The 72,089-nt window shown below is 45.2% G+C and overlaps 1 protein-coding gene across 1 annotated transcript; it reads left to right on the top strand.

Annotated features, from left to right (window-relative positions):
• The first annotated feature begins 20,973 nt into the window (after positions 1-20,973).
• RGS13 (regulator of G protein signaling 13) lies at positions 20,974-44,223 on the top strand. Its single transcript, XM_037142916.2, has 7 exons — positions 20,974-21,119; positions 22,465-22,534; positions 23,061-23,101; positions 27,287-27,355; positions 30,372-30,433; positions 42,197-42,363; positions 43,441-44,223. The coding sequence occupies exons 4-7, from the start codon at positions 27,291-27,293 to the stop codon at positions 43,624-43,626; spliced, it is 480 nt and encodes a 159-aa protein (XP_036998811.2). The 5' UTR covers positions 20,974-21,119; positions 22,465-22,534; positions 23,061-23,101; positions 27,287-27,290; the 3' UTR covers positions 43,627-44,223.
• Positions 44,224-72,089: the final 27,866 nt, after the last annotated feature.

Raw genomic sequence — 72,089 nt, 5'->3', positions numbered from 1 at the left:
CCAATGAAGATATAGGTCAAAAGAATAAATTTCACACACACTGAATCACATGTACTTTTTGTAAGTCCATAGACTATTACAGAGAAAACTTTCCACAAAACTGTCACAAATGTCATAAAGAATATGACCTAAATAAAATTCCTACTGTCAAAGTCAAATCCCCTACATATAGAGAATCATTTCCTTCTGTCTTTCTCTGTGCATTCAGAAACTACAGTTCCCAGAATGCAGTGCGGCAAGGAGCTGAGGCTGGCATCCCCAGGTGAGCACTGAGAGGCAGGTGGAGTGGGAGGGGGCGGGGGCAGGGGCATCAGCACAGAGACACCTGCAGTTGACTCTGTTGTCAACACCTCTCTCCCAACCGCAGTGGCCTGTCAGTAAATTTCTTCCAAATCAATATCATGTGGTTCAAAAGAACTGTGATGGATAAAAATACTTCCTTTCTACCACATGAACATTCCTTGTGAAGACAATAAATGCATCTTTTTTGAAGACCAAACAGAACACTAGAAAAGTTGATCACAAAGAAAATTCTCAATAAATTTCCCAAAGAAGAAATCACACAGACCATAACTCAACAAAGATTTGATATTAAAAATACACATTTCAAACTAAAAATGCCCGTGATTATACAATTCTTAAAAACCTATGAAGTCAAAAGGGTAAAATAAAGGACTATCTGTACAATAACATCTAGAACTATTTAGACAACAAAAATGAGAATACTATATATTAAATCACAACTGCATTGTTTTAAAAAGGGAAAATAGATGTATTAAATATTTACATCATAAAACAAATTAAGAAATAACCAGAAAAGATAGCAGCTATTCAATGAAAAAGTTATTTAATAAAAAATTAGCTTAAAAGCTGAAATTAATAATTGATGAAATTAGGAAAATTGGAAGACAATTATCAAATAGAAAAAGCCTGTTAATTCTAACAAGACAGAAAAAAAGTAATTTCATATTAAAGGAAATCTAATAACAAGGGGATGATATTTCTCCATTTATTCACTTATTCATTCAAAAGTCTATTGAGCATGAAGTGCTAAGTTTAAATGCTGGGGATACAATGAAGAATGACACAGGAGGAGTCCTAGCCCCGGTGAGCCAACATTCTAGAGAATAATAATGAGAACAACAAGAGAGACAAAGAGGAAGGGAGGAAAAAATGGTAGAAGAAAAAAAGGAAGAAAATGTAAAACACAGAATCATTTGGCAACGAGTGGTAGAATTAAAAATAATGACATTAATGATGCAGAGAACAGGGGGTAGAGAGGTTTCCATCGTGTGTTCAAGAAAAGTCCCCATGATGTGACAGAACTGGACCCTGAAGGAAGCAAAGGGGCAGGTTTGTGTATTTATGGGAAAAGCATTTCAGGGAAAGCGAAAGACACGTTCGAAGTGCACAGGCCACCAACGGGTGGATGGCGGGAAAGAACAGCACAAAAACCCCAGTGGTTCTTGGGAATTCAGGTGCTTGGGGAATGTGCGGAGCAGAATCTGAAAACACAGCACTTCCGGCAGCGACGGCCCACACCCAGCGTGACTCACGGGTCTCCCACAGCTGGGCTCCAGAAGCCTCAGATGCCAGGCCAGACGGGACCAGGTATGACCAGGCCATTAGTGTGGCTCAACCACCCAGGACTATCAGAGGGACACCAGGGTAGACACAGGCTAACACCCTAGGACCAGGTGGTCTCTTCTGTTAAAACAAGACAGCAGAACCAAAATGGAGTCACTTAGGCTAAGCCCCATGTCAAAGCAAGACTTAACAGTTTCACTTCACCCAGAACTGAAATCTGAAACCAATCAGTCCGGAAGTACCTGGCCAGCACTAGGTGGGGCATCTGCTGATGGACCCCTGCCACTCGCTAAAGGAAAGTAACTTTGCAACAACCAACCCACTTTTTTTTTTTTCCCACAAGTATAGCTTCCTTTTTCCTACTCCCTTCTGCCCATAGAAGTCTTGCACTTTGTACCAGTGCTTGGACCTCCCTTCCATCTGCTGGATTAGATGCTGCCTGATTTCAGTTGTTTTTGCTCAAATAGTCTTAAATTTTTTAATACGTATCAGTTCATCTTTTCACACTCCCTCCCCTGATACCACGGTTCCATGGGAAACCACAGAACAATGAGAGATTTTGAAATTAAGTTAGAGGAGATGAGAAATTTCAGTTTCTTGAATACTTGAGTTCATGGGTTAAAATCCCTAATCATTCCCCTATTGAGGGCAATGAGAATACAAACATATATTATCACAAATATATATGCCACATCTGGCATCAAATATATCCATTGCATGCCAAGACCTCCTTTTTCTCGTTCTATTTTCTTTGGGACTTGAGTTGTCTAAACCCTGGATACGGCATCAATCTTAGAGAGATCAAATCTTGGACCGGCTAGGTAACTAATAGACTACTGTGACGAAGGAGAGGAATTGCAGCTATGGAACCACTGTGAAGAAGTAGAGGGTACCACGGGAGCCCAGCCTGGCCTGCTCTGGAGGCTCAGGGAAAGCTGCCCAAAGCCAGTGCCATTTCCCCCGCCCTCTGAGTGAGGGGCCTCACCACAGCCTGCCTGGCAGGTGCCATGACCCCCATTTTACAGGTCAGAGAAGGGGTGGTGGTGTTTGCCTCAGGGGAAGGCCAGGCTCTGGAAGAGGTGTCAGGGAGCTGTCTGTAACTGTTCACTTTCTACAAGGAGAATGGTTTTGTGTATCATTTGTGTCATTAAAATCCACTTTTATGTAAATTTTAGTAACTCATGCCTGAGATCTTATTGCAAATAATTGTCCATGCTGGGATTTCAACTCAGGCCTGTCAGATCCAAAAAGACTAGGAATGAGATATTTCAGGTTGTGGGGCTGAGGCCCCGAGGGGTTTGGCAAGTAGGATGGTTCTCCCACAGACCCGCTGGGTGTGGGACTCCAGCAGTGCTCCCGGACCGGAAACCAACCTTTCCTGCAGGTACTTACGTTCATCCCCTTTTCTGCATAGAAGACTACCCCCGACTATCGATGCTGAAACTCCTGTGTGTAACTAAGAAAACATACAGCACTTAGACAGACAAGCACACAAATACCATGGCCTCTAATGGCAGAAATTTCTCCCTGTTGTTAAACACGAGCAAGTGTGCACACCCCAGTCACCGCTGCCACCACCACTTTATCCAGCTCATTACTGGCAGCACAGAGGAAACCTACGATAACCTGGTTTAAAAAAAAAAAAAAAAAAGAACCACAGGCCTTCTTTGATCACAACGTAGGGATCAATGTTTTGTGCCTTGGAATCTGGAAGTTTGTCAGTCAGAATTCTTTGCTGTAAAGGAAAGCGATACAACATAGGCCCCATTGAGCACACAAGGAATGTGTGTACGTGTGAGAAGGCGAGTGGGCGAGGAGGTCAGAAACTGCACCCAAAATCCTGCTGCGAAGCTGTCCCACAGATTGGCCGCCGCCCCCAGCCCCGCCCCGGGAACACGTGCAGTGTGCAGAGCCCAAGACCCACACGCCAGGCTGTGCCCAGACACCGCAGCCCCGCTGCCCCTGGCCACTCTCACTAGGAGGGTTCGGAAGTTCCCGTTTGCCTCCTGACTCACTTCTGACTCACACTGCGGTGCAGACCCTGGGCCCAGCTCTGGCTGCAGGGAGGCGGAGACAGAGGTAAGCTCCCTTGTAGAAGAGGGCAGTGAGCTCCCTTGGATCAAGAAGGGGATTCTACAAGGCGTTTCGATATCAGGAAATCCAACAGAACGACAAGCATCAACCACAGAGTACGGTAGAGAGGAAGAGAACTGCAAATGTCTTTCTCTATCCTTCTTTAATTTTCTGAAACAAATGACTTAAGCAGTCTACGACGGATATCATAGGCCCATTCTGAAAACTCCCTAATGCCTTCATTTTCAGCCAAGAGCAACTGAGTATTTTGCTTGAAGAAAGCAGCTTTCATACACAAGTAACGTGCAGTGTGGTGCGCTGGTGTGCAGGGCAGAGGAGGTGCGGGGCTGGCCCTGCCTCATGTCACCCCACTATGTGGGCCCAGGAATGTCCCCTCAGCACCGAGGCCGCACTCCCTGCAGAACCACCCGAGTGGACGCAGAACCACCCGAGTGGACGCAGCTCCTCCTCACAAGCGCAACCGTCCGCAGACAGCACCTGCCCCAGCCTTCCCTCTCCTGCGAGGAAGAGCACCCCACAGGAATCCGAGAGGTGACGAAGATCACCATCATTTAACAGGGACAAAACACGGTCCGCTCACTAAGATCCTCAGTACGACAATTATTCCCGGTTCACGAAAATAACTATGTAAATTCTGTTCTTAACTAATCTGCCCATGTAAGGATTTGATGTACAATCGCGAGGCTGAAAAAAATGGGCAGGGAGTCTAGCTCTGTAAAAATGCTGATGTTCCAGGAAAAGCGTTGTTCTTCCAGAAAATGTATTGTTCTGGCTTTTCATTATAGTGGTTTATAGTGACACCTAGTGGCTAACAGGGGTGTTTTGAAATCCCCCACTTAATTTTCTTCCCCTCTTTTGCATCACAAAGATAGAAATGCTCACGAGAATGAGTAGTAATTAAGAAAAGACACCTTTCAAAAGTTTTGCTTAAATAAATCTCTAGATATCTGCTACCAATCATAAATAGTTAAAACAGCAAGGACAGAAAAATAGAATGATGCAAATTGGCAAGGAATGCATATACAGTAATCAGTTAATCCCCCCCCCCCCAAAGTATTGGGAGATGAGGCAGAATCATTTCACCTAAAAGACTGGACTAGAAGTCACGGACTTAGAGTTCTGGATGCGCCCTAACTAGCTACTGTGAGATGGAGCAAATTCTGTCCCTTCTCTGTGCCTCAGTCCCATTGATGGTAATAGGAGGACGTTAGAGTTTGGACGGCCTCTGAGCTACTTCCAAGGTGAGATCCTACAAACTTCAGTCAGTCACATGGTCTCCCCCAGCTGCTGGGCCCCTGTCCCTAACACAGCAGAGTCTACGTGCTTCTTCTGAACTAAGGGTGTGTGTGTGTGTATCAGATTCTTGCATGTAAATTTCTTTGTAGATCATAAATTCATAGCATGTCCCTAATACTGAATTCATTTATAATCTCAGTCTTGAATAAATGTCTCCTATTTATGTTAGCTGTTAAATAAAGTACTGTTAGCACTGACTGCTGACTCATCTTGCTTTACTACAATGAGAAAGGAGCCTCTGGCACCCTTTGCTTCGTGTTGAATAAACAGCTCTTTCCTGCACTTGATCCAGAAATTCACAGTTACGCATAACTCCATCACGCTGTCCCATCAACTCCACTTTCGACATCTGAAAAGCCCTTGGACTATCAGTGCAACTCGCTCTTCCTATTAAATGAGAATTACGGTAACTCTCTTTTGCTCTCTTTTTAATGTTTTGAGGAACCTCCACACTATTTTCCATTTGCATTTCCACCAACACGGCAGAAGGGCTGCCGTCTTCCCACATCCTCACCAACACTGCTCTGTCGTTCGCGGGCGATGGCCACCCCGGCAGGTGTGCGGTGATGCCGCACCGCGGTTTCGATTTGCATTTCCCTGCTGATGAGTGACGTTAATCATCCTTTTTCATGTCTGTTGGCCATTTGTTTGTCAAATGTCTATTCAAGTCTTTAGCCCATTTTGTAATTGGGTTTATTAGGACCTTTTTTTTTTTTTCACTGTTAAATTGTAGGAGTTTCTTACCAACTTTGGAAACTAAGCCCCCTTATTAGATAGTGGTTTGCAAGTGTTTTCTCCTGTTCTGTGGGGCGCCTTTTCGCCCTGTGACTGCTTCCTTTGCACCAGTCGGTTGGATGCAGCCCGTGTGCCTTTTGCTTTTGTTGCCTGTGCTCTTGGCACCACGTCCTGTAACTGAAGTTCGGCCGGAGGGCAGACAGTCTCGATTCCTCGACATTTTTATAAGCATGGTTTGGAAATCACATTGTTCATGCATACTGAATTTTACATACGTTTTGTGGACCAACTTGTTCATTGATATGCAGTTTTGTAAATCCTTACTTAATTTTCAATTGCTTAATTTACCTATTCCAAAAGAGAGTATTAACATTTGCCATTATCACTGTGGATTTGTCCACTTCTCCTCAAAGTTCTCTCAAGTTGCGCTTTACATTTTTAATTATAGTTATTAAGTACCTGATGCTTTTGAACTGTAGTATCTCCCTGGGGAATTGCTCTTCTTATCATTATGTGATGGCGTTCACATGTCCAACAGTGTTCTCGTTCTCAACTCTATCATCTCTAATATCCCTCTAGTATTATTTTCTTTTACTATTTTAGTTAGTACTTGCCTGACATCTTTTTGCAGCTTTTCACTTTCAAGTTTGACTAGGTTGAAGTTCCCTGAAGTTATGGGATAACTTGGATATGTTTTCACTACTTGTAAGGTGCTAGGCAATCAATACACATTGACTAAATTACTAAATTTTCATTTGTCCTTATGTTTTAGGTGGATCTGTTATAAACAGCATATACTTGGGTATTGCTCTTGCTCTTCTGTTAAATTGTTGTGTTAATTCAGCACGACCACCTTTGTCTCATAACCGAAAATGTTTAATTAGTGTTTAAATTTACTGTGACCACTGATATATTTGGATTTATTTCATCCTTCTTCATTTTGAGCTTTACATTTGTCCCAATACAGATTAAAGTTGTCAAAAATATGCACAATACTATCAAGGGCAAAGAATGTACCTTATTTGTCTGTGTAACCCTATTTCCTCATCTAGTACTTGATTTTCCTAATAAGGTCACTGGTCTAAAGATATTTTATCTCTTGAAGTACTTTGTAAAGTATCTTGCAGCTCATTAATAAAATATGGTAAACACAATCCCTCTTAGAAATACCTGAAGTATGGAAGGAGGAATTTCTTTATCTCAGATAAAGATGGAAAGATACAGAAATTCCCAAAGAACGGAGGTGATTTGCCTCCTTTATCTACAAGGAGACAAGTCTTGGAAGTCAACAAAAGCCAGCTTCAAACATGAGTAAAGATGTTAGCTTGAACCACATAAAATATCCATATGCCACGGGGGGTTTTTATTTTAGAAAAAGACAATCTCACATGACTGCCCCTGATGTAACGTGACAAGGAGCCCGTTCGCCTCTTACTGCTGTCTCCCATTCCCCGGGAAGCCACGGACCACTGGAACTCTGTGGGACGTATCTCTCTCAGGAGGGGACGGAATTGCCTTCGTAACACCGAATGAAGAGATGAAGGCCGAAAGCTCTCCTCCGCCGGCGAACTGTTACGACGTTAAAGCCATTTGGACAATGGTGAACACCTGGGAGGAGGCGCCACGCACTCTGCTGTGTAGAGTCTGTACATTGGAGATCTAAGATCTTTCTGGGCCTCAATTTGTTTCATCTATAACGAAAGGATAATAATGATAATGCCGATCTCATAGTGTTGTTAGGAGGACCAAATGAGTTAAATTTTATACGCAAAGCAGGGCTTGGCACATTCTGTGCCCTGTGGGTAGTGGTGTTGTGGTTATTATTATGATGATATGGTCTGTGTTGGAATTACATTCTCAAAGATTCTGATGTGGAAGTCCTCACCCCCAGCAGCTGAGAATGTGATCTCATGTGGAAATGGTGTTGTAGCAGATGCAATTGTTTAAGCTAAAATCACACTGTAACAGAGTGGTGGGTAAAAGGAGAAATTGGACACACTCATGCACTCAGGGAAACATCCCGTGAAGATAAAGACACAAGTCAGGTGATGCCTCTTCAAGTCCAAGAACGGTCCACTCCGCCAGCAGACCCTCCAACGCTGGCGAGAGCTGGGGGGCAGATTCTCTCGCAGCCTGCGAGGGGCCGGCCCTGCCGGCAACTGGACCTTGGCTCTCCAGCTCCGGAGCTGAGACGGGCGACATTTCTGCTGTCAGAGCCGCCCAGGACGGGGTGTTTAGTCCAAGCTGCCCTAGCAGGCTAACATGTTAGCTTAGACACGTCTAACCAGACATACGACCAAGACGCCTGAAAATGAACCTATTCTTTCTGTAAAGGACTCTCATTTGCCTTGCAACCTGGTGCCCTGGGACGGGGCAGGGCATCCCCAGTACTGGCCACAGCTGGGAGAACACTGGCCTGGTCCCACGGACGACACACTTGGGGAGCGTGGGCAGCGCTGGCAGCCAGCAAACCCTCCGAGCAGCTCAGCGGGCTCTCCATCCTCACACAGATGGCAGGGCTTCCATACGCCACCCTCACATCCTCCCAGCTCAGAAAATGTCCAGCGCTGAAAACCCAGCTCAGCCACAACTCAATGTACAGGCACGACTTTACACTGGCCTAATCAGCATGTCTGTCTTCCTTGAAAAAAAGGAAGTGGCAGAGGGGTCACTGCACCATTCAATCAAACCTTTCCACCTCAGCGAACCTGACGCTTCAGGTGAAGTGTCTCGGCGTCCGGTTTGTGTTTCACTTTGTCATCTCTCCCCATGTGTAGCTTCTTGCTCCTTTTCAGTTCCGTGTCTGTGGTCTGTGTACAGAAATTAACCCTTAAGGTTATCTATCACCTGGACTATCTATCTGCAAGTCCAGTGTTATTCCCACTTCCCCAGTGGTTGATCAGATTTTCAAAACCAGAAAACTTGCTTTACTCTTTTTTAAAAATATATGCTTTCTATGTTGTAACCCACGGAAATTGTTCAAGAATCATTTGTTGTGAAATGTTCAAGGCGACAACTCTAGAGAGACAGAAAGTAGACTAGCGGTTGCCGGGGCCTGGGCAGAGACAGACACCGACCAGGTACAGTGTTTGGGGGTCAAAGGCACGCCCTGACGTTAGCTTGTGATGATGGCTACGTAACTGCAGATATGTACACTCAAGTCACCGAATTTTACAGTCAAAATGAGTGAGTGTTACGGCATGTAAAGTCCCCCTCAATGAAGTAGTTAGAAATAACAACCATTTTCGATAAAAATTCATCTCTGTTCTTTTTGTATTTTCATAGCCAGCAACATGCAGCTCAGACATGGGAGACGGGACGGAGGAGCTGGGGCACAGAAAGGGCTGTTTCCGTCACACGGCTCATCGACATCTTTCACAGGCGTCTCCCTTCCATCTGCCAAAGCATCTCCGGCCGTCTTCGCCGTGGAAACGTTCCCAGTGCTTGATTGTGTGTCACTTTATTAGGTTTTACAGTCTTGAACTAAGAAAAGACTAGCTGATCCTGGAGAGGGACGGTTTGCCTAATATTTATGCAGCACCCACTGTATTTGACGTTTGAGACATTGCCGTTTGAGAAAAGAATATTCACTGTGACAAATCACAAATGGGAAATGAAACAAAATCTAACTGGAAAAAAGTTTCTGTGCCAGAGTCATATGTGCATTGCAAGAGGGAAAAATAAACTTCCCTTTAAAGTGGTTTTAATTATTCAGCGTCTCTGACGTGGTTTTGACATAATGCAGCCCATATGCAGCCTGTTCTTCTCTGCCGGTTCTGACGAGGGTGCAACAATGCGCCCGCTGTCGGGCCGAGGGTCCTTTCCCTTTCCAGACTCTGGGGGAGCCTTGCAATTCCCGTGAAAACTGAGTCACTGAACTGGAGCTTACGTTCACGGGGCTTCCCACGTGCCTTCACGTTCTTCCCGAACACATTTCAAAGGCCAGCCAAACACAGCCTGAAACCCCAGACCCCTGGGCTGCCAGCCGTCTGTACTGGAAGACTGGACCAGGTCCCTAGAAAGAGGCGAGTCCCACGGGATCTTCTCAATATTAGGTTGCGTCGTCATCTCTCAACGGCGCTCTCCAGTCCGCTGTTCTCTGACCTACAGCGCCTCGCTTCGGCCGGGGCGCCTTGGCTGCTGTCGGGGGCACGGAAGTCTTTATTCACCTCCACACATTCAACACAACACCGTTCGATTCCACCCAGTTGGCAAGAGCCACCCCAGGGTGACCCCTTCCCTTGTAACTCACTTCTGTCACCAACCAGAGACGGATCCTTGCTCCTTTTCTACTCTCTCTACGTGGCAGTGGCGCGACTGCCCTGGGTGCATTGAACACACGGGCCATACGGTCACTCGACTGTCCTCGCATCCCCCGGTCGCTTGTGGAAGTCAAGGTGAACTGTACCACCTCCTGCTCTTCTTTCTGTCCCCCCTCACTCTCACCCAGTATCCTCTTCAGAATTAGAAAATGGTCAACAACATCACTAATTAAATCAAACACTAATGGTTTAGGCAGTCCTTATCTACAATTATAACATCCACGTGTTTCAGTTGAAATGGTAGAAACCATGAAGAAACCTGTCTTATCCACTTGGTCTAAGGAGCAGTGTGTGCTCTGTGAAAAGAAACTCTCTGTGAAAAATCCGAAGGCCGTCTACCTCTCTGCCCAGGTCTCTTTGCCCGTGTATCCACAAAGCTCCCGTCCCCCCGGCTCTGCGAGTGTCCGCCAGCATCGGGAGTGACTTGTAAAGGGCTCTGCCTTCCCATATTCCGGGGAGGCAGGTGAGGAGGGCACTCCGCAGTCACACAGACCCAGTTCCACATCACGTGGCTGGACCACAGGACCTAACCTTGCTGCGTACTCTGAGTTTCCGACTCCTTATCTGGAAGAGGAAAACCCAAATAGCAACCACCTGTGACTACTGTGAAACGTACTGGGGAAAGGTGCTTAAGGCGCTCTTTATAATGCCTGGCGTGTCAAATGTACTAAAAAATAGTAAATTACAGGTACAGAGACATGACTTTGGGTGGTAAACACACAATACAACATACAGATGATGTATTATAGAACTGTATATCTGAAACATATATCGTTTTATTAGCCAATGTCACCCCCATCAATTCAATTTAAATTTTTAATTTATTTAAAAATTCAATCAAGCAAACAGTGAGTGCCCACTAAGGGCCATGCGTGAATTTGTTCTGAGGACCCAGCAGTGAAAAAGACTAGCCTATTGTCAGAGAGCTTAGAGTCTAGTGAAGGAAACAGTATCTGAACATGCAAATTTAGCACCTTGTGACAAGCCCCATGATGCAGAAATAAGCACAGGGTGCTTCTGGGGCACAAAGGACAGGCACCTAAGGAATCAGAAGAGACTTTTTCACCCTTCTGATATTTTCAAATCACGGTGAAAACTCAGGGCCTGTAAAGTATGGTAGTTGCTAACAGTAATGTCTACCATGTGGTCTGGTACCGGGGCCACAGTGCGAGGGGCCAGGCACCACAAAGCCACACGGAATCTTGTTACAGAGTCGCTGTGCCTGGCAGGGCACAGCACCTCCCAGAACTCACCAGCGCAGTCTGGGGGAGAAACAGGAATCACATCTGCACACAAAGAGCCATTCTTTAGATACACAGACGAGCCCCAAGATAAAACCACAATCAATACACATGTCTTGCATTTGCATATTTTCCTATTTTGGGTAATAACTTAAAACTCATGTGGGGAGACAGGGACTGGTGTGCAGTTTCTGCATAGCAGATGCCCTTGTTACGCTTCTGAAGCCTGCCCTCTCTCTTTTCTAAAATAGCACGTTCCTTTTAAAAGGCAAAATAATAAAAGGCGTACAGGGCGGTGAGTGGAAAAGTTTCAAAGCTCAGGAGGCCAACTTCTCATTCTAAGTGGCCCCTGGGGGAGATGAGGAACTCGCCCAGGGCTGCGGAACAGGAAGCTGGGCAGCTGCCTCACACCTCGCTGTGCTGCTGCGGCCTCAGCCGGCCAAGAATGTTATGGGGGGAAAACAACTCGAGTTTAGGTAAATGAGGTGGAGTGGCTCACTGTTTAACGTGAACAACAGCGTCAGCAGAAGGGCCGTGGGTGCCTTTCCAGGGGCCGAGTCCCCTGCCTCTGAACAGCGTGACAAAGAGCTGTAGGAGGAAGGGCACCCTTCCCCAGACTGACACCGCTTAATTCACCCCGGTCCTCTCTGTACCCAGCAGACGGGTGAGGGTGCACGTTCTAACGTATAGCCCGATTCTAAACGTCATGGGTAAGCACAGCCTACGGAAGATATATTTCCCTTTGTCTCCTTCAATTGGTCAGCTCTGCTGAAATTGACTTCAAATATTGTCCTTTCTTATAATCAAAATGTTCAGCTTGACTATGCCTTCCAGAAGGTTGACAAATCACACACCAGTGACTGTGACAGTTCCATCAAGTGACACCCTCGTAGCTCCTTTCCACTCCCATTTCTCTCACCTGTGTTCCTTGTTAAAGCGAGTTCCGGCACCAGCTGGGAGATTTGGCCAGGAGTAGTTAACTGGGGAAAAAAAGAAAATTAGTAGCAAGAGTTAATGCAAATAGCAAAAGAGGAGACGCTGTAAGATAAACACCCTGTAGCCTGTGCACTAGTCAGCAGTGAAGGGTGGGTTAGTGGTGGCGGAGCACCCACGCTGTGCAAGGGCGTCTGCTCACAAGGAGCAGCTGCTAACGACCTCAGGAAGGCTGGCGAGGCCCTGAAATCCATCTCATTAAGAGCCATGGGGTACTGAGCCCAATTTCCTCTTCTGAGAAAAAGGAAGCTAGTAAGACCTACTTCTTAGGGTGGTTGAAAAGACTGGGTAAAGCTCAAGTTCACTACCCCCCTGGTCAGCCCTATGTAATGGTGCTTATCATTATTGTTACTCTGATTAACAAACACTGGGTGTTTGTTACAGAGTGTCACAGAGTGACAACACTGGGGCTTCCGTCAGCATAGAACGCAGCAAAACTCCTCAGATGCACCACAATGACCCTGACCACCCAGCAAACACATGTGCTGTAGGGAAAAACCCTGGGCAAGGAGCTAATAGATGCTGTCATTAGGCACAGTTCTACCCTGTTAGCTGTGACACCGGAGTCATTCATTCCCCTTCTCCCTTCCAATTCTGTCTTCTGAAATGTAAGGAGGTGGCCTAAATTGTAACACCTTTGAAAGCTCACAGGCTATCATTTTTATGAACTGTCTAGATGAAGCAGGTCCCACCTGGGAGAACTAATGTCTTAGGTCTGACCCCACAGTTAACTTGATGAGGCAATGTAACTACGTGATACACTGGAGCTTTGCAGGGAGTGGGGAGTAGCTATCACACGCAAGCCATCTCCCTGCAGAAATGGAAGGGGAACACTTGAACTCCTAAACTCCTATAGCCCACATCCTCCTCGGCGACTCTTCTAGACCCCAGATTCACTTATTTCTGTTCGCAGGAAACAAGCTGCTGGACCAGCTGATGACTTCCTCCCGGAGCACTGTGTGAGCCTAACACAATGGAACTCCCCAGATCCCTTTTAGTCATCGGACCTTCTCACAGGGTTGATGGCGACTCTGACGTCTCCTGCGATGGACCTCTTGCCTGCAGGTCACGGCTCTGCGTGTCCCTCTGAGACTCCCCCACCTCACCTCTTCTGTGAGGTGGGGTTCAACACCACCCGGCCCATCAGGGCACCTCCACCCACGCCTCTGCCATCACCTCCCTGCTCAGCCCCGCCGTGGCCAGCTGCCCTCCTGTCGTCTCACCCCAGCAGGACGTCCAGAGGATATTCAAATGCCTTTCCGTCAGCATGAAACGCTCCACTGCCCGAAGGGAAATGGACAGAACTGGCCTCTGCTGTCTGTGCCCTGACCTTTGTGTCTCCTTCCAGCTCAGCAACGTCTGGGCCTCGTGCAGAATGAAGACGAGGGCCCTGCATGTGAAGCTGGACCTGCTTGCCGGTGTCTTTTCATCTGAGCTTGGGGCCGTCTCTCAAGATGCACCTGGGGTCCTCCCCAGCCCTGTGTTCTCCCCACAGCAACCCCCATGGGTCTGCTGGTTCGTATCCCGTGCTCCTGACCTTTGTGGGTCACCTGTCTCAATGCTGGAGACCACGCTGTCACCCAGTTCATTCACCAGATTGGCTGTGCCATGTGTACCCAGAAAGTCATCCGCTTGTTCCCATGTCCAGTGTGGCCTCCGCCGTCCTGGCTGCATTTCTGACCAACCTGTCCCTCACTGACCCAGGGGAAACTCTATGTGTGGACAGGGTGAATCTCAGTAGGGGTGACGTCACCTTGCAGGTGGCCCACACGGGGACAGGCTTGACCCTGGAGAGAGTATCCTCGACAAAGTGATCGGTTTCTTTGCTCCAGGATGACAGACTGTTAATGCCTCGTTATCCAAACCCAGGGAAACATCTGTAGCCCAAGAGGAGCTCTGCCCTTTAGCCCGGGCACAGCCTGACTCAATAAACGGCAGCCTAAAAATAAAGGCACCCGGTCCCTCTGGAACATGGCCTGACTTAAAACAGACCCAAGTGGAATATTCCTTAACTGCTGCTGTTTCGTAACACTTTTCTTTGACCCTCTCCTCTCAGGCATGTTTCACTCTCCAGGGTATTTCTAGGCATCGCGATTTAGCCATTTAAATCCATTTCCAATCTGCACATAGTATCGTCCATCCGACCAAATAACCCTGGGCCTTGGCAGAAAATAAAAATAAAATAATAAGAAATATACTGAGTATATAATTGTTTACATGATCTGATAGAATGAGCATTTTAAAAGGTTAAAGTTATTTAGGAAAGTTTGGATGTTTTTTATTTGTCATCAAGTTCAAAGATATTTTGGTTATTTGAACAATTGGACAGCAAATGAACTTCAGAAATTGCAACTACAGGAATTTGCTGAAGGAATCCTTATGGAGTTCTTTTGCAAAAACAAATCATTATTTTCAACATAAAGGATCGTCCTTTAATCTATACTTTTCTGTCAATACTTTAATTATTCTGGGAGTAGGCAGTGTATATTGTGTTCCTTTAGTGATGCCCAAACTACATAATTTGAGATGGCTAAGTTCCATTTACAAGTATCCTAAGTCCATTTATTCAACTCAATAAAAACCATGTTAAAAACACCACGGGGGGAGACCAAGTCTTCAACACGAAGTTAGCTAATTACCAAGAATACACGACCAGGAACAGGGCAGGATCTGTGGGAAGGACACAGTATGTGTGTCCCGTGCGTTTCTGGTCAAGAAAGTAAAGGGTGTGGACTCAAACACTCAGGTCCTGAGGGCCCTTGGTGGACAGACGGACTTCTGCAGTTCCTGTCGGAAGAAAGGCAGAAAGGGAAGGGAAGGCCTTGTAGTGGAAAAAGCACAAACCTGGGGGGAGGGGGCGTGGGCCTAGGTTTCAGGGCGATGGGGGCAATCACGGCACAGCAGGCCAGTGTCCCAGCCACCACAATAAAAGCTGTGAACTGAATAATTTCCAAAGTCCCTACAAATTCTTAATGTCCGTGGTAGAACTTTTACTTTAAAACAGGGCTGGAGAGGCAGCCTCTGACACATGCTCTTTGACGTCCTACACAGAAAACCACGATGTACAGACATGCCACCCTCATCGTGAAAGTCTCTGCCACGCGGGCAGCTAGCTGCTCAGCGAAGGCAGTGAGAGCACACACGCTCGGTGTGGACTGCACACCCAGAGGCACCCCCGGCCTCTCACAGAGTGCAAAGGCAACAGGGTGGGTTCAGTGTCCACGAACCTGGGGGTGGGGTGGGGGGTGAACCAAAATGCCATGTTTTACAAATCACTATAGTTGAAATGTTTTCCATAGAGTTTAACAAACCTCAGGTTTTGTTAAGTATCATTTTCTACAGTATTTGAAATGTGTTTGGGGGAAAAATGGGTGTTTGTGCATAGCCCATCTTTCCACGGGTTTTTAAAATATACTTTCTTCATGCTATTTTCACAGGGCAAACGCTGGCTTTGTGCTTTATTCTAGTTCCTTATTTGAGAGAAAATGCAAGAACCCCATTGTTCGCATTTGCATGCTTCATTTAAAGTACTGATTTGCCTGAGTTACACCGCCGGAGCGTGGCCGCTCCTCGGCTACCACACCGACTGCAGGTGGCTGGACCCCTGCAGAGGCACCGCAGCCCAGTCTCTCAGGAAGGCCCCCCATGTGGGGAACACGCTCCGTCAGCCTTCTTCCCGAGCTCCAGGGCACAAGGCTGGCGTTGGTGGGAATGGGTTAACAGCACAGTAGGGCAGTTCTTATTTGGGGCGACTCTCACTGGAAAGGGCGCACATGCATCCACTCCTCAAATATTTGTCAAGCATCTGCAACGCCCGTGTCAGTGGTGTGCTGACACCCGCAGTTGAAACGGGTGCGAGGAAAACAGAGGTCCCTTTGGCGAAGGTGAGGGAAGCCACGCAGGCCGACCCCACGCTCTCCCCCCTCCCTGTCCCCCTGCCAGCTGACGGAAGGGCCTCCTCCTCCTCAGCACGCCCCTGTCTCTGCCCCGCCATCTGCATTCCCAGGAGCCGGGACACAACACAGACCCCCTCAGAGGGGGCGTGTGGGCTGTGCATTCCCCGCTGCTCCGAGCACAGACTCGTCTGGCTTTTCCTCCCTGTGATTTAAAAATAAGAAGAAGAAAGCAGGAGACATGGCACAGGTGCCTCTTGTCAGCCCCTCTGCTACAGCAGAAAAGTCCCAAACCCGCAGAAAGGGACAGGTGACACAAAGGGCGGGGCAGTGGCTTGTGCAGGCAATGACAGACTGGACAGGCCTCGGCCCGGCAGCCACGGAGCAGTTCCTTATTCTATAAGGAACTAGAATAAATCGCAATGCCTTTAGGTGCACCTCCTTCAGGTGCTCCTCACCTAAAGAATAGTAAGGGAAACACAGAATCTAAAGAGCTTGAGACACGTGGTCATGAACTGAAGGGGGGGTGGGGGGAGGGGTGTGCAGGGTGGAGGGGAATGAAGGGGGGAAATAACTGTAATGGCATAATCAATAAAATATATTTTTTAAAAAAGATGCAAATAATGGTGCTTTCTATCGGTGGTAACAAGGAAAGCCTCAAGTTCCAGGTTCCTTGATAATTCACTGCATTTGGCTTTATTTAACAATGAATAAATCGTACTACTTTGTATATAAAAGAAAAGAAGTATGTAGCCAAGACGTATCTTGAAAGATCCTTTCACTACCAGACACCTCAAATTACTAGAAAAAATATATATGTACATATAACAAGTAACTCCCAGGAAAACCAGAGGGAAGCTTACATCTGAGCGATAAACTAGCATTTAACGTGTAGCTGAGCTCAGCATTCGCTAACCTCAGTTCTTTGAAGGGCTGGCTTTCAGGAGTACTTCGTGAGCCAGAAAATGAGCTCTCAGGTGGGACAGGTAGGAACATGAGCCAAGGACCCTCAACGTGCTCCATCTGCAGTGAAACAGTAAACAGGGAAACCAGGTTCCCTGCAAAAACTGATGACAAAGAACCGTGTCTGATCCGGCATAATACCAGGTGTGTGCTCTCTTGCGTTTGTAGTTTACATGTACCCCACCTGTGTGGTCTAGGAACCCTCCAAGCCAAGAAAATAGCTCAGCAGGCCTGGCTGGAAGTGCCTGGGGCTACTGGGCAAAGCCAAGCCCTAGAGAGCAGGTCCCCTCAGGCCTGTTGTCTGGGGGCCCTGCAGATAAACAACACGAACGTGCAAAAAGCTAATAGACACATCCCACTCCAAATTAAACAACTGTGAGCTGATTCCTTTTTTCTGGGAAAAGAACATTGCTTTCATAGCTGTTAATGTTGCCTGCAATTTTCTGGGGGAAACAGGAAGGTACTAACTGATCTGTGATCCAGTTGTCAAGGACACAATGAGGCCCATAAGTGCTCAGAGAAAATGGAAAGCAGGTAGGGCTGCTGTTCCGTTCAATTGCAAACTAGGGGTTCAGAACGCTGCGGGCATTACTGGTTTCCTTGAAAGGCCAAGAGAATGGATTTAGAGCAGCCGCTGGGAAGAAAATATAATGACTGGAAGAGGTAAGCTTAGGGACAGGGATTTATAGACTGGCAGAAATGTGACTGTAACAAAGTGTCTTTAGAGTAAATCATTTGAATAAACACAGGCAAAATTGGTGTCTAATTTTAATTGCTATTTAAGTGCACTCCGTGCTGGCAGCAGCCGATGTTCCACTTTGTGTTGTCACTGTGTTTCAGCCTCACACAAGGCCAAAGCCAGAGTTACAGTGCTTCTCACAGGCAGCGAGCCAGAGAGGACAAGGCCAGGCAGTGAGTCAAACCTTGGGCTGCGGCGGTGAGGCCACACCAGGGAACTGCGGGCATTGAGTCGGTGAAGATTCACTGCACTCGCTCCGCAAAGATGCAACACGTGAACATGATGCAGGCAGAAGGGACCAAGGGGAAAGGCTGGGGGGCAGACCCAAAGGTCAAGGACGCAAGGAGCAGACACAACTCATTCTGGCAAAGGGGCAGGTGGAGCCTGGGGCAAGGAAGAAATTCAGGTGGGTGTCTCAGGATTTGGGAAAGGCAATGGGGCCCTCCCCAACACAGGTCCCCCTCAAGGGAGCAGGGCTGGGCCTCTCACTTGGTTAGACAACAAAGGTGCTGGTGAAGACACCAGCAGTTTGGCTGTGTGACCAAGGTACTGCTCTAACTTTTCTTAACTTTTTGTTTAAAACTCTGTATCTCTGTAAATAAAGACTTGAATAAAATATTTTAATTCTTTTCATGAAGAAATGCATGGCTAAAATATTTTTTAAATCTTCTGTTAAAGACTCAGGAGGCATTGTCCGACATGTTCACATCAAACACTGTCTTTGCCACTCATCTTTCTCTAGGTTTTGTCCTCTGAAATTACTAGGCAGGGCTTAGCATTTTTCCACGACATTTAAGCGGTAGGTACCACAGTAAGTGTTCCCATTATTTGTTATCTAACCTCTTAGTTTCCAGTTCAGTTAGAGGAAACAAAAGCACACCTTAAATAGGTTACTTGGACATCAGAAGTAGCTACTGAGCAGTGTGACACTAGAAAACTCCCGTGGAAGTTCTCCTAAGGACCACAGGACGTCCGAGAGGGGTCATGCTTCCAGACACGTCAGGGAATCTCTGCAGTGTGGGGATGAAAACAGTAGCTCAAACTGCTGCCTACTGGCTACACCTCATCGAAGAGCTCACCAGGGATTGTGAGTGAATTCCAGAATATGTTAAAGATGACGATCTGTTACTTATACATAAAATCATCTTTTAAGAACTACACATTAAAATATGCAGAATATATTAAAAAGGGAAAAGCGGGTCAAATCTATGGTGAAAGAAGGAGACTTGACTTTGTGTGGGGAACACACAATGTTATATACAAATTATGTTCTACAGAACTGTGTGTTTGAAATCTGTGTGGTTTTATTAACCAATGTCACCCCAATAAACTCGACAGAATTTAAAAAATAAAAATTTAAAGATAAAACAGTTAAAGAAAAGAAAGGTAATTTTTATGCATCTACACACAAAAATAAAATTAAAAGCTCACTAGGAAACCTCAACAAGGGGCAACAACTACATGAAATACACAGGGTGTCCTGCACACAGTAGGCTTTTTCTTACACTACCACCAAAGACAGTAACCAGCACCCCACACCTCATTGTCTCATTCACGGGAAGAAGTTCACTTTGTGTTTTAGCCACAGAAAAACAATGCGTTACATCTTCTTGCTTTTGCACATTTGAATGTGCTACTTCGGACTTGGTTTGGCTGAGACAGAAATGGAACAAAAGTGCTCAGAGTCAACAGATCCCAGTTCATCAGAAACAAGGGCCACTCTGAGCCGGCACCACAGGGGGCTCACCGGTGAACCTGGCAGCTGCCCAGACCAGCATCTGTGACTGGGCCCAGCCCCTCTCTGTACGGAGGATGACAGTGCTCTGATCCACGAACTGTACTTGGCCTACCCTTTTCTGGGGACACTAAACATGCGTAGATGTCAGCCACGCTGTCTCCATCGGGTTCTAGAATCCCTCCAGGACCCATTTGTTCCGACCCCCTCTTATTACTCTTCACTCCTCTGTTTTGTCTCTCAGCCCATGTGGGTGCCCAATCTCACTCCACAGGAAGACACTCATGTTCTAATCAGGTCCTGGGGCCCTGACAAGGGCCTTCTAACAGGGCGTCCCTCCCAGAATCTTCCTGCCTGCTCCTTGTACCCAACCCCAGTCCCACGAGAAACAGGGAATACTGCTGACTCTCAGGCACAGGGCCTGGAGGGACACTCACAGGTCCTGCGGGGCGGGGACTGGACAACTAGAAACCCGTGCAAAGGAGGGCGTCCAGGGAACAACCTGCGTCCTTCCCAACGAACCCAGCTCTTGCCCTCCGCTTCCCGCATCCTCTCCTGGGCTCCAGACTTTATGAAGTTTGCTGACCTTTTCCGGTCCCAAACTTACGGACCGCAAACCCTGAAATACAAGTAAAGGCAATCTACCTCATTAGGCCCCTAAATACTTTAAGGAACACTCCATCAACTACACTCTCATCTTTTTCACGGTGTTACTCTAGCATTTCTCAACCCCCACGGCTGTCTCACTCACACTCACACACACACACACACACACACACACACACACACACATGGTTAGACACCACGCAGGGAAAGGATGTTAACAATCTCATCATACTCTGCATTCATTAGCCCTCCTCTGAAACACTGAGTTCAGTGCAGACTGTAATGGGTATAAGAAGAAACCGGGGAGCAGTGGGGGTTCGGAAAACGGCCCCCTGAGGACCAGTGACAGCAACTAGAAAGGAGACCTCTTTGGATCTGTCAGCTGTTACTAGTGCTTACCCATCTTAGTAAATCGACAGGCTGATTTGAACAGTTCTCAGTAAGTCCACAGCCAGAGTTTGCAGAGACAGCCTACTTAACGGTATTCAGCTCTCTGCCTGTTTTCAAAGGGAGATTTTACCTTACTTTTTCTAAAACTAGAAAAATGAACTGTTTGGGGGGAAAAACTTTGACTGTTGCATTGGAGATTTCATGGAGCTACTGCTTCCGGTCACAGGACTCCTCAGATGGGCTGATGCTGTCAGATAAACCTCCTTATCAGCGGTGCATGGAGTCCCCAGCGCTACTTTCCATATTCAACAAAACCTCTCTTTGCATAGATACAGGCACAAAAGCAGGACATTCATTCAGAAACCAGAGTGCCCCCAAAGGTCATCACAGAGGCAATTAAAGTTCTTTCACGCCAGGAAAAACAAAATGCTGGGTGCCTCGTGAGGTTTCAGAACCTGGCTGCAAAAGGACCCTACACAGAGGAGATACAACTCAGCACGGCGGACCGCTCTACACGGAATGTTTGTAAGTGTGAGACTCTAACGCAGTGGTGAGCACAGTGATCTTTGCTCGGTGGAAACGACTCATTGGGATTTTACTTCAACAGCAGGGCTGCTGGAAATGGGACTAGGTTTCTCCGAAGGAAGATAAACTAGAAAACCCAGATGTTGGTCAGGCCGAGTCTTCCTACAGCTGAAAAAGGAAAAAAGGAAAGGAAAGGAGGAAGAGAAAACAAACCTACAGGCACACATACACAAATGGAGTTGTAAATGGGCACAGTTGTAGATGGGGTACATTCTCCACTCCACAATGGAGTGGAGAACGTGTGGTCTTTCATTCTATGGAGTTAGTATGTGTGTGTGTGTGTGTGTGTGTTCAGATAAAGATATGAAGTCAGACTTGATGGTTTTGAAAACCATGCATTTACCAAATACTTAGTTCCATTATTCCATTAATTGCACTGACCTCAGGTTGTAAGGTTTACATGAAGCATTGTTAATCTTGATTTTACAGGATTTCTTCATTCCTTAATGTCAGGCCTAGGCAGAGCTACATGCAAATCACTTGCTTTTTGAAAGGCAAAAATTGTTTGTGCTGTGGCAAATGAAACTTTACAAAAATGTAAATTGTTCCAGGTTTTCCTACAGTTTATGTGACATGCTACATCACAACATAAAGAAACGCACTTAAATACAGATACTATATGTTAAACAGAAAGGAGTAACCAGTTGTCTACCGGGACAATCAAAATTTTAAATGTGTGAAAAGGCTCAAGTTAAGAAAATTCATTTATCTTTTCATATTGCTTTGAGAAAGTTTTCATTTAAATGCTAGAGGAAACTTGAATTTATTTTCTGGCATGATACATATTCAGCTCAATCCATCACTAATGCATTTATAACCACTCTAAGAATTAGATTCTACAGATGAAATGCATGTTTTCTTTAAAATAATCAGGGGAAAACACTGAGAAATAAATCATTATGGTGACCCAAACTGGTTATAAATACACTTAAGTTATAAAAGTGCACACTAGTTTTACCAAGATAATGCTGAAGAATAAAAATGATAGGAGAATTAATGCATAGTGTTAACATTAAATAAACAAAAATATTTAAATAATAAGCAATGAAAATACAAATTAAAAGTATAAAATTTTTATATCAATCCATAAAATTAATATTAATTCTAGATAAGAAATTAACAAATCAAAAATAGGCATAAGCATAATCCAATCCTTACAAAGGAAATAAATTATTTACTTAAAATGTAAGGCAGGGTATTTATAGAAATCTCTGACAAATATGCATTCTCCAGGAAGCACACAATAAAATTTTTGGTTTTGTTTTTTTTATTATTTTATTTTTAGGTCAATGGAATTTTTCCACATCTCATACCACAAACATGAGAAAAAAGTGATTATTAATGATTGAAGCTTGGTAAGTTTCTCCAATTTAAATAAACTGTGTATCATATTCGTTCAGGTCATTCTTCAGGGAATTCCCTTTTTGCCAAAATAGAATTGTAGTTCTATGGAATATGTTAGGATAATTTGTATTTTTACTAGTAAATGACCTAGTGTTCTAATGCCAAATGACATGTGTTCTAATGCCAAAACTATAATTTAGCTAAACATTATCTTAATTTCAGTTAACTATAGACCAGATAAATTTGAATTTATCAATGGAATATTTTGATCAAATTCTAATGTGGAAGAACTCTACTGTAAAAATAATTTAGAATTTACTGTTTTTGGAATTACCAAAAGTTCTTACAAGTTCTCAGTTGTAAGTAGGGCAGTATTTCACTCTGCCCTCTGCATTTTTGGTACTATTAAACAGATGTACTACTTCATGATAAATACTGTTGAATGTAGGACTGCATACCATTCTGTTTCAACCACTAGTTATTTTGAAAATTCTCTATCCTCAGACTGTGAATTACCTTTTCTTTATTTTTTTTCAGATGACATTCCAAAGCCTACCTCTTCTCTTCTCAAATTAGAGGTATGTGATTTTAATTTCTATTCCTTCATTTGCTTTCCAAAATCAGTTTGGAACAGTTCATTGTTTTCTCTGTCCCTACTGAATCTTTTTTCCTTCACGTTTAACCCTGGTATGTTCATTTCCCATACTTCAGCCGTGCTTTGTTTGGAAGAGGTAATACATGCAGGGGGCCAGTGTGTTTTATTACCAGAAGCTGGGTTAGTATTTGTGAACTGACCTTGTTTCACACAGAAGGCATCATTAGGAGAACACGTGGCATGTTCTGTGATACCCAAGCAAAGGGGGTACGCGTAGGAGAGTGAGTCCAGGAGTAATCAGAGAGGAAAGTGCCAGCAGGCGCCTGGACACTTAGTCCCAGAAGCTTAGAAGATGGCCAGCAGGGCCCCAGGCACCTGACGGTGCAGGGAGCAGAACTCCAGCCTATAAGAGTGTGTCCAAAAAGGCCCATTTCTATATGGACTAAAAAACCAGAGAGCTTCATAAAATAAGACTGCTTTGTAGTCTCTTTATTCCAAGCCTAGTACATCTTGCACATAGTTCTGCCACTAATTTATTTCAATTTAATCACTGATGCTCTTATGTCACTATATTCTATTGGTATTGCATAATTTAACAAATCTGTGAACATCTGACCTAGAATACTAGACAACATATAAACCACTCATATATTTTTTTTCTTGACAAACATATATATATATATATACATATATATATATATACATATGTATATATATATATATATATGTATATATATGGTTGTCAAACAGCATTTGAATACAACACTTAGGGAATTTATAGTCTAGTAAAAGTCAGAAATATAAATAATAAGGGTTTTGTATATTACATATATTTATATTACACCTCTTTTCCAATGTCACTCTGCCAATGAGCTGCTTGGGCCAGAGAACGTCCTTCTGAGTCGGTCACACAGCCAAGCACAGGGCTCCTGGTGGCCTACACCGAGCTTTGCTGGGACTCAGGAAGGTGGCCTTTCCCTGGGAGAAGCCCCACCCGGGGGCCACCGCTTAGCGAGAGGAGTGTAGGTGAATCCAAGCATCTTCTCTGTAGAGGGGACACCCTGTGTAATTAGAGGGTGGGGCTTGCTGGGCTGTCCACTCACGTCTCTGCCCTCTAGTCCTCAAACTTGCCTGAGCTCTTCTGGGCAAACAAGCCCTTCTTGGGGGCTCCATCTCCTCAGTATGATACATGCACCCCAAAGTGTGGGAACCCCTGTAGCCAACTCAGCTAATTCTAAAGCTCAAACTTCAGTCACTACCAGAATACATGAATGACAGAAATACAGAAACACAGTGGCAAAGGATGGCTGGGAGGAGGCCCACGCGTAGAAGAATGAATAAGCTTAATGGGGAAAGGGGAGCAGGGTCGAGCTGAGATTTAGAAAGAGGAAGAAATGCGGTCTTGTAAAGTGTGGTCCCTGTACACACAAAAAAGCTTAGGAAACGTTTCCTGGGTGACAGAGTGCACAAAGCTGAATGAACAACAGAGTAACTGCATCGGAAAGTTTTGCATGTACTTTTCGAACTTTTACAGTTCCACTTTGGAGAAAAGGATATTGAGAATCAGCACGTTTTAATTACCATGCCCAAGATCACAAAACTAAGAGCCTGAACTCAGGCACAGGTCTGCTTGGCTGCAAGGCCCAGAGGTACTTCAATACACTCCATCACCTCTCGGGAGCTGCAGGGAGCCCCTAAACCCTGATCCATCTGGAAATTGCCTTTGCTGTGCTTCTGACCCCAGTGGGTATTGCACATGAGGCCCGTGCTGCCTTCACTGAACAACTGCTTTAAAGTTATACAAGAAAATATGATACCTTGGCAAACAGACCTCAGTTTTAGTTACAGAAAACACCAATGTGCACATGTTGCTCTAGTAGATCAGTGAGGAGACAATGAGACATAAAAGTCGTCACAGGTCGATGTAGGTAGGGGAGAAGTCAAGGCCAGAAGAAGGTGGGGATGACCAGTTGCAATGACAGAAAAGACATGAAAGAAGGAAGTTCTTGACCATCCCCTGACTTTGAAGATAAGCAGAGAGCCGTTGGGTAACGTGCAACTTGCAGGCGATCCCAGAGATGAAGAATCTTAAAGGGTGAACTGCAGTCCTGTAGCTTGGGGCCCAATCACACTCAAGATAAGGATCAGACTAATCAGGATCATCACACTTGTTTAAAGACCTCGATGAATTATGACCACCAACAGGACAGAGCCCAGCGTTGAAGGCCATCCAGAACCTCACCACATACACAAACATGTCCTTAAAATAAACTCTCCCTTTTGCTTAAGCTGGTTTAAACTATATTTGCAGTCACAAGAGTCCTAATCTGATGCCTTCCTGCAGGTATATTTAACTACCTCGGCCCCTGGCCCCTGTACTGCGGAGGTCCACACAGAAAATGAAGTCCATGCATCTACAATGTCCATAAGTGCTTATCCCCAAACCTGCAGAGATGCCTAGAGCTGCACCCATGACACGCCCCCTCCTTATAAGGAAACAGGAACTTATCCTGTGCCTCCACCTGGCCAGTGTCCTGGCCCCACATTTTCAACTCCAGGTCTGCCTTATTTCTCAGGGCCCTGAAATTCTAAGATTTTCACTCTCTTTGATGTCTTCGATCTCTGTTCGTGGCCACCACCGGCCGAGCTTAGGAGTGTCCCGGACACTGCAGACTTTAGGAACAGGAACTCCTGGACTCCTGCAGTCCCCTCCTAACGGACCCCCCAGTTCCCCACGCCAATCCACTCTCCTCACCGCACCACTTCAGACGTTAGCACATCTGGTCCATGTTGTAAAACCGTGGATACCTTCCCAGCCCCCTCCTACGACACGCATGCTGTGTGCGCCCTGACGTGCCCACTTCGGCCCCTCCTCACGACTCTCTCTCCCCACTTCCTCACCACAGGGAACATGCAGAACGCGGCTACGGGACTGGTGCCAGCGCCGGCCTTTTCCCTGAGCTCTCTCCCTGCTGTACTCTAGACTTGCATGGTGACTGCGTTTTTGTCATTTCCTCAATAGGACACGATTTATTCCTCCGAGCTTCGTCCGAACCACCCCCTCCCCTGTACTCAGCAGTTACTTTACAAGGGAGCCTTCTCTAAATCCCCCAAATCTGGTTCCGTTCTCTTCCTGTGCGTGCTCAGGGGCCCCTCGACTTCCTGTGTCACAGTCCCCCTCGTGTGAATTACACCTGCTTCTTACGGAAAACGGGAAGAACTGGCAGCCAGGACTTGCCATCTAACAAGTGTTCAACAGATGTCTCAGGAAATCAGTAGATACCGATACTAAAAACTCAGTTTGTCCATTGTATATAAGTGTGAATATATGTTTAGCAAAATGTTTCCAGCTCTCAGTATCAAGGGTGGATTTAATTATTCTTAACAAATTTGTAAGTCATTCTCTCAATGTTCTGAGTTAAAATTGAGCCTCATTGCTACATCAGGCCTGGACTGCGTAACTCTACCTGAATGTTAAGGTCAGGGTCACACGGCCCAGAACGGGGGGGAACAGGTAGGCAGCAACCTCTGAGAATTCACGGTTCAGAGACTTATTTATCTTTTGGCTTTGTACTGTTGTATAGGGCCAATTACAAAGAGGCAAATGCTTCTTTCTAAAAACAAGAATTAAGCCCTGGCTGGTGTAGCTCAGTGGATTGAGCACGGGCCTGCGAACCAGAGGATCGTGGTTCAAGTTCCAGTCAGGGCACGTGTCTGGGTTGCAGGCCAGTTCCCAGCAGGGGACGCATGAGAGGCAGCCATACATTGATGTTTCTCTCCCTCTCTCCTTCCCTTCTCCTCTAAAGATAAATAAATAAAAATTTTAAAAAATAAATAAATAATAAAGACAAGAACTATTCAAAAAGAGAAATCTTGGGAGCTGACAAATTCATTGTCATGACCCTGCATGGAAAGGCCTTTTGCAGAGAGCTATATTGTTTAAGTGTCACCACTTGACGAACAGGTGGGCCAGATGGGTTCTAAAGCCACAACTCTAAGCACCTACATCCCCATAAATATTTATGAGATGAGGTCTCCACCCCCACACTGCTGATTGTAGCTCATCACCTTCAAGTTTTAGAACCCCATGTGCTCTTTAGAAACTGACTCTAGCCTATAATTATTTTAAATCACTAAATTGTACTAAGTGCATGCTGTATTTCTTTAGAAAAATGAGCGGGCGGACTTGCTGGCTTTGCAAGGCATGCAGAGAGGCATCCGAGAGGCGCCCTGCACAGTAAGTAGCACTGCGACGCCTCCACCTTCCCAGAGCATTTCACCGCAGGGCCGATGGGAGTCTGCATATTCCACGGAATCTGCCCACGCGTTGTTCAGAGAGTAAAATGTGCGTTCACACATGAGTGATCCACACCCCCCCAGACCAACCCTTTATTCCACCGGGGTTTTGTTTTCATTATTCATGGTTTGCACTTGGGAATTCAGCAAGTTCAACGTTTTTAGAGAGTCTAGGATAAATAAACATTCTTAGGTTTATATTTTTAAAGTTTTACATTGTCTCTCCTAAAACGAGATTCTTTGGTCCAAACCCAACATCTGCAAAGTGGCAGAAATCTTCACCCCGAGTTGGAAGAGGTGAGATGGGGTGGAGAAGGGGTGAAGCCCAGTGCTTACCAAGCTCCCAAGTCTGTTTAACACTGGGACCACTTGGGGGGACAGTGACTGAGTCAAAATGGCAAGCATGATGCCTGAGAAAGGTAACGAGTCACTGGGCGGGGTCTGCTTAGCTCGGAAAAGCCCTGCGCTGAGGGTCCCTGCTGGGGTGACTATGCATGTCTACCCCGGCCCAGGTGCAGACCTCAGTTCCGAGCCCCTCCCTGCCCATGTCAGAACATGCCCTGAAGCAGCTGAGTGCCCCACAGCACTCACAAGCCACTGCCTGTGGGCGTAGGAGCAGTGAGCCTGGAAGCTTGGTAAGCTGACGACCAGGTGCGACTGTCGCACCAACAGGCGCAGTCAGACAGGAAAGGGGACAGCTGGCTGGGGGGCAGCTTCCTCCCCTTCTGCTGAGGACTCCTGCCGAGCATCCCTGGCAGGGCTCCCCCGCCCTCCTGCAGCCAGCCACGCGGGGCACCAAGGGAAGGGAAGGCAGGGGAGCGAGGATTCACACTCACATGGCAGCTGGGTAGCGGTCATTTGACTGATGTTTTACATTCAGGACCTAGTTCCATTTTCATTACGTTTTTCTGATGTAGATATTGCTGTCCCCATTGTACAGACAATAAAACTGAGGCTTGGAGGTACTCAGCAAGACCCAAACAATCAAGCACGGACAGGACTGTCAGATTCCAAACACTCTATTCCTCTTCCCATCACAACATCTGAGGATGCTCCCCCAGTCCGTTTGGTTCCTGCTGCCTACAAAAGCAAAGAACTCCTATTTAAAAATCGGGGTGGGCGAAGGGGCAAAGGTGTTTAGGACAATTCCGACTAGGGCACCTGGACAGCCATGGGAACGTGAAAAGTTGTGAAATACTAAGAAATAATTACAAGCAAAACTGGGGTTAAACCAAAAAATACTGTAAATATCACAACTTTACCCCAACCACAATCACTGCACTTTCTCCATAAACGTTGTGAATCTTGGAGGCACACGTGTTCTCCCTCCGAGTGTTAGCGACACCAGACTATAAACTAACCCAGGGGAGCAAGGGCACCTGGGCTGGGGCCGCATGAGGGCTGTATTCTTCCCCAAATGCTGGAAACAGTGGTACGAAGAGACCAGCAGGGAGCACTGTCCACCCACACCCCTGCGCCCCCCACCCCGCCCCACCGCGGGCACCAGACTGGAAAGGCTGCTGTGAGCTGCGCCCTCCCTGGTTCTAGTGAGAGAAGAGAACAGCAAGTCAGACCCCGTTTCGAAGACATGTTTTTGGAAAGCCGTTCTCAGCAGTACACTGTTAAGCCTTAGCACTGATGCAAACAGTCCATCTAAAACTCACAGGAGCCGCCTGGATTTTCAGAAAACAAAACGCATTTGACCTTTTTAGGACTCTCGCTATTTTGTGTGTGTGTTCAAGGTTACACTTCAACCTCTTGAACAAATCTCCTTCCATTACGCCAGGTGCCTACTAATGCCACCGGCTGTCCATTCGGCACGGGCGACTGGGCTCAATGTGTCATAAACTGAATGGCAACGAACACACCGAGTGTTTCAAAACAGGGAAGGTAAGAGGACTTGTGTGGCAACATTGCCACTTGGCCTCTGAAGCCCACCCAAAGGAACAAAATTAAAGCCTCAGAGTCAGGATTCTTCACAGACATTTTCTAAACGATAAATGCTTTTTTTTAAATGCTTTTTACATCAAATGGAACGTGACACCTTATTCACAGTAATAAAACCCCCAATGCGTAAAAAATATAGCAAATAATAGACAGAAAATACTCATCCATCAGATAGATGATCTTTATTATATAAGTGCATGCAAAGAGGGTTTGTGGATAAACTCTAAGATTCTACCTGCTAAGTGGGCAAAGGTGTTGCTGTGTGAAATGCTTAACGCTTTCAAAGCAACCTGGCAATTTGTGCTGAGACCCTTAAACACGTGCATCTTTTGACCCACTTTGATCCCACTTCTGCTAATCTCCTGAGGAATGACTCTAATGATGGACCATGTCAGGTTTTAACGGTGAAAAATGAGAAACAATCAAAATGCTAATTGAGAATAATTATGTAAACTATGAAACGCCTCCTTGTAGAATACTCAATAGTCAGGGAGTATCAATGGTTATAAATTATAACTATAAATTACAGCACTGTAAATGGTTTTTAAGACAATCGTGAAGATATAAAAGTTCATCATAAGAATATATGTGTATATATGTGTGTGTATACACACATAAAGTATACACACACACACACACAAGCAGAGTATGATTACTTCTTGGATAAAAACACACAAACACACACATAACACAAAGACTAAAAAAAAATAAATCAAAATATTGATAGTGGTAATTTGGAAAAGGGAGATTACAGGACTAGAACTACCATTTAAAAATGTACTTGATAATATTCTCAAGTTTATAATACTTTCATAATTCTCATAATTTTCAGTATTTAGGAAGTAAAAATAAAATGTAAAAGATCAAAGGACATAAACGTCCCACTAAAACTGCAAACGCAGCGTGCCCGTTCGGGGCTACTTTCAAGACGGTGCGTTTGTGTTTGCACTCGGTTCAGAGAAAGCGTGAGGGTCTTTCAGTGCAACGAGCTCTCTCATTTCTCTTCAAAGCCTGACTCTGGAGGAAGTGCTCTCTTGGGCCCAGTCCTTTGAAAAGCTGATGGCCACAAAACGTGAGTATGCGGTGTGTGTCATCTGCGACTCACCCTCGCTCTCATGCTTCGGGGGAGGGGGCCCTGGATGGTGACAGTGGGCCCTGTTCTCACTGCCGCCGAAGTGGCAACCGCCACAGTTAAAAAAGGAAACCCTGAAAATAGTTTGTCGTGTCAGCCGCCATGATTGTCTTTGGTGTCACTTAAAACAAGATGAGTCACTGTGACTATTTATTCTTCACAAGTCTATGTGTAAAAGCCCTTGGAAAATATGCTGAAATAGTAATGAAATACACTGCCTTACCGTAACCAGCTAAAGTTAGATTACTTTTTAAATTAACAATTTGATTTTCTTTAAAAATATTTATTTATTTTTAGACAGAGGGGAAGGGAGGGAGAGAGAGGGAGAGAAACATCAATGTGTGGTTGCCTCCCACACAACCCCCCACTGGAGACCTGGCCTGCAACCCAGGCCTGTGCCCTGACTGGGAATCCAACAGGTCACCCTCTGGTGCCCAGGCCGGCACTCAATCCACTGAGCTATACCAGCCAGGGCAACAACTTGCTTCTCTTAGTGCCTTCAAAAGTAAGAATAAATTGGAGTCTCAGTGTTCTAAAACTCCTCAAACTTCATTTATGACTTGATCAGTGAGTGTCTCCTTCAAGCAAGCCTTAGCTGCACACAAGTCTCGACACTGAGGTGGTCTATGTGCAAGATGAGAGCAGTGGCCACGAGGGCGACAAAGTCATGGGCTTGATGCACGAAGTACGACGGGTGTGCGCCTCCGTGCGGGCGGGCAGTCGGGTTTGGGGCGGGAAATGGGAGCTCGTATAAAGAGATCCATACTCAGAGACGGGTACAGAAAAAAAGATGCAGTGGGTAGTCAAAGAAAAGTCTCATTTGCTGGATGTGGCACCTTTTTTCCCAGTAGGTTTGTTCCCCTCCAGTGTTTGCTAGTTTCTGCCTACAGGCCGCTTTGATCTGAGAGTCCCGCTGGTCTCGCTGTGCATGCTCTTTCTGTTGGCCTCCATGGAGTGTGGGAGGGGTTAGCCGTGCTGCTTGGCAGTTTCACTCCTGGGATGTCTGGGTGGGCATTCAGGACAAGGGTCTTCCTATTCCCCCTGGGGGCTGCCGTGTTCCTGGGACATTGCCTCCTGGTCTGGGGGCTGCTCTGACTGCCTGGCAATGAGGACAATGGTAGCAGTGAGGCCGCTCCTCCCGAAACACCTGTCACCCACCCACGCTGACAGTCACTGCACTGCCCCTCCTGGTGCTGGCACACAGGCCTCCGAGCTCGGCTCTCTACCTGTGCACCCACCTTCTGTGGCACACCTTTCCAACAGCATTCGAGTCTGTGGCTTCTTTCTTTGCCACCCTCGGCCCTGACCTCCTTCCAGTTTGTGATCCGCTTGCCCGCACAACTGAGAATTTTTAAAATGTATCTTGGGGCCAATTTTAGGACATTGGAATGAGAGGAAGAGACACAAGTATATGCTCAGCCAGCTATACTGATGGATCCTCTGCTAGTAATCTGGATTCCAGTGCCAACTCCCTATCATCTTTGTCTTGAAATGCTGCCACATTCATCTCCCTCCTGGAGTTTCATATTCCCGTCTGTAAAATGGGAATACTATCAGCATTATTGTGCAGGTTAGACTTCAAACCCCTCACTCTCAGCCTGACACATACTATGCACACAATAATGATTCACTATTTTTACTAGTAATGAAGTCCCTATCTCTAGCATTCCTTTTTCTCTGCTGCCTACCAAAAAGTCCTAACTCTCCAACCTGAGAGAACTTTGAATATCCTCGAGCTTTGGGGTAAGGCCAACATCTGTCCCCCCATATCTTCCTGCATGGCCTTGCAGTCACAGGTTGTTTTACACTGCATTGCAATAACCAGCTGTCACAATCTGTCGGGTTTTCTCCACCACCAGAAACGAGACTCCCTTAAATCAGTGCACTTTCTAAAGTTCAGCTCCAGCTCTGCTCTTCCGAGCGGCACTTGCCCCACGGCCCAGGTGACCACAGCTCCATGCTCCGCATCCACAACTCCCCCACTCCAGGTTTTGTGTGAAGTCCTCCCTGGGTCTCCTCTAACCACTCTGCCCATCCTGGAATGTAAAATTCAGCGTCCACCTTTTCCACGAAACCTCTCGGAAACATTCTTTCTCCCTCTTCTCCTTTGTTGGCGTCCTTATTTATTCTGCTTCTAATTACAGCTCTTCGGCGTGCTGGGTTTTTTCCACAGCTACTTTCTCACTCTGTTGTGCATCTCCTAAGAGCACGATTGCCTCTCGCTCCCGTATCATCCTTCCCTCTCAAGACTAACAATGTGCTTTGTCCATAATGGCACTCCATAAATGTCCAATGAATAACTGCAAGGCAAATACTAGTAGGAAAAGATCAAAACATCATGGCAGATTATGTAAGAGTTTCTGTGCCAGTCTTGGAGGTCTCATAACCAACATGAACAAAGTTAATTACTCGGTAATGATCTCCAAGGGGGAGCCTAACTAGAATTTGCAACTTAGAGACCTACTCTCATACAAATAACCAAAGTCCACAAAAAAAGATGAGAACAGGAAGGCATAGTGCTCTTTGCAAAATCCAGCAAAAACAGGGTAAGCCCCTTACCAGAAATTCAGTCACAATGACGTCGATGGGAAAATTCAATAATCGCAAAATAAAAAGGTGATGATAACAATTTTTTCTGTGGGCCATCCAGTCAGAAATAGAAAACTAAGACTACAAACATTAAATGTGCCAGAGAATAAAATGTGTTTACGTTAACCAAACACACCAGCATAATGCGTCCTCTCAGTAAGCTAGGTAGATGCCTGTTTGCACACAGACTAAAAGACTGTTTCTGAAAACATCTGGTTTGGAAACCCACACAGGAATGAAGCCTGTTAGACTCGGTCCCCACCGACAAACAGGAACTGGTTTGGAAGCCATTAAGGAGCAATCACCACAGCCCAGTTCAACTCGCCTTCCTCCTGGGAAAAGGCGATCCAAGAAAACCATCCGTTCAAGGACAGAACCGCAGCAAAACTAAGATGTACATCAGTTAGAGACTAACTATGCCAGCAACCTAGATGCAGTCTAGATGTTATTTATTCAACAATTATTAAGCAAGTTTTAGGTGCCAGGTGATGCAGCTAAAAAAAAAAAAAAAAAAAAAGAAATCCCATGTGCTCATATGGCACATAAAATAACAGGAAAAAAATGAATCTTCCAAACTGAAAATCTAGGAGAGATTTGGTACATTTGCAGAAAGAAGAAATGGTGATTGAAGCAACTTCTAGTAACACCAAAACAAGGCAAAGATATACTCTTTAAAAATAATAGCCTTGGCCCTGGCTGGTGTAGCTCAGTGGATTGAGTGTGGGCCTGTGAAGCAAATGATCGCGGTTTGATTCCCAGTCAGGGTATATGCCTGGGTTGCAGGCCAGTTCCCAGTGGGGGACACATGAGAGGCAACCACACATTGATATTTCTCTCCCTCTCTCCTTCCCTTCCCCTCTCTCTGAAAATAAATAAATAAAATATTTTTAAAAACATAGCCGTGGACGAAAAATTTCACCAAAGTCTGTGTAACTGACTCACGGGCAGTATTTTTTGTTCTTGTTTCCTTAATAATACATACATTTTTGGCTTCCAGAACAAAGGTGGTTTTATAGAGATACCTTTCCCTGGAAGAGTCTATCGTTACATTGGACAAGCAGAAGAAAGCTCTACACATAGAAAGAAAAACATATACACACCTTTTTTTGACTTAAAACTACTGTAAGATCCTGTTAGGATGCCTCAGACAACATGAGGATTTAAAGTGTGCCCCGAGTGTGGCTCGGTAAACACACGCTTATGAAGGGCCAGGTGTAAAAAGCCGAGAATCAGAGAGCTGTACAGCTTGTCCAAAGAACAAAACGTGCCTTGAGTGTTAGCCGATGCTTTGTGAAGTGTCCTCTCTGAACAGTGAGGCGTTCATCGAATTCTTACTGCACAGGATGCAGGGAAGCTGATCCTACAGGGGTGTGGAGGGGGTGTGCCCCAGAGCTGGTGCAAGGGTTCCCCTGAAGGCATCCGCAATCAAGGACAGATCCAATACACGAACAGTTGAAGAACAACCACACAGAAGGGAGTCGGAAACAGCAGGGCTCACAGCACAGAGCGTGTGTGTGTATGTGTGTGCCTGCACCCCAGTGTGTGAGCCAAGGGGTGCAGAGAGATGGGGAGAGATGATAACAGGCTTCCTGGAGGAGGAGTCTCACCAAAGGCCTTTTGTAAGCTGTGGCCTATTGATTCACAACTCTGTAAAATAAGGGCGTCTTGCCTGCGGCGTTTTAAAGACAGGAAAGCTGCTGGAGATGAAGCAAGCACAGCAAAGATAAACGAGCGCCCCTTTCAATGAAGAAACAGAGTGTACCGTGCCTTAGGACTTAGTGTTAAAAACTGATCTCAGTAAAAAAATCCCTACAATGAATTTGGCAGAAATTACCCATCAAAATTTTCAGGTCTACAATGATAAGTAGTACTCCAAGTTTCCAAACATCAGTTTTCAGGAAAGAATTCAACTATTTTCAAGTGGACATAAAAGTCATAGTAAATTTTTTTAGTGAATCGGGAAAAAATTGTCTGAGCTATTAGTCATCTCTTCATAAAAATACATGGGAATTCCTAACAATTTTTCCTGGAATTATGGTGACTCAAAACATAGCAGAGTACCCCCAAATGTCCTTCAAGTATTAGGCACCCACAAAGAAGAACATGGGGGAAAAGTCCTGTGGATATTTGAGATGGCTAAACCTATTAGAGCTAGAAAAAAATAAGAGCCATGCATTTGAATTGACAAGGGGACCAACCATCAACTGCAAGGGTTCTTCATACTGGGAAGATCGAGACTGAAAAATAATCAAAATCCAAATCTATAATGTCAGAATCAAAATACAGAAGGCCCATACATATATTTATTGGCCAATTCTCAAAAGATGAGAAGAGAAGCTGTGCACTAATATTTGAGCAAAGTATGTTTAATGTAAACAACAAGAAGGTTAGTAGCTCACGCCCTTGGATGACTCATTCAGTCCGGCCTGTCTGGAAGACCTCCCCAGCCCTGGGACACTGGGGCGAACTAGGCCAAGGTCACTGTGCTCAGCTCCTGTGCTCCCCCTAGAGGGAGGAGACAGACAGCTAAGCAAACAAATTCACTCATCAACTGATTCCAGAAAGTGGCAAGTGCTTTGAAGAAAGTAGGCAAGAGGACAAAGACAGGCAGGTGTTGAGAGGCCAACTGGATGGTTAGAGAATGCTCAGAAGAGACAAAATTTGAACTGAGACACAGTCATGCCGGGACCTAGGGATGGAGGCCGAAGCAGCAGAGAGCCAAGTTCAAAAAGCCCTAAGGTATGAGTGAGGTTAGTGTCTTCAAATAACCAACAGAAGTTAACCTGCCAGGAGCTTAGGTTCTTCTAGGTGACGTGAATGAACATGGACTTCAATAACAAGAGTCAAAGTGCTTTCCCAAGACCACTCTAGTTCTGAAGAATAAAAGCAGAGACCAGTGAGAAGCCATTACAATAAACCAGACAAGACTGGGCTCAGTGGAGAAGACAAAGCTAGAAGGGATTAGCCTGTGGACCCTAATATAGCCAGGTCCTCTAAGGTCACTAGGGGGTAGAGTTCTGAGGGAGGGGAGCAGAGATGGGGAACAGATGCAAAACAGATGCACACTCATATTTCCAAATCCAGAGAAGAGGGATAGTCAGCAAAGGAGACAAAAAGGCACCAGGCAAGTTACAGCTGACCCATACAGCGTATGACCATGAAAGGTAAAGACAGCCTTTCAGGAAGGCAGCTGTGAGCTGTGTCAAAGCTGCTAATAAGCTGGGTTAGATGAAGAAGAAAGGGCTGTGACGACGGATTTGGCCACATGGAAGTCAACGGAGCCGCGACAGGAGCAGTCTCAGGGTCACAGTGGAGGTGCACAGGAAGAGAAGAAGCAAGGCAGGTGGGCTAGGGCGCGAGTTCCCTGAGTTTTGCTGAGACTGTCAGAGAGGAAGGAGTATGGACTGGATGGGAATAAGCAGTCAGTGTTGGGAGGACAGAGCCACAGCTGCTACTGGTTTTATTGGGCAACATGGCCGCATAGTGGCAGATGATGGCAATCACAGAGAGGAAGAAATGGTGGCATCCAGAGAGCAGGGGCAATATTTTTTCAATGTTTTTTATGTATTGATTTTAGAGACAGGGGGAGACATTGATTTGTTGTTCCACTTCTGTATGAATTTACTGGCTGGTTCTTTTGTGTCTCCTGACTGGGGATCGAATGCACAACCTTGGCATATGAGGATGAGGCCCTAACCAACTAAGCTACCAGCTATGGCAACAATAGGGACAATGTTAAGAGCAATGGAACAGAGGGAGAAAAATTAGGTGGGAGTCAAAAAAGAATTGTCTGGCTGCCCAAAGAGGAACAGGGGTCCCTCCTTCTTGGGAGGGAAGTCAGGAAGGGCAGACCCCAGGTGCCAGCAGACAAAAGCTGGCTACTCTGACGGAGGGAAAGCAGGGAATCTCCACCTGCTTGGCTCAGGTAATGAGCCAAGTCTGAGGCTAGGGCATCAGCAGTGAGCTGAGTGGAGGATGTGTTGGCCTTTTAAAAGGGGGGGAGATGTGAACAGTTCCTGAAGATCTGGAGAGCTGGATGGTATCAGGAAGGATGGCAGGATGACCGGGGGATATTGAGGGCCCGTTCCAATTCTGCAGGGATGGTGTCCAGTGAGAAAGCACAGCTGTGTTTTCCTCCGCCTATTCCATGTGCTCCAGTGCAGATGCACAGCAGACATGTAGCAAGCCATTTCGGGTACATGAGTGTTCTGAATCACACAGACTTGACGTCATCTTTTCATTTTGGCCAGAATCATCCCTGGACGTCCTGTGTCCTTCCCTCCCTTTCTCAGCCATCACGGTCGCCTGCAGAGTGCCTTGGCCACGCCAGGTTGAAGAGTGTCAGGTTGCCCCATTGCTGAAGGCCGTCCATGCTGAGGAGCCGCCCTCTGCTGGCCTGGGTATCTTCCTCCTTCTTGTGGCACAGAGTGGACACCGGAAGGCACTGGGAGATGCTGCGGTCCCCCCTGTGCGCCTGACACAGAGGCTGGGCCACCCCTCAGCTCTCTTCCTCGGGGAGAGGGTCTGGGCTGCTTTGCGTGGATTAGCAGCTTCCGACCCAGTGACTGTCCTGACCTCCACTCACCACTGCCATTGCCATGGTCCCCTCCCCAGCCCTCACATTCCCTCCAGCTGTGCCTCAGCTCTTCCCACTCAGCACCTCTGTCCCTGTTAATTTCTCGTGCCCTTTGTCACACTGCAGGGAACAAAACAAAGCAATGGCAAAACCTGGCCTTTAAGAGACATCACTGTCCAATTAGGACATCTTTTGTCTCGCTCTCAAAAAACCAAAGTGGGACATCATTGCTGCTTCCTGAATGCTGAATAATTTGGCTTCACTTTTCAAAACCCAAGGGAGTCCCTTTACAGTGAAAAAGCACGAGGGACCTTGAACCAGGACTGACAGACGTTTGTTTGTTCAGTCCCTGCTGTCCATCAGGCAGGGCACGGGCGCTGGGCACCTGGAGGTGAAGCACATGGCATCCTGACCCTCCAGGTACGCAGGTGCGGGGACAGGGACAGAGTGAGCCAATGGATGGAGCAGACCGTGACAGGCAGGGAGACATCATTAAAGTAAGTACGGACTAGGTGTTCTTTGTCAACTGACAGGAATGCGGCTGATGCAGAGAAATTTTCTCAGAAATGGAGAAACCCACGCTGAGTCTTGGATCGGGTTGCAGAGCCTGCCACACGGAAGGAGCTCGGCTCCAGCAGCGTGGGGGCAACACGCTGCTTGGCCAGAGATAGGGAGGTGTCAACAAGACTGTGTCCAGGGGTGACAAGGGGCCGAGGGACAGCCCTGTGTCCTATGAGCTCTGCAGCCACCTGCCAAGAGGTCTGTCTGTCACCACCAGGGTGATAAGAAAAGGTTATAAATAAAGAGTCCTGGTCAGATTTTTGTTTTAGAGATTTTTGTCTAATAAAAATGCAGAAAAGATGAAAAGTAGGGTAAGAGAGATGAATTGAGGTGTTTTCCAGGTTAGGTTACAAATATTCCTCAAAAATCATACACAAAAGTAACATGTAAAAAGAGGACAGAAGATAATGCTATAAATATAACAGAGTCTTGTGTATATAAAGATATATAAAAATTCAAGAAAATGCTAACAATGCAAAAGAAAAATGAACAAAAGATTTCAAGTTCTCAGACAGAAAAGGTCAGTGAGAAAGAGAAATGTTTAAGCACTGCCATTTTAAAAATACAGATTGAAAAGGATGGAGTGTGTGGGCACTTCAAAACCGCAATAAAAATGAGATTATCCTGGAAGCAATTTTACAGTAGATATCAAGAGTCTCCAAAAATACGACATTGTCAATCCAGCAGTCCACCCCTTTAAATTCACCCTAAGGCGATAATTAGAGATGAAGAGATTTATAAACCGAAATGTTCAATGTAGGGTGATCTGTACCATAAAATGGGAAAACGATCTGAACAATCAACAATAGTGGGTTAGCTCAGTAATTGAGAGTTTAGCCCTACAGTGGACTTTAAAAATAGAAGGAAAAAGTATTTCCTTCCTACTGCGTGATATTAAAGATGCAAGAGTGATAAAAACTGCTCTCACGGTGTAATGCCAATAAGGTGATTTGCCCATGTATCTGTGTTTGTGTAGATAAATTACTACTAGTAAGCAGGCAGTTAAAGATGGGCAAAGGATTAATAGAGTAAAATTAAACGTTAGAAATTGTTAATAATGGCTATCTTTATAAGAAGTTTTCTGTATTTAAAAACAACCCACAGCATTTTAAGCTACATTGAACTAGAGAAAAAAGAAGTTAAGAGAAAAAAACCAGACAGGATTAATATCATAGGAGCCACAGCACAGATTTCAATAAAACAGAAGATTCACTTCAAACCTTCATAGAGAGGATGGAAGAATTACAGAATCCATCGTCCTGGCGGCACAAAGGGAACATAACACAGGTTTTAATTGGTTTAGAGGCATTGCTGATGGAAGACTGAGGTCCAGCCCCCCTTTCGGGTTGAATGATGGGGTGAACTGGCTGCCTAGCCACCCTAAATAATATGTGGGCCCTGTTCTGACTCAACCGAGAGCACTGTCACACTTTCCTCTGACACCAAGATGTGTCATGGAAACATAAACTCCAGTGACTCGTTTAAAAGGGACATGCAAGAGACTCCCCAAGGCACTGCTCTCATATTCAAAGAAGAGGCATCCACTGTGCATGACGCAAACCCACCCCTTCCGTCTTCTCAACTTCATGGCAGCTCTGAAATGTGTAATTTCATGTGCATCCCACTCGCTCTGCTCAGGCAGAACCACTGACGCCTGAGCACGATTCTCAGGAAGGAGTCCCATTGAAAACGGCAGAATGGGCTCCACTGCCTGGTTTGAAAAAGGCTTTTTTTTTCCCTACCTTGTAACTCACTAGTGTAAGTCAATAAAAAGTCTAGAGTGAGCCATTCACTTCCAATTTCAGTGATTACTCAGATTCCGGGAACACTTGTGTCCATGTGCGTTTTCAGCTGCTAACTTGGCTTATGTATAAACATCAGTCTAACGAAGACGGACTTCTGTGAGACACACCAATCACGAGAGCACTGATCCTACACACTGGACCTTATCTGAAATACCAGACAGGTCCTGGTGGTCCAGGTCGGCTTTCATGAGGTTATGATGCAACAGACACAAGATTCGCATCCCAGTAACTCGTAGGCAGCTTCTGGAATGAAAATCTCTAAACATTTTCCTGCACAATCAAGCTAAACACAAATATAAACACAAATTCAGAATACCATGTCAATGGTTTCCAAATGATCTCCCCACCCCCACCCACTCATCCACTCAAACCATCCAAGTAGCCTGGCGGTTAAGTCTCCTTCCAGGGCCTGGACATTTTTATCTGGTGTCTCATTTTTTCCCTGTTTCATAGCTCCTTTCCTTACTTTAGAGTCCTTATTTTCTGTTCTCGATGAAGCATTCAGTCAAAATTCCTCTGAGTACAAAATATATCAAATTGCTTTTTATTTTCTCAAACAAATCTTCAGCTTCCAGCTTTACTTGTGAAGCCAGAAATGGTTTGCCCACCCATCCAGATGCCTCTCCACTTGGAAAACCACCTGCTCCTTCTGGACACCACCCCCCACCCCCGCCCCGCCTTGGCTCTCCCAGCCAGGGCTGGGGCACGGCAGAGGCCACAGTCGCTTTGGTGTGAAAATTCACTTCTTGCTGGAAACCCAAGTTAACATGCGTCCTCCCTACTGGGTAGAAATATCGACCCCATTTCATTTTTGAGGTTACATTTTTATCCACAATCTAACCCCATTCTGTCCATCCTCTAACAGTGATGGTGCTTTTGAATCACCTGTCACCCAGTGTCACAGGTAAAATGACAAGCCCTGCTCTGATTCAGGGTGTTCCAGGATGGAACGCTTCTTGTAGATTGCCAGCATTCCCCAACCCTAATGTTTCCTTTGAAGAAACCTGCCTCAATTCGAGTTTTTCTCTTGGATGCAAAATACCTTAATTGTTATCTTTATTGTCCTGTCACTGCTAACAGAACCAGTAGAAGCCACAGAGTTTAGTACTAGGAAACTAATCTCTTATGTTAAGAACAAGGATAATAAGAGTTTACTCATCATTGCCATCCCTCTGATTACCATTATTTCTCCCCCCAGCCAATTATACTGAATCAAGACATTCTTCATCAGAGTCTACGCTCAGTCACCTGTCCAATGTGCCTACACACACATTTCTATTGCTATCAATCAAAGTTGCATTGAATCATCATTGAGCAATTCCGTTTCTCAGAGATTCCAGATGTCCTCATCACCAAAGGAAGTAGACTATTCATCTCAGGGTGTTCATCTTGAATCTTGGGAATACTAGGTCCTGCCAAAGGTTTTACTAATGTGTCGCATCGGTCTGAGCTTGCCTCACCGTCTTCTTCAGTCTCTCGCACCTGCAGAAATAGCGCCCCCTTCGGAACACCTTCGCTCACACGGTTGCCCTCATCTGCCCACTCCAGAGGGGCTGCTTTAGACCAGGGCTGAGGGTGCTCAGCTATGGCATCAAGTGTTGTTGTCGTGGTTCTGTCACATACACCCACTGGCCTGTTCTGGATTCTGAGGTGGTTCTCAACGCCCCTTCCAATTCCATTCTTTCCCTGGTCCTCCATTTCCTAATAAGCCATGAACCTGAAGTTGAATTTTTCATCTGTCTATGTTCTCTGGCTCTCCCTGCATACTGAGAAACACCACAGGCTGCACAAGCTGATCTATCGATCACTTCTACATGGAGGGCTATTTTCCTTTCAACCCTCCCTTTCCTTGCTGTGACCCTCCCTTAGTTGGAGGTCTGAGATTTTTCACGTCGGTTTCATGATCAGACCTCTCTATCCACTGAGCTGAAAGTAAGTCCTATCTCTGGGTCCTCATGTCCTTTTGTATCCCAGGCTCACAGACCCTGGTGGACACTTTTCTCTGAGTGACTTGAAGTTAAGGAATGAGGGGTGACCACATCAGTGACAGTCACTTGTTAAATAATTTGGGAGCTCTGATTTATACTTCACTTTTAAACTGCATTATGTGTTTTCCAGAGTTCTTCATGATTTTGACCCACAAAAACGAACTGACTTCTCCATTACTTTTAGACGGTCCGGTAATCTACGCAGCATACCTAAAAATGGAGCACAGTGAGGAGAATATTAAATTCTGGATGGCCTGTGAAACCTATAAGAAAATTGCCTCGCGATGGAGCAGAATTTCTCAGGCCAAGAAGCTGTACAAGATTTACATCCAGCCACAGTCCCCTCGAGAGGTAACTGCCCAGCGGTGGTGATGAACGGAAACCAGGGCGCCTGTGTCTGTCAGGCACACACACATGCTGGGCACTTTATGGCCAGTGTCTCCTGGAGCTCCAAAAGCCAGTGTCATTCACCTTATTTCACACCCAAGAACCCTGGACACCAGAGACTGTGTTAGCTAACTTGTCCAGTGGGATGCAGCAGTTAAGTGGGAAAATCAGGGTTCAAAGTTAGGTCCATGTAGCTCCAAAGCCTCTCCTTGTTGAATGATTTGAAGGGGAAAATAGGAAAGTTACTTAGAAAGGAGAGTGGGCTTTGCTAGGAGGAACTGCTGACACCACAAACAGCAGTGCTGGGTGAAGGCGGTGCCTCCACACCAGCGCTCCCGGCTCACCCGAGTGGAAAGCAGCAAAGCCGGCGACGTTCACATCCATATCAAAGTTGGCCATTTAAAAAGGCCTGAAGAAAACGGGGTCAAGAGTGTACCAGGTACACTGGGGCTCCTCCAGGTGCGAGGAGGAGGAGGAATGAGCGTACCTGTCCTGGGGATAAGGGTAGAGGGCAGTACAAGAGATTCTTGTCACCTTGGAGAGCCCCGCCTTATTGATTGGTTCCTCAAAACTCTCGCCTGGAAAATATTTGTTTGGCCGAAATGACCACTTCTCTGTTTCTCCACGCCTCTTCACCTTCTTCCCATTTTGGGGGCATATTCAGTTAAGTCACCACTGATGACTGTTAAGGAAGATCAAGTTTAAAATAGCACCAACTTCCCTTTTTTCCTTAGATAAGACCTCCATCCTGTAAACTTCCTTGTTTGTAGGCTCCACTAGCAAACCGCTTGCAGCCTCATAAGTAAGCAATGGTTTCTGCAGGTTGCTGGGCCTTGGGCCTCATGTTATTTTTATCTGGGATGTGGAGATGGACGTTTACTTTTGAAGAAGCAGAGAGTTTATCTCCTGTGTCTTTTTAAATGCCCATAACTGCAAGCAAAATAATCCCACTCCACCAAAAAGGATGGCGGTGGCTAAATTAAACCTTTCCATTATGTTGTCGTCTTCCATTCTGCCTACTGATGTGATTTTACTTTTCAGATTAACATTGACAGTTCGACAAGAGAAACCATCTTCAGGAATATTCAAGAACCCACGGAAACATGTTTTGAAGAGGCCCAAAGAACAGTGTACATGCACATGGAGAGAGACTCGTACCCCAGGTTTTTAAAGTCAGAAATGTACCAGAAACTTGTGAAGGCTGTGCAGCCCAATAACCATTCCTGACCACCACTCAGAAGCTTACAGTGAAGACGGCCTGTGGAAAGTGCTGGCTTTCTTGTTTTAATTTTTAAAAAAGAAAACTCACAAAATGAAAAACAAAGTAGGAATTAAAGTACAAGGAATCAAACCATAAACTGGGTACAAGTTTCCAAAGAGAAAGAGACCCCAAAGGGATGGACCCTAGAACTGTGGACCTGGGAGGAACACAGCCTGTGGCTCATGGATGCAGCGCTCATCTGACGCACATGAGAGAGGAGGGCCTTCCTCCCTGACCCCAGGGCTGCAACCTGCCCCTGCAGTGGGCAACTAACGGATGCTTCCTGCAGATGAAACTCAGTACCACAATGTGCAGCTCAGTCCTTTAGACGTTGCAGCTGTATGAGCTGTGTCTCTGGCACACATGAAATCTACAGAGCACTCGTAATAATGTTCATTAGCAGACAAACTTAGTACCCACAGTGCCATCAATTGTGCCATATCATGAGCGATATCCAAAAGATGGGTTCTTGAGAAATGTTTTACCTGTCAAATTCTCCTACTATTATGTGCATAACTGAATTTCTATGTTGTATTTATCTTCAACCTGTGAACAATTTCTGATGATTCTAAGCTATTAAAAGTGTACTGATGTCATCATTTAGTTCTATACTTTTATCCGTATAAGGGTAGAAAATTTGGTTCCTGTACTTTGAGGTATTTTTCCCTTACAGTGTGAATTCATTATGGTCCTAATAATCAATACACCCAAATATAAATTAAAAACTCATAAACGTGTTTTTTTAAGACACAATGAAGTTACCTGTCCTGTCACAGCGGCTCCTCGGACCTCGTCAGAGACTCTGCAGGAAAGGTCTCACGTCCGTCTCAATGGGTTCCTCGCACAGTGGAGGATGTGAGCTCCATGCAGACGGACAGAGAGCCCATGTTTTTAACGAGGAATAAAATACCTAAAATATTTAATGTCATTTTTCCAAAAAATTTAACTGTGGGAAAATTTGGTTCAAGATCTTTAGTCTTACTGTGAAAAGTGTTTCTTGGGTCTCAAATTTGACTGAAATAGTATTAGGACTGTAAAATGCCTCAAAACAGCTGTAGCACATGAAGGTACATACTCACTGGAATTCTTCTCATGAAGCAGAGGATTATTGTAACACTGAATAAATATTTGGGGGTTCGTTTCTGAGAGAGAAACTTAATTGGGCAAGAGAGTGTTTGCTTTTAAAAAGTATGATTTATCGGGGACTGTAGTTAGTCGTAGAAGGTGTTACCACAGCAGTCCAAACTTATCTAACTTGCTGAATTGCATTTATTTTCTCTTAAACATACCAATGTAAGAATATGGGTTGAAGTCTCAGATAGCTGAACTTAAAGATGCTACCTAGACACAATGAGCCAGAAAAAACCAAATGCTCCCACATGTTTCACACAGTCCCCTCACCTCCCTCCACCAGCCGATGAGTGTTGATGGGCAAGTAAGAAAGGCCAGGTGTGCGTGGACGCAGTGCGCATGGTCCGGGCATTTTATGAACGTCTGGGGCCCTTCTCGTTCAAATTGTCCTAAACTGGCCCAACGCTGACAGAGCTAAACTGGAACTTACTAACCAACAATAAATGATAGGATAAGCAGCTTCCTTTACTACTTACTTCTCCCCTTGTCTCTGTCCAGAGCATTGTTTTGCTTCTGTGCTGCTTTTCCCTCCCAAATACAGTCCGTCCACTTGGATCACAGAGGACCTTCACCTGCTGTTGGGGAAACAAGGGGTCACACAGTGACGTGACACCCAGAGCTGGGGGCTGCGGGACAGAGCCACCAGGTCAGTGCCTGTCCACTCACCTGCTGCCCTTGTGCCTTTGGCCGCAGGAACCCTCGGTTTCCGCGTCTGTGAAATCGGGGGGTGGGACTAGTCCATCAAGGAGCCACATGCAGTATGTGCTCTAGTGCGTGGCATCAGGTCCTCGTTTTCTCAAGGTGGCACTCCTTCGGAAGAGAAATTCCTCCGGAAATGGACGTCATTGTGACAAAGCGGATGACGAACTATGAGTTTTGCGTTGAACACTGGCCCAGGGAGTCCTGAAATACCTTCTCTGAAGAACAGAGAATTGAGACTCAAAGAACCACCTGTCCAAGATCGCTGCCTGGAAGGGTGTGTTTCCCATTGTGCGCAGTTAAACTGGCTTTCCGTCATTTTAACTTAATACTCTGAATCCTGTTTCTTTTCCTTATGGTATTTTTAAATTAATAAATATTTTGTTATGACAACTCAAACAGTGATAATATTTATCAAATGGCTACAAGGATATGTCCACATTAACAAAGTGTTACGTACTTGTTTTATCCTCGGTACTTTGACATTAATGCATCAAAAGCATAGTTAGATTTCTGATATCATAACCTGGAGCAGTCATGATTTTCCTCTATTTTTTAGACAGACACTTCCAAACTCTGGAGATGTACAAGATAAGCCTTCATTGGCTCTGCATAAAAATAGTCTTATCTCCCACAGGAGAGAGTGGCAGAGATGTGCACAGTTCGGATTCCAGCATCTTGGCAGAGATGAACACTTTCCTATTTATAACCCGTCAGTCACACCATCGTTTGGTCAGCTGCAAAGGGCTTTCTGTAGCAATTCTGGAGGACGGTTACAGAGAAGACTTACACAAAGTTTTCTTCAAAAGCATAATGGGGTGTGATCTGAAGGAAGTCAGAAGAGACCACTGTCCAAAAATATCCTCCTCAACTCTCGGACCTGAATTTCCATCACTGGTCACAGAAGAAAAAACATCTGAACTCAGGTTTTCAGTAAGGGGTGAAACCCTTGTGCTGACCCTTTATCTGCTTCCAAGAAAAAGTGAGGCTTGGGAAAGCAGAATACAGGCTTGTAGGAAAACAAGCTGAGAGAACAAACGCTTTTTTGACTGGAGTCACTGATACCAAATAGGATGTGGGAACTTGGGGGACAAATGTAAACACAACTCTTATTACAATCTCCCCACTCTTCTAATGATAGAAAACCAAAGTGAAGGGTGGCCTAGTTTAAAAAGAACGCACTCTAAGTTGCTAATTGCACATTTTAGAAGAAAAAAATGAATAGCATTCCTATACAAGTAAAACAGCAAGTATTCACTCCTCCACACACGGTGTTTATGGAAACACCCCTTTGATAAAAATCCACCCAGACTTTTCTGAGTGTACATACTCTATGTACAGGTATTAACTAGTTAAGTTCTCTGCTCTCCAGGATGTGCAAGCTGGTCAGCAGAGGACAAGACCCTAACAGCAGAGGCTGACCGGCAGATGGGGTGCCGTGGAACCCAAGTGGAAGTGTTGGCCTCTACCCAGCAGCCTCTGAAAAGAGTGGAAGGCATGAGGTTTTAAGATACTTGTTGAAGAGTAACTAAGAGCTCATTCAGAAAAAAGGGGGAGGCAGTGTGGACTGGAAGCAGACTAAAGAAGAGAAATATTGTGGCGGTTAGGATGACCTAAGGTGGAAGCTCTGGAATTAGATCTAAATTCTAATCTTGGTTCCAATACTTGGCAGCTGTGAGAATTTAAGAAATTGCCTAACCTCTCTGAACCTTGTGTTTTCTTCATCTGTAAAATAATACAATAACATTTATAACATCTACCTCCTGGGCTCTTATAAATGTAAATATTTAAGTTCTTATAAAGTCCTGATACTGTGTTCAATAAAATGTAATTATATTACTAGTTGCCATAAAAGTCCAAATGAGGGACGGCATCAGTCTGACGTAGACAAATGAGGCAAGAAAGACATTTCTGAGGGGGAAAGCATGAGCTGATCAGATATGGGAAAATAAGGACAGTTGAAGGCCAATCCGAAGGTTACACATGGAGTGTTTGGGTAAGTACCGATGCCACTGACTGATCACCACAGCAGAGGACGGTGAGCAGACTGTGGGGCGGGTGCGTGCGAGGCAGGTGCACACCCCCCAGTGGGACTCCGGAGAGAGGCGGAGGGTGGGAGTGCGCATCTGGGGAATGTCAGCATGGCAGAGCCACGGACCAGAGCAAATCCCCGAGAGAAACTATGCAGAACGGAGAGTAGAGACCCAAAGACCCAGTCACACCTTCGGGTAAAAAAATACCACATTAGTGACTCACATTCTCATCAGAAGCCCATCATGACATTTACAGTAACGATAAAGATCATTTGTTGAGTTTTGCTCTATAGTGGATATTGTGCTAAGTGTCCAGATACATTATTCATTCATTCAACAAAGTTTATTGAGCATCTACTCCATGCTGGTCTGGTTCTCAGAGATGGAGGCTCACCAGCAAACCAAGTGGAAACCACGGCCACCCTCATGGAGCTAGCCTTGCCTTTACGTAATAAAACAGTAGTCAGATAAAAACATCACATCGGACTGTGATAAAAGCTGTAAAAAAAAGAAAACAAAACACTATGTTCCTCCCTCCGACCACCTGAATCAACAGTGAGGAATCCGAGACTTGAGGAAGTTAAGTAACCCTTGGTGCCTCTCAGCCAGAGACACGGCATTTCTGCCTGTGACCCTTCAATCAGTGCTAAGTGCAGCCGCTGACAAACACGCCAAATGGGAAGGAAACGTGCGGTGACCCGATACATAGAGACGTGCGTTCAAATGTGCAATGCCACTACCCACACAGGCCTTTCTAACACGGAAGGCCTCTGTCACAGCTACTTCCATGTACTGCTCCTGACCAAGGCCGACAGATTGGGTGAAAACACCCGGATGCTTCGGTCTCTGCCAGAAGGAATTACCTGATGTAATGAAGCCCAAGCTCCACTAATAAATGAACCATCTTCCCTTGATTAGCAAATACAGTGTTTAAGCCAGGAATTTAAACACACATATTGGATAGTCTATACATACAGGGCTGGGCAAAAGTAGGTTTACAGTGGTTTGTATGGAAAATACTATAGTGATTAATGAATAACACAAGAATGAACCCTGTGTGCTGTCCTCACCACTGTAAACCTACTTTTGCCCCACCCTGGACTCATGGAAGTGCAGTTGGAGGCGTGGTCCTCAGCCTCCCGCGGCCCTGGCCCTGGTCCTGGCTCTGGGCCCTGACCGTGGTCAGCCAGTATCAAGCAGCTGCACCTCCAGTGTGAGACCTGGAGGAACAGGTGTGGGGAAACGGTGACAATGTCATCAGAGGCACTGAAAGCCACAGGAAGTGCTCCCAAAACCTGGAATGGATGGCCCATGAATCCAGAGCGAATGAAGGAGGAAATTGGGAAAGACTTCCGTTCATTTAGACAAGCAGCGCATTCTCTTCCCAGGCAGTCTGAGTCTCCGTCAGCCACGTGTGCCGCAGCACGGCCGCTCCCTGCAGACACAGTGCCCAGGACTCCTTTGAGAAGGAGACACCAGGCACTCAGGGCTTCAACCACCTACCTAAGTACTGAAGCAGCGTGCTCATAAAAAAAGACGTGACCAGTGGCATTTCCATGCTTTAACAAGTCATGGGCAGAGTGCCGGAGGAAGAACGACTTATTTCCAAAAATGAACAGTCTTCACAGTTCATGGAAACACGGATACCCATTATTGTACTTGAGCCCAGCAACAGCCCTCCTGGGACGCCCGTTAGGCCTGGTGAACAGAGGCAGGGAGCACTCAGCTCCAGCGAGCAGGGCGTCTGATGCCACAGGGGCCAGTGGTCTGGCCACGGAGTCAAGCAGGGGAACCAGACTTGGGTCTCAGGGAGGTAACAGAAGCCGCCCTGCAGGGCTGCGCGGATTGGGCGAGCTGATGGATTCGGACATCCAGACTGCGTTCCCTGGTGGACCCTGGAAAGCAGTCATCGAGAGAGGGCGTGTGGCTTTAGACTCAGGCTATAAGAAGATAAAATGAAACACATCGGGGAAATGGAAGAAGTTGCCAACTGAGGGGAGCAGTGGCCGCCCATGTCAAATGCTAAATGGAAGGGAGGGGACAGGAAGACAAGCTCCCCCCCCTTGGAGAGGAGAGGGCTCTGATAGTACACAAGCCACACTTACGAAGATAAACACCCTTCATTAGAGGGCTTCCGCCCTTAATAAGGGAAGGAAACTTTCCAATATAAGCAAAGGAGATGCCAGATCTATAAACGCACTTACTTTGAAACTTAGACTTTAAAAGGAAGAGCTCACAGCGAGAGGTGGGAAAATCTGGATAATTTGACTGCATGACAGGATTATAGCTCATCTTGCTGCTTCCAATGAATAATGCATTTAGCCACACTACTGGGCACTTTGATGAGCTTCTCTGCTGGCAGCTGGCACTAAGTCATCCTCACCGCCTTCTGTGAGAGAGGGCCATAAAACAGGGAAGGCAAACACAGTCTGTTCTTACGCCTTGCTGCTCCGTGACTCATACACAAGTTACATCCCCAGCAAACAAAGCTACAGTCAGAGACCACGTGCCAGCAGAATTTTAATACCTTCATCTGGGGGCTTCTTTCTAGAGTCACCCCAGATGAATGTTACTATTAGCTAAAAGTTTTGGTGAAAGTGTCATCAATGCTTATTCCTTGAGAAGAGAGAAAAAAAAGATTCTGAGGTTCTGAAGCTCCTAGGTGCCCGGCACTAGGATGGTCATTTTGCATTTCTTGTCTCATTTAAGTGTCATGATAAATGTGCAAAGAAGTTATTACTAACTGCATGTTACCCATCAGAAACCTGAGGTTCGGAGAGATTAAAATCATGTCTAAACTCACTCAAGGAACCAAGAAACCAAGCCAGGTCTAAAACTAAGCACTTTCTCACTCTGAAATCCATGCTCTTCCCACAAATCCAATGAGATTTTGCTCATTAAAGACCAAAATTGAACCGTTTCGGGCACATGCTTACTAAGCAGCTTCTGACATTGGGGAGACAGGTGTGACTGAGTGATGACCGATTTTCTGGATAATTCTGCAAAACAGCTACTGTCGTTCAAATGGCCCAGTTGACGGTGGCTGCAGGCATCACCCTGAGGAAACCCAAGTTAGAGACGTCTTTCTGTGTCACATGCAACATTACTGATCTGTGCACTCTGCGGTATACTACAGGGGCAGGATCACGCAGACCTCGTTTTCAGGGTGACTACAGTCTTTGGTGATGCCCTGTCTCCCCAAAGGCAGGGAGACCGCTCAGATGAACAGGACCGAGTGACCTGATCACTCTGGACGGAGTAGTTGTTCAGAACACAGGAAGACCTTCGGGCTCGTCTAGCTTCCTCTTGCCCCCTAGGCTTGTCCCTCACCCGAGGCGGCAGCACTGGTCACCTGTGTTCCCCCAGCCTCCTCTCTCACTGGAGCTCCAGACCGGAACTGTGGAATGCCGCCCCATTTCAGAGCCCCCATTTGGGTATCTGTGTCATCCACGAGCGATGACAAGGTACCCTGAAGAGGCCCCCTAATTAAGAAGTCAATGACCTTGCCCTGACCGGTGAGGCTCAGTTGGTTGTAGCTTCAGCCCATAGACCGAAAGTTTGCAGGTTTGATCCCTGGTCAGGGTGCATACGAGAAGACAACCAGTCAGTGTTTCTCTCTCTCCCTTCTTGTCTCCCTTCCTCTCCTTTTAAGAGTAATTTTTAAAAATGTCCTCGGGTGAGGATAAATAATAATAATAATAATAATAATAATAATAATAATAAAGTAGATGATGCTGCAGTTGCTTTGTGGCTTTAACAAGTATAAAATTTCACAGAAAAAAACAAATGCATTAGTAGAACCCATAATGAAACAGAAGTCTATAATAAATAATGATAAATATTAGACAAGGATTTCTAAATATGTCACAAGTATCACATAAAGATTTCTAAATATCATGGCTAGTAATAATCCTAAAAACAACTGAGCAGTTAAAAAGCACAACATGGAATAAGAGAATTATTGGCAAATAAATCACTGCAGGATTAGAGATGGTGAAATCATCTGCACATGAAACAAAACTAAAAAAAATACAAACAAAAAGATTATAAAGTACTCTGAGTCCGGTTCTATCTGTTCTGGGTTTATGGCTACTGATAAAAACTCTTACAAATAAAAGGAACATGAAATGCCTCAGGAATGTCACATAGTGAGGGTATCTAATAAAACATTTCAAAACTAGTTGTCCAAAAATGGATTCTTGATCTTCCTCCAAAACCCATTCCACCCAAGTTTTCCTCAGGAAACATCATAGCATCATCCCAGTTCTGCCCTTGTCCCTTAGATTTCACCTGCCCAAAATCTCTACCCACTCCTCTTTGCTTTAAAAAAAAATGATGTTCCTTGCTCCATATCCAGTTCAGACCTTGCCACGTCTCCCCAAGTCCTCCACAATCAGCCCAGAGGAGGATGCCATCCCTCCTCACTTGTGAGTGCCCACAGCAGCCAGCATCAACACCGCCCGTGGGCCGTACAATGTACGGACTCTGCTCTTTCTGTCACATCCCACATACAAGCCATCCGTCAGTCTGGTCATCTCCTTCTTTGAAATGTACCCAGAATCCTGTCACTGCTCATCTTCACAAGCTTGACCCACTCCCAGCCTCTCCTGGGCCCACATGGTGGCCCCTCGTCACCACTCTTACCTGCACACTCACAGGCGCGTGCACCTGAGCTGGGGTAGTCATTCGACAATGTGTTGGATTGTATCACTCTTCAAAATTATTCAGTGATTTCAATAATACTCAAGGAAAATATCCAAAAATCTTTGTTACGGACCACTGCCTGGGCTCAGCAGTACCCCAACACACCTGTTTACTGGGCCTCCCAGAGCTCTGCACTGCACAGACACACTGGTGGGAGCCCATGCCCTCCCCTCTGCACCAGACTCCGGGCCTCCTGCTCCGCTGGACTCATGGTTCCCTTCTCCCTCTACCCCAAGCCTGCACATCTGCTCCAGTTCAGTTCCCCGCACCCACCCGTGCAAAGTAAGACCATCACCACCTCCTTCTCTTCCCCTTCCCTTCCAGCACTTGTCAATCCCCGACACAGTCTGTTTATTTCCCGCAGACCCCATATTAGACAAAAGCTCCCCCAAGAGCAAGAACTTTGTTGCGAAGTCTGCAACATGACCAACAAAGTATGTGTTTTTAAATATTCTTAGTTCTCAAAGTTCCAAGACAACCCTGTGAAAAGAACACAGACTTTGTGCAGGGAAGATGTGGACTTTTATCTGTATTCTACCACTTTTTTTTTAACTGCACTGAATTTAGGGATGTTATTTAATGTTGTGTATCTCCGTTTCCTTGCCACCCGAAAAGAAAGGGGTATCAAAGCTGCTATGAAGTAAGGCTGATGAAGAGAAAGGTAAGCAACTGAAAGTAGTACTAGTGAAAACTTCATATTCACACAGAAACCTGCACGTGGAAATTTACAGCAGCTTTATTCATAAACTTGCCCAAACTTGGAAGTGACCAGGACGTCCTTCAGTGGGTGAGGGATAAATAAACTGTGGTCTGCCCAGAATGCTGCTCGGGGCTGCAAATGAATGAGCTATCAAGCCCTGAGGAGAAAGGAGGACACTTAAATGCGTATTACCAAGTGAAAGAAGCCCATGTGGAAGGCTGAATACTGAACGATTCCAGCTACGCGGCATTCCGGAAAAGGCCAAACGGTGGAGATGTTTAAAAAGACCAATGGTTGCCAGGGGTCGGGGAAGGAGGAGGGATGAACAGGGGGAGCCCAGATCTCCACTGCAGTGAACATACTCTGGGCGATACTGTAACGGTACAGACCTGCCGTTACACACTTATCCACACCCATACAATGTGAAACACCAGGAACGAGCCCTAACGGTACACTGTGGATGCAGGGTGATGATGGTGATGAGTCAGTGTGGCTTTATCGACTGTAACAAGTGCACCACTCTGGCGGGGCATGTCCATCATGGGGGGGGCTCTGTGTGTGCGGGACAGGGAATATGTGGGAAATTTCTGTGCTCTCCTCTCAGTTCTGCTGTGAACCTAAAGTTGCCCTAAAAAATAAAGTCTTTAAAAATAAAAAGTAGTGTTAGTAGATGAAAGTTACTTCACACAGTTGCCACAGAGATTGTATTATTCTCAATAACATCTGTGCAGTCTTTAACAAACTGAACAGCCCATTATGAGCTTTCAATAGTTTTTCCCCTATTGCTTCCATTCTATTTTCTGGAGACCACGTTCACTCTGCCCTGCCATCTGACAGATATGAAACGCGGTAATTGTTGACCTGCAAACTGAAGAGAGATACCTGCGGGCCCATTAGTTTGCATTGTTCAAAATAATAATCTACATCACCGATTCTGTAGAAAAATAACCTTCTGGAAACCCAGAATATCATGCTCTTCATTACATTATGGTCGCCTATACCCGCCAAGGTGTCTGGAGGGCCAGTTCCCAGGATAATTTTATTTTAGTAACTATGTTTCTGCAGATAGTATTCATTTTAGTTAATATTTCCTGGAAACTCTGATTATTGAGAAAGAAGTTAGTCGGTCCTGTGTCAATAGCTCAGACCCATGTCTGTCGCTATCCAGTGTTTTAAGAACCATCAAACATTGTCTGATTACAATTCAAATTCAATGCCAAGAGTCAAGTAGTGCACAGAGAGCCCATTACCAGGTTTTTCTGCCAACTGAGAGGATAAGTAATATAATGAGGCATGTTAATGATTTGTTCCCCAGCAGCTGTGATTGATTAGTTTGGACTGGTACATCTCGCTAATGTGGTACAGTACAGTAAATATTAGAGCTTATTATTTTTTCCTGGGCAAAGAAACCATGGTGTGTAATGACTCGCTTCATTTACAGCTTTCTCTGCCACCTGACAAAGTCATGCTGGACCCAAGTTAATCTCTTTACCAAGAGAATGTCCTGTCAAGAGACCCACCCTCAAGTTCAGGGAGTCTACTGAGTCCGGAGAATCTTGGAAAAGTGGATCTCTAGGGGGGTCTGTCTTTCTCTCTGTCTGTCTCTCTCATGCGTGCACACACACATACACACACACATATACAAAACCATATGCTTTCTTTATTCTTTTATACCATGTTCTTTCTTTTTCTTTGCTTTCACTTATATGTGGAATCTAAAGAACAAAATGATTGAACAAAAAGAAAAACAGAAAGAGTCTCACAGTTACAGAAATCAGACTGGTGGTTGCCAGAGGAGAAGGAGTTAAGGACTGGCTGAAAAATGTGAGGGGATTAAGAAGTACAGATTGGTAGTCATGCAGTGGCCATGGCACGTAAAACAGCCTGGAGAATACAGGCTCTCACTGTGTGCTGCACCAGGTGGGCACCAGACCCACTGGGGGAATCACTTCATAAGGCATGTAAATGTCTAACCACTCTTCTGTACACCTATAACTAACAGAAAATAATACTGAATGCCAACTGTAATTGAATTTTTAATTTAAAAAAATTTTAATGGAGGTGGGGAGAGCTGGGGGGTGGGCTAGGACGGGAGTAAAAGACAGAAAACTGTACTTGAACAACAATTAAAATAAAAAAAATAAGAAAGTATAACATCTAATTAATGGTGCCTCAGATGCTTTTAAGCCCCAGCTAGGCATGGCGGCCATCTTTCGCAAAATTCTAAGGAGGACCCTTGTCTCACATTTTATATTATTTTTTATTTTATTTCTGAATTGATGGGGATGACACTGGTTAATACATTACACAGGTTTCAGGTGTCCGATTCTGTAATGCATCATCTGCATATGGTATTGTGTGTTCACCCCCCAGGTCAGATCTCCTTCCACCACCATTTATCCCCATTTACCCTCTTCCACCTTCCCCACCCCCTTTCCTCTGGTCATCACCATTCTGTGGTCTCTGCTGAAGTTTTTTTTCTTGTTTTACTTAGTCCCTTCACCTTTTTCACACAGCCCTCCAACCCCACTTCCCTCTGACAGCTCTCAGGCTGTTCTCTGTATTTATGAGTCTGTTTCTATTTTCTCTGTTAGTTTATTTTGCACATTAGATTCCACATATAAGTGAGATCATATGGTATTTGTCTTTCACTGCCTGGCTTATTTCACTCAGCATAATGCTCTCCAGATCCATCAGTGCTGTCATAAAAGATAAGATTTCCTTCTTTTTCAAGGCAAAGATGAGAACAGTTAAGATCTACAATCTGAGTAAGTTTCGAGTACATACTACAGTGTTCACTCCAACCACCAAGCTATATACATTAGATCCTCAGAACTCACTCATCTTATACCTGGAAGTCTGTACCCTTATACCAGCATCTCCCCGTTTTTCCCACTCTCTACACTAGGCAAATGGCAGATTCAACAAGCCTTCTGGTCAAGGTCAGCCAACCAAGTCCTATGCTGAACAACTGAACACAAGTCATGTTCAGAGACCCAAGCTCAGCACACCATTCCGAGCGAGTGGTCTGCTGGGCTTGTGCACTGGGCTTGTGCACCAGCTGCCATTCCTATACAAAGTGTCAGCCGTCATTTCACAAGGTTTAAAAAGAACATCTCATCTCCAATAACCAATTAATAAGGCAACAAATATAAATGGAAATAAAGATAGCACAGCTCTCTGTCTACTTGGAACTCTGGACTTTGGACTAACCACCTCTGGAGTACATATTCCTGATAGAAATACCTAAAATTCTAACCAGTGGACCTGGGGTGTAAATTAAATGAACGAACCCCTTCTATGCTGAAGAATTTTAAAAGGAAATTGCAGGACATAACGTCTCACTAGCTTCCGCTAGTCTTCAACTCACACACCCATCTAGAACAGGGCTTCCCCACCTTGGAGCTGCCGACATTTGGACTGGATAATTCTCTGGTGTGGGGGATGACCCGTGCACCGCGGGGACATCTAGAGCCCACCCCCTGTGCCTGCCCACACGATGCCAGCAGTGCCCTGCTCCAGCTGTGGTGAGGAGAACTATCTACGGCCATGTCCAGCTGTCCCAGGAAAGGACACCCCTCGCTGCACTCCTCTGCTCTGAGCCAGGCCATGCCCACCTACCAGGCTGTTTCTCTCCTTGTTTTTGCTTATAGTTGTTCCCAGTCTTAGAAGTTACCTTATCCCCTCTCCTACCCTAACGTGACCTACCCTTTAAGACAAGGCAGCTACCAGCACCTCAGCTGCCTAATGAAGCTCTCAGAAGCGACTTCTTTGGTCCATGTAAGCCGAGTCCCCAGACCACCACAGTCCTCGCAGCTCTGATTAGCCCACGGTTCCCACTTGCCCAACTAACCGCATTTATGCCAGCTTCCTGGCCCCATAAGAATTTACTGTGAGACCAACACCTTCATATGAAGCATCAATCAGTCTTCATGAAATTAGTGACTCATTACAATCTGAAGCAAACAAGAAATTTAACATAGTCCCAGTACCAAATGTCCTGAAACTTAGTTGCTTTTGTTAATAGAAGTAGACTATTAAACCACAATATACAAAGGTCATTTATTCTTTGAAACTGTCACAGAAATTCCAAGTTGTTCATCTGGGTTACGAGCTCTCCTGAAATTTTAATTTATTGGTTGATTTGAGAGAGAGAGAAAAAGACATTGATTTTATTTATGTTCCACTTATTTACGTATTCATTGACTGATTCTTCTATGTGCCCTGACCGGAGATTAAACCCACAACCTTGGCATATTGGGACAAGGCTCTAACCAACCTAGCTACCCAGACAGGGCTGTTCTGCAGTTCGTAAAGGACTGAGACCCATTGAGGACACAGTTCTTAACAGTTCATGTGGAAATGCCCACCTACATTGCAATCTATGAAGTCGTTAACATCAGGCAAAGGGCACAGGCAATAGTTTCTTGTGAACTACCAGGTAAAAAAAAATTTTACTTCCTGTAGTTTCTGAAAACAAACCCTATCATATTACGTCAAAACCATCATAAAAGCATGTGTTGGCAAAATACAAAGTTAGGTGAACAGTGGCTACTCTCAACAGGCTTAATAAAAATGACAGGGATTACAACAAATTAATAATTAATAAAAGTATTTTGAAAACACAGTAATAGACCCGTGCATATATTGTAAGTATAGGTTAAATCACTTAAAAATAGCTCTACCTGAATCCAGTCTGTCATACGTAAGGAAGATTTTACAATTTTCCCCTAAATACAAATGAGACAAAAATTTGGCAACACTTTATTAAAGTACCGTATCTTACCTTCCTATTTGTTTTATCTCAGAAGTTTTTAACAGTGCAAAAGAAGTCTTTCCCAAGCTGCAAAAAATACATTAGGGAACACATATGTATGCTAAGATCTTTGTGAACAATCTACTTTTTACACCTATCAATCATATTCACTGATTATCTCACTCCTTTCCTTTTCCAAGTGACATTATTTCTCATCTTGTCCCTATCATATCACTTTCATGATGTCCTAGCACCATGGGACTCTCCTCCCCCAGGAAAACCCCTTTTTGGATCATGTGGCATTTAATAATAATCCTCACAGACAGAGCTGGACAGGAAAATGAAATCTCAGAGGACAGAAGACTATCATCGGACCTCCCACGTGGAAATGCAGAACCCAAACTCAGGTGTTATCAGACTCCAAGTCCATGGTCTCATAGATGTTCACGCTGCAGTCAGAGTTCTCCCTGTCAGCAAAGCAGCCCTGACTCTAGGGGTCCGTAGGGGCCACCCAGTGCAGGTATGGATACATAACCTTCCCAAAGGGCTCTTTTAAAAAAATTCTTGGCACTTTATAAGCTAACCAAAACTTTGAGAATGGAAATAATAAATAATACCCAGTATGAGCAACATATATCTGGCCATGTATGGAGATATCACTATCTATTAGAATACATTAAACAAATTGTATGGTATAACAGGCATGGTAAGTGTCCAGAGGATGAAGAGGAGGGTCTGGGGAGACTCCCACGCCTTCCTCACAGTGGGGCTAGCAAAAGCCCTCATATGGCCGAGGGACTGGCCTCTGTTCTCAATTTCTTTTTTGTAGCATTTTTTAATGAACCCATCACTGTTGGTATGCCATTCTAGACTAAAACTTTGGATCACGGTGTATCAGGATCTTTCTCTCCCGGCTCCAGTTACTCACATGCTCAGTGTTCAAGTGCAGGACTTGTCATTACAACCTAGTAATACGTACTCATGATGGTGACTTAGTATTTGCCAATCGCTATATTAAATGTATTTCTTTTCTCACATAACATCACAGAAACTTGCAGGGTAAGTGTTCTTGCTTCTAGTTTATAGTTGAAAACACTGAGGATGACTAGCATTGTGTGGATTCTAAAGTCGCGCAGTCACAGAACCAGACAGACGTCAGATGCAGAACTAACTCCAAGCTCTGTATCCAGCCACGTGGCAGGCAGTGCAGCTGGGAGCGGATGTTTCTCTAACAACAAGCTTTGCAAAACGTCAGCTTCATGCTTCACTTGCTAACCAAGACTTACTCTCTTCCTCTCCTTATGTGGCACTTGAGGCTCTGGGTGAGGCTACTACTTTGGGCCAAAGAAAAGAGACCTTTATTTCATTCCCTGTGAAGGAAAGAGGCACAATGTTCTCACTGCAGAACAGTGTACCTTCTGGAAGTGGATGAGCCCTTGGGCAAACATTTCCTATCATGCAGCATTAAGTCTCCTTCGGTAACAGTGACAGTGCTCAGGGATGTTCCAAGTTAATTCTATGTCAATGGAGGTCACATTTTAATCAATTTATACACTTTATACAATTTATATATTGATGTTCTACAGCTTGTTTAGTTAGTATCACTTTCAGTGAATAATGCAAAACAATCCTAGGTGAATCAAATAAATTATAAGTGACACAGAACTTAATTTCACCCTAAGTGCAACTTTTCCTAGATGCAAGGCTATTAAAGAGGCTTAAAAATGCTTCAAGTGGAAATGTGAACTTCTAGTGAAAAATGCCATCATGCACATACTGAAAAATATTTTCTCATGTACAAAAATGAACCTGTGATCTCTTTCAATACGCTACCCTGAGCTTCCTAAGGAAGTAGAAGAAGGATTCTGCTAGTCTGTCTCTACTTCTTACCTGCTTCCTACTGAAAGCAATGAGAGGCACTTGTAAAAATTCTGTAACAGTATGAAACTGACTGGCCTACCTGACCCAAGTTCACAAACTCAGTTTTCCTGACACCATGCTAACCCAACTGAATGGCCTGGACTTCTAAGCAGGAACGGTTTCCTCTGCCAGTCTAACTGCCAAGAGAGATCACTGCATAGTAATTTTTGAGTTTTTTAAAACCCTAATTAAATGTGGTTTTAAATTTTATACTGAGAAATCTGTTTTGCAGTGGAAATTCATCCTCCAGATATCTACTGAAATTTTTTCCCTAAATATTTGCAAAGCAGTATGCCAGAACTCACAGATGAGGAATCTATTGTAACACCACTTCTAATAGGCACGTGGGTGCAATTTAGCCAAAACCCACAGGCCTGGCTGGGAATGAATGCACCTACTGTTCACGCTTAAAGGCTTCCTCTACCTGGAGGGACTCCTGTCCAGGAAGGCACTGCAGAATATAAAGCACTAGTATACAGTTAAAAACAGGTCGAGTGGATCTGCTAAAACCCCCCAACAGGAAGAAGAGAAATGCTAAATATAGTGAGGGACTCACTCATTTTGGGAGATGAAGTCACAGAAACTTTCCACCACAGGCCAGCCAGTTGTTGTATTTGCGAAATTCCGTCTTTGCTGCTGACATGTAGGGAAGGAAGGCAGAGGACAGGACACACATTCGCATCCCAGCCGCCCCACATGTATCGAAATGATCACAGCTCACGCTTATTCAGCACCTGCTGTGCACCAGAGATGGTTGCGAGTGTGAGAGACAGAGAAACTGTGTGTGTGTGTGTGTGTGTGTGTGTGTGTGACCGGATGTGTATCATCTGACCTTCACAACAGCCCTATGAGGAAGCTACTGTTCTTACCCTCACTTTACACACGTGGAAACTGAGGCCCACGTGCACACAAACCAGTGCGGCAGGGCCGGCCTGGAAACTCAAGCTGCTGAACTCCAGCATCTGTGTCCCTAAGCACTACACTCCCCCGCCTGGAGGGGGCATCTACCCAAGACCAATGTCGGCTGGGGGGCCCGCCTCATGTCCTTTCCTGAGAGAAACCACCAGAGGAAGCTCTGCGCTTCCTGAGAACCTGGTGGAGCTGCTGTCTCCTTTCTTTCAGATGGTCCTGGGGCCCACAGGGCTCCCAGCCTGACCCTCCGAGGCCCCCACTGTGTCCCTGTGAGAACTTCAGAGACCAAAACAGTCAATCCGGCAACAGGGCTGGACCTCCTGCTCCTCAGAAAGGGTGCAGTGAGCCCTGAGAACGAGCAAAGGAGAGGGAGGTGTCCCCATGCTGGGGCGCTGCAGTGACTGGACTGTGCCCCCCACGCTCAAGTGTTAAAATGTGGCCCCTAACAGGACGGTGCTCGTAGACGGGCCTTTGGGAGGCAACCGGGTTTGGATGACGTCATGAGGGGGCCCTCACTGTGGGATTAGCGCCCTGAGAAGAAGAGACACCAGCAGGCTTGGTCTCACTCCCTCTCTCTGTGACCTCCGGTGTGGCACAGGAGGTAGCAGTCTGAGCATCCAAGGAGGGAGCCCTCACCGGGAACCACCTTGGCACCTTGGCCTGGGCCCTCCAGTCACTGGAACTACGAGAAGACACATTTCTGTTTTTCAGTGACCTCAATCCATGGTCTTTTGTCACAACACAGACACAGGCGGTGTTTGATGACAAAGACAGGACAGACCCTTAGGACTGTGCTCACGGAAGAGACTCGAACAGGAGTGAGAAACCAAATTCAGAGGCTCAGCGGTGGGAATACTTGAGCGTTTAAAAAGAAATGGTAAATGCAGAAGGGTGGGCGTTTGTCACGGAGGCAGATAACTATTACTATTACCGTTACTCTTGCTGCCACTTACTGAATATTTAACATAACTCTTTCTCATTTAATACTTAAAGCAAGCCTATGGGAACTCAAACTTACAGAGACTGGGTCGTTCCCACCAGCACACAGCAGTGACTGGCAGGACAGAGACGAGACCCCAACTCTGACCCCTGCACTGCCCAGCGTCGTGTGGGGTGGGGGGCAGGGCACGGCTGGGCTTTTCTGGCAAAGCCTCCGAAGCAGCTGAAATCCAAGAGGGTACTGATCCGGCAAACACTGGCTAGATTCAAACCTTTCCAAAAAAAGTAGGGACTTCCCTTTACCTCCTGCCAAGACGTAGGTGAATAGCAACTTCTTCTTGGTAAAGGGACTCTCTCTGTTAAACTGGTCCAGGGAGGATGGAAACTCAGACGCAGCCAGAACTGCGCATGGAGACCGCTGTCGGTCTCGGGGGCTCTGAGAGGGGCTTTGTCTGACGGGGGCCAATCACGTGCTTGTGCTGTTCAGCCCTAGATCACACTCGCGTCCAGAGAAGGGAGGAGGCTGGGAAACATTGGATACTTCAAATGTAGTAACTATATATCAAGATTTGGGGTTTCAAAGGCAAAGTTCCCTGTTCTCCCTGCTCTCAGAAACCCTGTACTTCGAAGTGAATTTGTTGAGGCCTGAAAAGTCCCCTAACACCTACCGAGTCATGCAGCCTGGCTGTCACTTCTGTCTCACGTTCTCTGCCCATCCGAGTCTTTTGTTCCCGGGAACAGCCCAGAACTGAGGAAAAATGGCCCTGCGGATCGGTAAAGGCGTTCTGCGTCAACCATCTGGAAGGCTGCAAAACGGCCCGTTTCTTCCCTTCTTTTTTTCTAGGTCAAATGATTTCAACACAATCTACTAGCAGATGGCTTGTGTCTGTGAACAAATGAAGAGAGGAAGCCACTTGTTTCTCTCCACAGAGGCATAAATAGTGACTAATCTCGGCTCTGTTTACAGGAGAGGGCGACTGACTGCGGTACCCTGAACGCTGAGACGCACTATTCCATCTTCTCATGGATACTTTCTGTTCCCCCAGATTATTCTAAGGAGTAAGAATAATGCTATGTTCAGAGACAAGCAGGTGATAAATGCTGGTTCTATGTGTTATAAGAATAAAGTTTTCCTCGGGGTTTATAAATTATCCATACATAGGAGTGGAATTCAACACCAGACCCAAATATGCATAAGGAAAACCTTCTGCTGCTCATCAGTTAAACAGATGCATCATTTGTTGTTACTCTGCAAGCTAAATAAGCACATTCAAATTCATATTAGTAAGTATAATTTTTAATTCTTACGCAAATGATTTTTAGTGTCAAAAGACTGACACCCCGTCCTTTCTCCGAAAGAAGGGAAAGCAGATGACAACAGAATGTACACCTTTTGCCCACCCAGCCCAGTGCTGAGAGTGCCTCTTGTATTACAGGGAGTGAATCCAACACAGGCTTACGGCAGAAATCTTTTATCTGGATGTGGCTTTCCTGGGAGGTGGATTCCAGCAGATTTTTCACACGGTGTTCAAAAAATAAAAGGCAACTCTTCATAAAATACCCACTATGACCTTGACCTTTCAAAACAAAAGGGCACTAATACTTTGACAAATATTTAAAGACAGAGAAGTTCCTAGGAAAATCAATAGTTTATAAATTAATTCAACAAGCCCTAATCCTCCTCATACCACCACCCACTCACACATGTCCATCCCTGAAGATTGCTTCTGAAGAAAACCTCTCAGTCCTTACATTTTCGGGTACGTGGCGAATATCAGACTATCCACCAGAGTTGTCGGTAACAAGTACATCGTAATCAGCTATTCACAGAATTATGACCTAGCAAAACTAAAGAATGGGTTGCCTCGGGAACACCACACAATAATGATGTAAATTAATCAGGAACAAAAGGCAAGGCCACAAGATCCAGACGAGATCCTGTGGATTTTGCCAGAAGACGGCAGTTTATTTAGAGCAAATCTTGGGCAACACGTGAAGGGTGCCAATTCTTAGTTGTTGGTGTCTGGGGGTAAGTCTGTGTATGTGGATGGGTGTAGGTTACCTATGAGTAAGTTACCTGTGAACAATTCAAGAAATGCCTTCCTCTGGAACAGACCAGTCTCAGACGTTGTGAGCACATCATCTTCTACTGGACTTTAATTTCTAGATGATGGCCTCACTGCAGAATACAAGCCTAGCCACCCAGCCACTAGACACTGCTCTCACATGCTGCGTTCTCATGCCGAACTGACCTTGGGTTCTCCCAGGCAGAAGGGTCTGCACCGAAACATTCTGGGGGGAGAAGGGACAGAGTTCTTACATGCAGGGGAGGAACCACATGGTGATCTCCAACACGTAAACTAAGCACAGAGGGCTCTGGAAACAGGCGCTTTTGCTTCATTTGCTCATTTAATAATTGTGAGATGGTGTGACAATCCCAGCTAGACAACGGATGGTTGGGAAGGTGGGGAGCAAACCTGTCAGGGGCAGGCAGTAGGCCTTCTGGTGGCTGCAGCGTGGCAGGGCCAGACCACCGGCATGGAGCGCTGCGTCAGGTCACGCGGGGAAACTCAGATTACTTCATCGTGCCACGCTTCCTGCGTGAAACCGGGGCCATACCAATGCCTACTTCTCAGAGTCACTTTGAGGATGAAAGGAGATGATGTAAGCAAAGTGAAAGAATGATGCCTGGCATACAGTAAGCATCATATAAGTCGCTGCTGTTATTATTCCGACATTTCTTTTACATTAATTTGCAGTTAACATGTCCGGAATTGGAGGGCAATGGATGAAAATAAAATAACTTGTATCCAAGGTTGCAGGGGACAGAAACCCAGCTCAGACCAGCTTTTGTTCCCAGGAAACTGGGCTCAGAGAACCTGGGGACAGTGTGTGGCTGAGCCTCAGCCACCATCGGCAACTCAAATGCTGCTTGAGTGCCCACCAGCTCCTGTGCCTGCAGCTCCCCTCTCCCCTTTGTCTTTGCAAAGTGCTTCCTCCTCTCTGAAACCCCTCCAGGACAACTGAGGTGACACACCATGGGCCTCCCATCCTATGTTGGGAGAACTCGGAGCCTGATTCGCTTTTCTCAGTCACAGTTTAAAATTCTTGCCAGGGGAGGCCTCCTTCCGCCCGCCTGGGCAGTTTCAGAAAGTCTGGATGGCGGTGGGCCACAGGGCATTCCCGAGGAATCTAGAACATCTTTAAAATGCTTTTAGCTGGAAAACAAGACAACTTAGGGACAAAAGTCAAGTCCTTTGTCCGAATCAGTGCCTGCCATCCTCTCTGGCAGGTTTCCCCCATCGGCTTAAGTTCCGGAAGATTCTGGGAATAAAAGGACATCTCCGTGTGCCCAGGTGCTGTCCCGCACTCGGAGCACAGCTGTTTGTATGAGGCTCATTTCTCAATGGCTCTTGCTTCTTGTATATTATTTGTTTGGTCTAGATTCCAAGTATAGATGCTTCGGTTAGACTAATCTCATTCTTGGTCCTAACCACATGTTTTTGTTTTTAAGTTGAAAATCAGAAAATCACGTTATTGGAGTCCTGTACTTGAAATGTTGCGGCTATTAATCACAAACTCTGAAACTGAGTTTGAGTAAACAAAATCTACTTTGCATTCTGTTTAAAAGTTTGCCACAATCTGTTCGGCATGTATGGGTGTGTGTGCATGGACTTTTTAATGGCATTTTCAGAATTTTATTTTCATTAGAAAAATAATGTTTCCTTCAAAATAATCCGTGGTGCACCATGCAGAAGACACTGTTATCCTGCCGAATGGCAGCTCCACGTGGAATGCTCTGTGCCCAGAAGTGGCTCAACAAATAAATCTTTTAAAAATGAACGAGGGGATGAGTCAATGAATAGATGAATGGAAAAAGACATAAAATCTCTCCAAACCTATTAGGGACAATTCAAAAGTTACCATGCGAAGAACGAGGGGTAGGGGAGCTGGCCAGGGGGCAGCTGGTCAGGGAGAGTAGTGCTCTGGGCTAAAAGCAACTTCAAACCAGACGCAATGAGCGGTACCCAGGGGCTTGGTTTGGAAGAACCGTAGCATCCCGAACTATGAATTTTCATAAAAATTATATGCATTCTATACTAGTCAGAAATTGGTGTCAAAGTCAAAAGCATTATAAAATAACAGAATGTCTAAAGCTGGTGATAACATTGATGTTAATATCAACTGATGGAGTTCTAAAGTAATTCATTCATTCAAATAAATATACTTTAAAAAATTGGCTAAATACTTGTGGTTTTAAATCTATAGTAAGTACTTTTAAAAAAATAGTTTTTACTTTGAACCCAAATGATAGGCTTTTACAAAAACTGAAAGCTTTTTCCTGAGGAGGGTGCCAAGCACGTCAGATATTGACCGGTTCCTGCTGTGCACACCCCTTGGGAACACAAGCACCACTGCACCGTCATCACTGCCCCTCCAGCGTCCCCTTTCAACCTGGTTTTTCACCCAGAATTTCACACCCAGGCTTTTCAGCTGGAGATGTAAGTCCACCACTAATCGTGAGTCGCTTCACAAGCAGCAGTGAGGCCGAAAAGAGGTTATTGTCATGTACTTCACAGTTTTAAAAATAAGGTGTGGCACCTCTGAGAAAGCTAATTTGAGACAGTAAAGCTGCATGAAATCAGCCTTTGGAAGGGGCAGTCATTTATGTAAACCAAGAACTAGGAAATCAACAGCTATTTTATGGCGATTGCTAAATTTTAGATGTCCTCTAATAGACTCTTCAGGTAAGTTTAGAAACTCCCCAAGGTGAGTTATGTCTTCCAAGTACACACTCATTTCCTTGTGTATACAGAGCAAGTTTCAATCTGTGGATTCCCCAAAGTGATGCAGTCATCGTTCTTTGTTCTACTCAAGTCCATGTGGCCTGCTGTGATCAGATGAATTGTTTCTATAATTACCAAATGCCTTTGAGTTCCAATAAGGAAATGACTGAGGAAACTAATAAAAGAAACACAAAGAATCATAACACATGTGGAAAGTATTAGATGAGCCTCTCGGCACCGCGGGCTCCCATACAGTTCTCTGAAGAAATCAACTCGTTTCGTACTCTGAGTAAATTCAAATCAAATTAAAAAGGGCATTTCCTTCGAGTGAAGAAGCTCTAATGTTTCATTTGTGACATGGCACTTAAAAGGCAATACAGGATAAGACCTCTTCAAACTGTGCGTTTCCTGAAAGGATCTTAACTGTTTTCACTTCATTTCTTGCCACATATCATTTATTGCAAAAGTAATCATTTTAAAAACCTAGCAACATGTTTAAAAAAATGTGAAGCACTTCAGTGTATTTTTTCCCAGCCACTGAAAAAATCAAATGAAAGAACTTTTAGTTACAACATTGATAAAATAATCTTGAAAATAAGTCCCTCGGATGGACTTGAAATTAACAAAAATAGAAGTCAGTACAAAAACCTATCAGTTGGCTTCACAGAAATATATTTCACAGTCAGCTCTGCCGTAATGAATATATCCTACAAAATAGTATCATTCTACCATACACCATATGGAGCTTTATCACTATTCTTCCACAGACTCTGTCTCACTTTGATGAGCACTTTCCTCTCCCGAAAGAAAGGCAGACACTCAGATTCGTTGATACTGACCTAAGCTTCTGACACACAACTCGCAGCCACACGAGTGACAGCACAGTCTGGAATGAAGTATGGGGAGCCTCGGATGAGGTTTCTGAAACCGGCTCCTTCCTGCCAGCGTCCCTGCTGCGTCACCCGACTTTCTTCAGCTCTGAGCGGGAGGCCACCCACCCTGACACACTGGACATCTGAGGAAACCTGGCCCCGCTTCGAGACCCTCAACGACAGCCATTTCCACAGTGCAAGTCTGTTTGGGTGGGTTTTTTCATTTTCTGAAGCTTTTCCTTTGTTTTCTGCACCAGATGAGGGGGAAATTCAAGGTTCTTTTTACCTCTCTGTTACCAAATGTGGCGAAGTCACTGCTGTCAAAGCTAAAATGCAAACACCAACCCCTCACAGCCCTGCCGTGGCCACACGCTCTCGGTGAATTATCCTGGGGCGCAACTTCACAGTGGGGATGTGCGAATTTCAACCACGGTAAATATGTTTAGCAAAAACCCTTGAAATAATCATCTAATCCAAGACTAACTATGAAAATTATGAATTTGATTCTCATGTATGTCACTCAAGTTCAAAGAATCAAAAGTGCATCAGAAACCTGAAAAGTCACTCTTCTCCATGATTGAAGAACCAGCTACCCCTAACAGCCCCCAATTTTTATTCCCAGTGGATGGGCTTAGTGAATACAAAAACACAGTTTGGTGAGTATCAGAAGGAAATATTAATGTGGAGAATCGTTTAAAAGAGGACAGCATGTGAACAAGAACCCGTATCGGACTTCACTTTGCAAAGTCCGACAGGAAGCGTAAACCAGAGGGTGTCCTCCTCACGAGGAAAGGTGGCCCCTGGGGAGGAGGTAGCTGGTCATCCCAGCAGAGGACGAACAGCCCACCACGGGAGCTTTCCGAAACCGATTCTTCCTCCCTCACCCTCCTAAAGAGCCCAATACGTTCATTCTGTTCGTGTTTTGGCACAAAGTTCTCCTCGCCCACTCAAGTTACAACCAAGCCCCAAGGTGAATCAGTTTAGAAATCAAGCCCGTAAGGGAAGAACTCTTTTACCTGCCAAGGCAATGCCAGTGAGCTATTGTTTACACCTCTTTCTGGAGAGAGAACTCAGGAGCTACCCTGGGCTCCCAAGGAAGTGTGGTGTTTGTCACGTGTGATGAACTACTGAGGGGGTGTGAGAGAACATGCGAGTGATGCCATAGGAACAGCGACCCTAGCCTTCCAATACACAGCACTCCGCTCCTGCAGTAATGGCGAATAGTAAGAGGTTTTAAAGAGACGATGGAAGCATAGTATCAAGGTTTTGTTTAGCAAGGGACACAAAAAACAGTTACACACACAGACATTATCTCCATTTTCAAGATCTCTGCCAGAGATGCACTGCTGTGGTTTGAGATCTTGTTCCTTCATTTATTAATTTTTTCCTTTCTCTACTACAAAAAAAAGCTACGACATTCATTTTCCTTTTACAAAAATGTAGCAATCTTGTAGCATATAGGCATCTTTCACGTTCATCTCTTCTTTCTCATCGCTTTCGCTTTGCTCACACACGGGCCCCTCCTCACCCCAACTCGAAACCAATCAAATCCCAGCTGTAGAGCCTGAGACAGACATGGTAGGTGCCGAAGACTTTGTAGACATTTCTCTCCCTTGTGCTGATTCCTAGTTCTCCATGGAAACGACTTCTTTTTACTTCTCCTTGGTTTGTAATGATGTAAACATACTTTGCACTGAATGAAATTTTGCCTGAGGTTTACTATGTATGTTCAAAGTCTATCAGATGATAGACCTTCAAAGTCCAGCCAATGACGTCACTGGTGGAGTATCCCAGAGTTGAGAATATCTCAATGTTTCTGAGTCAACACTTGGTAACATTTTCTAAGGTACTCAGAGTCTGAGTATCTCCTATCACTAAGGTATGGGAATACGACATTGCTTGTTACAGAGAAAAGTATGTTTCCAGAAAAAGGTAAGCAAATAAGATACAAATCCATGGTAAAAGTACATGGATATGTCTTTCTTTCTTTAGGGAACAAGTATTTATGGAAATTCAACCAACTACAGCACATTCTGCTAAAAGCCACTGGTCAGCGAGACAGAAGACACGCAGGCTGGGGCAGAAGTGTGTGTGCAGTTGTAAGCATGCAAAACAGAGTTTGCTCTTGTATTCCTGTTTATTAATTATTACATTAGTTTCCATAAAACTCAAAATCTACTTTTGCCCTACCCTGTATACTGCAACACTCCAAAATTTCAACAGAACTGATCATCTATAGCAGGAGTGTCAAAGTCATTGTCACCAGGGCCACATCAGTCTCAAGGTTGCCCTCAAAGAGCCGAATGTAACATTAGGACTGTGTAAGTGTAACTACTCCTTAACAGTTAAGCCAGAGTTCTGTGCTGCCATTGGGTAGAAACAAGGTTCTGGGCAGATAAAATAAGGTAGAGGGTCAGATTCGGCCTCTACCTTTAGCTAGATGAAAGGTTAATTATTAATATTAGGCAATATTATTTAGTAAATAACAATATACATTTGAATCCAGACTACACCAATTGTAGACAGTGACTTTCACTTCAATCCTGAGATGTTTTCTCATCTGCAAAATGGGGATAAAAATAGTACCTTCCCCACGGGGCTTGTGTGGCACTTCATAAGCTCTCAGGAAATGTGGCCTACTGTTATTAGGTGCAGATGAGTAATCCAGGTGAGATCATGAAAACTTGGGAGCGGGACGGAAGACCCAAGGGACAGAGCCGTCAAAGAGACTGTCAGTCAGAGGGAGGACTGGACAGGAACTTGAAAGCCAATCAGGATGTGAATGGGCAGAGGTGACGGGAGACTCCTGCAGTCGGCCGGGACGGAGCCATCGGGAAGGGTGACATGGCGTATCTGCTGGACCAGCCTGACTGGTCCAGCAGACTGGAAGGTGTGGGTTGAATTCTATGAGAATGTAATACAGGGAAAGAAAGTAGCTGCCAAATTATGAGGGACTTGGAATAAAAGGTAAAACAACCTGTACCCTGTTGGTAAGAGGGAGTAACTGGGTGTGGCTGACTCTGCATGCTTCTCAAAAATATGTGCACACGTTCACGAAATTCAGCTTTTTGACAACAGACTCTCCAGAATAAAACCCAAGATGACAGCTGGAGTAACTGGCCCCTGCAGAAGCATGCAGACTACGTAAGCCATGCACCACAGGTCTGCTCTCTCACATTTCATCTGCAGGTGGGCCTGCAGGACTCCAGGTTCCAATGCAAAATGCAATATGGTTCGTCTATTTTTACCTGCCGAGGTCTCTTAAGGCCAGGAGAGATCACAGTGGTAAACACAAATTACTTAGTGAGTCAACCGTCTAGTCTCGCACAAAATGTCTTCCATGTTACATCACTCTGATTACAAGCCAGGTATGCATTGGCTAATTAGGTAAACATACCATGTAAAGTTTCATAATACTTACAAGTTATTTTAGGGCATACCAAAGATGCCTATACATTCTGTATCTTCTGAAATATTAAAAATAGAAATGAGTATGGGAAGATTTTAATTTTAAAATTCTGTAATTATGAAAAATTTCAAATTCAAAACCTAACACAGACTTCCACGTATTTCATTTCAGATCTAAAAAATATATTCTTATTGCCTGTGATTAACTAAAAGATATCAAAGCTTGGCATCTATGTCCTTCTTCAGACATCATACTTAGATAAATGAGTAATGTTTGGTTTTGGAAGAAGTTCCTCTTTTCTCCTGGAACAAAAGTTTAGTACTAAATATGGAGAATTATTATGGACCCTCTGTGACCTGTGTTCATTATGTTCTTTGTCTTTGGTATAGATATGGTTCGAACACACTTAAAACTGTGATAGGAAGCATCTCTAAATCAGGTAGTGTCTTTTACCAAACAGCTTCCAATTTCAGTTCCCAGTCCCTTGCAGCTGGGAATTTTAACAGCAAAAGTTAGAAATGGCCAGAGATGAAACTGTGGGGGAAATAGTTTTGGGTTTGGGTTCCTTAATATCTCTAATCCCACGTGTCAGCCTCCGGAAGAACAAAGGTGACTTCATGCAAAGAGCTTCATGCCCAGAAACCAGGCTCCTACCATCCTCTTGGTCAGTCCTACTGACACCAGTCCTGTGAATTCACTGAAGTCCAGCTGACGAGCTACGTCATACTCATGAGAATCAAATGTATGATGACAACATAAGGTCCACCTTGGGAGGCTATGGGGACTGAGGAACCCATATTTTAAAAGGTATATTTTCATACAAACTGCATTAACCATTAGAAAAAGAAGTTAATGGCTGACTCCCAAAACTTGAAAGGCACTTGGGGAGAGAGTTTCCAACACAGTTCCCCCAAATCAAGTCACTCATGGACCCATTCATTTACCGGCAATTCCTGAGGATAAAGGAACCCTATTCCTACCCCCAGTCAAGCTCCATGTGAAGGGTCAACACTTCCCAACTCCTCACCTCTGCACACAGTTCAGTGACCTGCACAGGAAGGCCCTCATTCCTATCTAGTTCAGCGCCACCACATTTCAATAAAATGCTATGTGAGGCAACGACAGGGCCCCAGTTCTCAGGCTGGCTGCCTGCTGACGCAATGACCTGCTGCAGTCTATCGTGGGAAATGGGTAGAGTTGTGACTAATAAAAAAATTGCTCATCTCTGCAAGCTTATTTTAGTTCTTCTTCATCGTGATGGCCCGAATCTTACCAAACCCCTGGCATGGCTTGTGTGCAAATGTGTGGTACAGCGCAGCACAGGTTAAATACCACTGCCAGGCAAGGTGAGATGTGGTCCACACCCTCCTGCATGCACAGAAACCAGTGCTCCCAGCACCTCTCCACCAGCCAAAAGCCTGCCCTTGAACTTCAGTAGCACAGGAGTTTTGGAAGAGACTCCACACAATAGCTGTAACCTGGCAAAGGTCATTCCAGTGGCCCTAATCTTAAAATAGTTGAAACCACTTTACTTGGAAAGATACATGCATCCTTACGTTCATTGCAG

This window comes from Artibeus jamaicensis, unplaced genomic scaffold, assembly GCF_021234435.1.
Source record: "Artibeus jamaicensis isolate MK-2021 breed Jamaican fruit bat unplaced genomic scaffold, CSHL_Jam_final contig_467, whole genome shotgun sequence".
Lineage (NCBI taxonomy): Eukaryota > Metazoa > Chordata > Mammalia > Chiroptera > Phyllostomidae > Artibeus > Artibeus jamaicensis.
This window is presented reverse-complemented; position numbering and strand designations above follow the sequence as displayed.

What these genes read in the sequence shown, in the direction of transcription:
- RGS13 (XM_037142916.2), top strand. Translation starts at nt 27,291, where the DNA reads ATGAGCGGGCGGACTTGCTGGCTTTGCAAGGCATGCAGAGAGGCATCC. An exon ending in TCCGAGAGGCGCCCTGCACA is followed by an intron (nt 27,356 to 30,371) that starts GTAAGTAGCACT and finishes TTCTCTTCAAAG; the next exon opens with CCTGACTCTGGAGGAAGTGC. An exon ending in AAAGCTGATGGCCACAAAAC is followed by an intron (nt 30,434 to 42,196) that starts GTGAGTATGCGG and finishes CATTACTTTTAG; the next exon opens with ACGGTCCGGTAATCTACGCA.